The sequence below is a fragment of the Ictidomys tridecemlineatus genome, chromosome 8 (assembly GCF_052094955.1).
Source record: "Ictidomys tridecemlineatus isolate mIctTri1 chromosome 8, mIctTri1.hap1, whole genome shotgun sequence".
Lineage (NCBI taxonomy): Eukaryota > Metazoa > Chordata > Mammalia > Rodentia > Sciuridae > Ictidomys > Ictidomys tridecemlineatus.
Window position 1 is genome coordinate 102595763 of NC_135484.1, and position 51305 is coordinate 102647067.

A 51305-nucleotide genomic window follows, 5' to 3' on the forward strand; every position below is an offset into this window, starting at 1 on the left:
CATTGGCATTCACAAATGAGAACTAATAATACCCAGATCTTTACCTCATGGGTCTCCTTCAACAGCTTCCAGCCACCAAACTCTCCTCCACACAAAGGAGAAAAGTTCTCTATCAACATAGTTTTTTGTTTCCCCAGAATCCATACAAATGGCCAACAGAATCTAAACTTTTACATCTTCCAGGCATGGTTGCTGCTTATCTCAGGAGAGATCCTATAGTTCAATTAGAATTATGGAATGAGATCAAAAGAGACACATTCAAGCTCCCATCTCCCCCACTTAAATAAAATATAAAGATTTCATGTATTTTACAATTTAAAAATGTTTCTTATGGCATTTAAGTGTGAAAAAATAAATTTCTTAAGAACTGACACACTCATTTTTTTCCATAACCTTTACATTTGGAATAAAGCACATAAATTAGATGCTTGTTTAGTAGGTGAGTGAATAAATAATCAAATAAAAAAAGAAGCAAAGGGACATATTTTAAATTTTTGTTCTTCTCTGTTCCAGATTCTGTAAATACAAAAATGATCAGGTTCTCAACCTTTCTCTAGGTTCTGTAACTTTTTATAACATTGACCCTTTTGAAGACGATAGGCCAGTTATTTTGCAAAATGTCTCCAGTCTGGATTTGTCTGATGTTTCCTCATTAGATTCAGTTTATATGAATTTACCAGCCGTGTTGCAAAAAGAAATGTAATTGCTGGACCATATCCTATCTGTTGGAGCAGTTTTTGAACTTGTTGTGTTATTGATGATTGCTCACTTAGCTCACTGATTAAGGTAGCATGTTTCTTCTCTTTAAAAAGTCTTCTTTCTACCTTTGTAATTAATATTACTTTGTGAGAAGCAATGTGAAGTGTTCTATATCAATGTCTTATTCCTCCTCAATTTTGAAATGTATTCATTTACTAATTTATATCACTATAGTCTCATGATTTTTATTTTAGTAAATTATATAAAATGCAATACAAAATTGTTGTGATGAGAAAATTGTCCCAGACTTGGCCCATACAAGTCTATTCCAGCTGGTTTCTATGTCTTTTTGACATGTACTTCACCTTGTGCTTTGCCTGCTCCAGCTCTGGCATCAGCCATTTCTTTGAGTCCTGCTTTCTTTCTAAAGGTAGATGTGCTCATTGCCTCTTCTTGGGCCTCTCTGTTGTTGTCAGAAATAGGGAATACAAATGTGTGTTTGAATAGATAGATTTACATCTATTATAATTTCTTCATTGACATAAATATTCTATATACAATGAGGGCTGTTATAACACTTGTTTTGAAAATGTGAATTTGTTCCAGTACAATTGATATCTTAAGGAACATATTAATCATGGCATAAATTTCATGATTACATATGAATGATTTCATTTGCAAGAAACACAAAGTGAACAAAGAAAACTGCACCTTGCTGAACAAGACAGTCCACAAATGTGCCTATGCATCTATATGCACACAAACCTCTAACCAGCTCCATCCGTTTATCTCTTGTATTAAGAACCACATCCATTTCATCTGGTTACAAGTAACCCTCCTTTTACTTGTAACCAGATGTTACAAGTAAATATAACATACTATATTATACTATAGTATCCACTTCACAATAACTCACAAGTTGCAAACTTTCTGAAGTACACTTTCACAAGCAAACTTCAGGTCCTTTTCAAGGTAAAGTGCTATGTTTAGTAAGTAAACACACAACTCCAGAAAGAATCTTCACTCATACTATCAAGTTGCTTTATCTTCCTTTTAAGAACTTGGAATGGGACCTTATAGCCAATGCCAATTTTATGTAGTTCATGCCAGAAGAAAGATAGTAAATTTTAATCAGTAGACTCAAAGGAACACACTTCGTTTTTATAACACGAGGTTGGTAAATAAATGCATACATGTGTACCTTTATTCCCTAAGTCCTTTTCATTGATTTTAAATAGTTTTTCAATTAAAATGCCAGACTTTAGATGGCAGAGATTTAACAATGTTGAATTTTACCTGACCCCTTGTAAAAATAGTGAGGGGTGAAAAGAATCCACCCAACCCTGCTGTGTTCCAGAAAATGGCTTTCAGCAACATACACCCTTCCTACATGACCTAAATTGTATTCACAGATGTCCCCTGGCTTACCTATTACAAGGCCAACCACAGGTGTTTCAAATTCTTTCATAAATAATTAGCTGAGCTCCTTATCCCCACTGGTTAATCTTAACCAAATTAGTTAATGTTCTCTCTACCCTCAGCCCAAGCCAGCATGAAACCTCTCCAGACAATAGACCGGTCCAGCTAAAATATTCCCTGATTTATTATCCAATTATGCCCATCTTTTATCCTACAGACCCAACTCTTCCTAATCTGTTTACTTTTCTCTATATTTCTAAGACTCAATAAATATAATTGGGATTCCAATTTATTGACCAAGTTGCCTTCTTTGTGAATAATGGTACATATTTCTCTATTTACAGATTAATGGATAATCCAAATTCTAATTATATTTTAGTTTTGAGGAACAATTTTGGGAGAGAGACACACAGATTAATAATAATAGCACATTTTATTAAAAAATTAATTATTTATATAATAAATTCTACCACAACCCACCAAAGTAGATCAAATTTGGGGAGTAAAATTGTCCTTTCGTAAAATTAGAAGTTTGGTAATCTGATTCTCTATAATGGTAGAAAACACCCTCCATCATTAACAAAGAGACAACTGATCAATGAATCTTATTATTTCCATATATTTATTTCAACCTTAATAAACATGCTAGATGGATAATACTATATACTGAGACACAGAGAATTTAAGTAGCATTCCACAAGCAAACTAATAAAAGTCATAACTTAAATTTAAACTCAGATCTGTTTGGTGCCAAAGGTCAAACTCTTTTAATCATTGTGCTATATCAGACCCTCCTTAAGTCCAGAAATTAATTACTATAGTATCATAATTGAAGATTGAGGGAGAAGAATTTTTGGTGATATTCAAGAATTTAAGTTTGCAAAAGGGAGTTGAATTTTTCAGCAAAAGTCTAACTTTCATTAAGTTATATTAAGGCAAGCAATTTATATTTCTGATTTTTTGTTTAATCTAGTTTTTAAATTTGTTTTGACTTCATAGCTATATAAAATATGTAAGAAGAAAATAGATATTATTTAAATTTTACAAATATTTAACTATTACACTAACATAATTTAAATTTTAAAAAGTACTAGTGCTTGAGATATAGCTGATATATGAATTTTATATGTATATTATACAATCAGAATGACATAATTAGTGTTCTTGCATTGTTTGAAAATAAGGAAATTCAAACAGAACTTTGAGATCATTTTTACATACCTAAATATGAAGAAAAGGAAAAGAACTAATTAGAGCCATTTCATATAATGCATCAACTTTGTTTTTTTTTTTTTTTTAGTTTTAGTTTTAGTTTTAGTTTTCACTGGACACCACATGTTTATTTGTATTTGATGCTGAGGATCGAACCCAGGCCACACACATGCCAGGTGAGCGCACTACCACTTGAGCCACATCCCCAGCCCTAATTCATCAGCTTTGCCCTGAAATTTTTAGCTTGGTGGTTTGTGTCCAGGCTGGTCTATGACTCCCCTCTCCTCACCCATTACTTTCTACCTGTTTGTGCCTAAATTTTCTATAACCATCTGTTATAGTCTGAATTGTGTCTTCCAAATTTCATAAGCTGAAGTCTTAACTTCCACTATCTCAGGGTGTGATGATGTTTATATTCAGAGATAAGACTTTAAACAGGTAATTAAAATTAACTGAAATCTTGGGATAGGCCCTATTACAATAGGACTAGTGTTCTTATAAGAAGAGATTAGGACATGGATACATACAAAGGAAACCCTGTGTGGAGACATATAGAAAAGAGAGCCATCTATAAGTCAAGGAGAGAAACCAACTTTGTGGACACCTTGATCTTGACCTTCTTGCCTGCAGAATTGTGAAAAAATAAATGTCTGTTGTTTCGTTTCCTTATTTTGTCATACTTTTTTACAGCATCCTCTCTGACTTGGGAATTGCTCCAGGTTCTCCTCACTGCCTCTTTCTTTTCTCCATCTTACTGCTACCAGGTTTACTGTATTTTCATCCTGTTGTCTCTCACTGTATGTTTCCCTCTCAGAACTTTGTGTAACAGTGTCTTGGTTATAAGGCCCTTGAATAGGCTGGGAACTCATTTTGTCTTGCAGAATCAGCTACTTGGGTTGGCTCTTCAGCCTCTAAAGCACATGGTCAAATGACAGTTTTTGCTCATAATATATAACTAACTCTGCACCTAAGACTAGTCTTAGCACCCAAGAGCTAAGATGAAATGGAAGCTGGTAAGGTTGTATGATTATGGTACAATTATGACAATAGTACTTCAGTATAAGAAAGTGTGAATTCTGGAGCCAGACTGACTAAATTTGGACACACATCCACACACGCCCAGTTCTTATGTAATATATTTTTTGTTTTTCTACCAAGAATGGTGAAAATATTACCTGTTCTCATGAGCTTACTCTATTTATTCTGTATATACACATCAATAGTTACAATACAGTAAATACATGGTAAACTCTGTAAATATCATTATGGTAACCATAAGCAATAATATCACATATTACCCCAATCATCTGCCTTGAGTAATGACCACCTATACACATCAATTTTCAGGCATGGTAGCATACATATTACTTGTCCAGAATTAATACCTCATCTCTGACCTGCAACATAATCCACCCACTCAGATATATAAGGAAAGTCCTAATTTACTATGAATAATGGTACATATTTATATATTTACAGATATTTACAGAGGAAACTAATGAGTTTTCTCTCTGGCTTTCTTAACTCTATCACAAGATTTTTAAATTTCTAACTTTTTCTAAAATTATAAAAATAATTCACATAAGTGACAATTATTTGGCAAAAAAAAATCTAAGAGTACTAATTTTTTTCTAAATAACAAATGATAGTTTCCCTTTCCTTAAACACCATCCAGATACCCTGTCCTTCCTAACAGATGTTGCTATTATTAATGGTATAATTAGATTCTTTAAAAAAAAAGGATTTATAAACAAGTTATGGTAACATAAGGCCAGGAAGGGAGGCTATTTTAAAGTTCTTCTGCTATATAAAACCCATAAAATGTCACTAAAAGATAGATGATGAATTAATATTGTGTGCTAAACCTCCAAGGCAACTGCTAAAATAACAAAACAGAGTTATAGCTAAGAAGCCAAAAAGAGATACTCAAGAAGGTAGAAATGAGAAAGAAAGAGAGAGAAAGGAAAGAACAGATGAGCTAAATAAGAAACAAATGACTTAACCATGTCACATTAAATATAAATGGTCTAAGCATTTGAATTAAAAGACAGAGATTGTTGGATGGGATAAAAAACAATTGGAAGACCAAACTATGTGCTGCCTTCAAAGAAGCATTTTATATAAAGACAAAAATAGGTTAAAAGTAAATTAGCAGGGAAAATATGTGCCCTGTTTATATTAGTCACTAAAAGTTGGGAAAGCTATATTAATGAAGGTGAATTAGATTAAAAATAGAAAACAGGAATATTAAATGTAATCTCAAAATAATAAAATGGTTAATTATTCAGAAGGACAGAATAATAGATACTCCTCTAACGTCAAAACCTCAAAATCACGAAGTAAAAATATGTAGAAATGCAAAGACAGGTAGAGAACTCAAAGATTTCATTATTCTTCTCTCAATAATTAATGACAGATAAAAAGACCTAATTTTCTTAACTCATATGTCAGAAAATAATGGTGACTATAACCAACAATTATCTTTAAATATTCAAAAGTACATCAATAAGAAACATTTATGACTATATTTTTGGGCTGTTAGTCAGCTATAATCAAATTTTAGGTGCTATGTTAATGAAAGCCAGACATGTGAATCACCAACATCTGGAATTAGCAACACATGACAGATTAAAAGCTTTGGAGTCAGGCACACTTGAGTTCTTTACTTATCAATTATGTGATCTGGGCCAGATTACTTAACTTCTTAAAGTCTGAGCTTCCACATTTGTAGTGTTGGAATAATAATGGCATGACTAGGACCTGTTATTACAGTATTACCTCTTATTATATAACAATTTGAAGGAATTGATTGCAAGTAATTTAACTCCTATCACGTTCCCATTTGTCTGATTGAACTCTTTGCTTCTTCCTCTGTTCTTTGTCTTGAAAAATGATCCTATTTCCCTGCAACACTATTAAATATAAATGTCACTAGGAAGATGGCTTTGAGACAGTCATTTTCTATGCAAAGAAACACTGCCCTTTGTTTTGTCCCTGTAGCTGCCCCTCTCTTACACTATTCAAATGTTCAAGACTTGGCTCAAGAAAATTATCATCAGTGTCTGTTAGAGAAGTTTATCAAGATCATCTCAAGCGGAGTCCTCAAACTATAAAACTTTTAGTATTATGTAAATACAAGTGGTCTGAGGAGCACTGTAGGAGGAGTGAACTTAATTGCACCTCTGTTAAAAAGTAGCTATCAGAGGGGCTGGGGTTATAGCTTAGCTGTACAACTCTTGCCTTGCACATGTGAGGTACTGGTTTCAATTCTCAGCACCACATAAAAATAAATAAATAAAATAAATATATTGCATTCACCTTTAAAAAAATCTTTTAAAAAATGGAGTTATCAGATCCTCACCAAATCCCTGACCTCTTTGAATAACAATTTTCTTACTCATAAAATGGCAGATTTGACATCTATGGTCACTTGGTTCTTACCAGTCCTATGTCACCAGGAATGATCATCTGAAAACATAAAGTTTCAAAGATGTCAGTTATTCATTCACTCTTTTATTTATCTACTAATTGAATAAGTATTTTAAATGCCAGGCACTGTTCTAAGTTTTTGGGAATTCCACAGTAAAGCAAAAAAAAAAAAGAAGAAGAAGTCCTCACTTTCAAGAATTTCTGATTTCTTGCAGAAAACAGATGATAAACTAAACATTAAATATATAAAATGATGATGACTAGAAAAAAATTGAGGAAAAATTGCTATCAAAAAGGCAATATATCAGTTGGTCCAATCTGTTGACCTAGTTCCTGGTCAGTCATTCTGACACAAAAAGGGAAGACTGCATTTCTTTCTTGAGCAAGTCGAGAAGAATGAGCAACTGTCTTTCAGACACATGGTTAAAAGTACACAAAAAAGTGGCAAATTTGATGAAAAAAAAAAGAAAACTTCCCTTTACAGAAAATAATTCAGACATAATAGATGAGAGTTTGTCAGTGGACCAAAGATAAATGAGGAACGCCAGGCACTGAGCTTTTAATACACACTAGGGGCAATGTACATAGAAACTCTGTATTCATCACAGTCCAACCTTTGTCTACAGTATCATTATCATTTTTCTCATTGTGAACTGAAGAAATTAAAGCTCAGTAAGTCAAGTAATCTGGTGAGACTGTGCCAGGATCTATGCACAGTACTAAGTTTAAAATCACTTCTCTTCCACTCCTTTAAGAGGGTGGAAGAGGCTGATCATTATAAGGAACTTGAGTAGCAAAGTGAAATTAAGCCACTCTCTCTAACCATGCACAAAACTCAACCCAAAGTGGATAAAGGATTTAGGAATTAGACCAGAGACCCTATACCTAACAGAAGAAAAATCAGGCCAAATTTTTATCATGTCAGATTAGGTCCTAATTTCTTTAACCAGATTCCTAAAGTGCAAGAAATAAAATCAAGAATTAATAAATGAAATGTATTCAAACTAAAAAGCTTCTTCTCAGCAAAGGAAACAATCAATAATGTAAAGAGAGTGCCCACAGAATGGGAGAACATCTTTACTATCTATTTGAGCACATCAAATAGAGCACTAATCTCCAGGATATATAAAGTACTCAAAAAACTTAACACCAAAAAAAATAAAAAACCCAATCAATAAATGGGCCAAGGAACCAAACAGACACTTCTCAGACAATTGATCAACAAATACATTTAAAAAATGTTCAACCTCTCTAGTAATTAGAGAAATACAAATCAAAACTACTCTAAGATTTCATCTCACTCCAGTCAGAATGGCAATTATCAAGAATACAAGCAATAATAAGTGTTGTTGAGGATGTGCAGAGAAAGGTATACTCATACATTTCTGGTGGTACTGCAAATTGGTGCAACCACTATGGAAAGCAGTATGGAGATTCCTTAGAAAACTTGGAATGGAACCACCATTTGACCTAGTTATCCCACTCCTCAGTTTATACTCAAAGACTTAAAATCAGCATACTATAGTGACACAGCCACATCAATGTTCATAGCAGCACAATTCACAAAATCTAAACTGTGGAACCAACCTAGATGCCTTTCAACAGATGAATGGATAAAGAAAGTGTGGTATATATTCACAATAGAATATTACTCAGCATTAAAAGAGAATAAAATTATGACATTTGCAGGTAAATGGATGGAGTTGGAGAATATCATGCTAAGTGAAGTTAGCTAATCCCAAAAAAAACACAGGCCAAATGTTCTCTCTTATAAGTGGATTTTGATCCATAACTAGGGGGAATCGGGGATGGCATTGTAGGGAGAATGGAGGAACTTTGATTGGGCAAAGGGGAAGAAGGGAAAAGAATGGGGGTTGGGAGCGCGAAAGATTGTGAAATAAGATGATTATCATTACCCTAGGTAAATGTATGACTACACATATGGTACAACTCTACATTGTGTACAACCAGAGAAATGAAAAGTTGTGCTCCTTTTTGTACAATGAAGTGAAATACATTCTTCTGTCATGTATTGCCGCAGTCTGTCTGGGCACAATTCAGGAGCCACTTGTCAAAAGAAACTAACTTTATTTTTAGAACTACAAATGCCAAACAGAACAGCTCCTCAGGAAAAAACCCTCAGAGCCCAACTGCCACCACTGGCTTCCACAAGCCTCTCACCCACACAAGCCTCACCACCTCCCACAATCCTCCTGCTCTTGAGGCCAATTGGCTGGGTCGCGTGGGCGGGGCCAAAGAAGTCCCCCAATGAGCAGCTCCGTGGTCTGAAAGGGCAGGGAAACAGCCCAATGAGCAGCTCTGTGGAGGAGCCAATCAGCTAGATGTTGCTGGGGCGCTGTGAGCCAATCATCAGCCGGCAGCTGGAAGTTTGCTGGCAGCTGGAAGTTTGCTGGGGCCCCTTTAGCTGTGGCTCTCAACAATGTATAACCAATTAGAATTTTTTTAAAAAATGCATGTACAGTTGAGCTCCCCCAACCTGAAAGTCCAAAATCCAAATGCCCTAGAATCTGTATTTTTTTGAGCACTGACATGATGCCACAAGTGGAAAATTCCACACCTGATCTTATGTGATGGGTCACAGTCAAAATGCAGATGCATTAAAAATATGGAACACAATTACCTTCAGCCTATGTGCATAAGGAACATATGAAACCTAAATGAATTTTATGTTTAGACTTGGGTCCCATTCCCCAAGATATTTCATAAGTATATGCAAATATTCCAAAATCCAAGGAATCTAAAATCTGAAAACACTCTGCACCCAAACATTTCAGAAAGAGACTCTCAAGCTGAATATACATACATGAGGATATTATAAATTTACCAATATAAATATATGTGATACAATTGGCAGATAATAAGCTACTCAGTGGTCCTTCGTGAAGACCCATACTGTTCATTGATTCTCAGAATAGCTTTTGTTGATTTTTGTTAAACAATGGTTGCAATTTAATGATGGTTTGAGTTGTATCTCAATCTTTTTCCCAGTATATTTATTGTCACTATCTATGAGAGCTATTTATAAACTAACTCTTATGTAGAAAAAAAAAAAAAGGAACTTGAAATTCTTGATATTGAACTGTTGTTATTTAACCAACCACACACAGAATGTGGTGCGCCTTAGCAAACTGCACAATCAATTGTATTATAAAACCGTAGTTTCATATTGAGGATTAAACATGTACTATCTATCAGAAAATTTAAGACTAATCTCGGTTTTACAGGAAAAGAAAATCCTTCCAGATTTTATTTAATAAAGCAGATTGAACTGAAAAGTGAAAAAGGAGAAAGGCGGAAGGAGTTCAAAAAAGGCAACAAAACAGTGTAGGGCTTAATTCAGTTCTATTATAAAATAGATGAAAAACCATAATGTGGAGCAAACATTACCAACATCTTCAAGATTTTGGTTCGTTTGGAAGCTGTTGATTTTTTTCTGGTTGTAATTGTGACAAAAATCTCTACTGTTTAAATACTTATTTCAATTTACTGAAAATGAGTGGCTTTGATTCTTTTGCCATACTTTCAATTCTGGGCCTTATTCTTATTTTTATTTTAAATATTAAAATATTTATGGCTAAAACATCCAAGCAACATTCTCCTCCAGGACCGAAACCTTGGCCGGTTATTGGAAATCTGCACATCCTCAATCTGAAGAGGCCATATCAAACCATGCAAGAGGTAAAAAAAAAAAAGAAAAGAAAAGAAAAAAGAAAAAATATATATTGTTAATTTTATTCTTATTTATAATTTCTAAATCAGTCTTGCCCTAGTATGTTTATTAGTATGCATATTAACATCGGTTCCTATATGTATTGGGAGGGAATTTAGGTAGTATTCGAAATTAACAGAGCTGCTTTAAATTGAACATATGTTAAAAATTAGCACAGATACTTCTATTTTGAAAGCAGTATTTTAACACTAAAATATTTTAAACTTGTACTTGCATTTTCACATATAATCTGCTAAAAAAGGAATTGAATTTGTAGTAATAGTCTTACTCTAGAGTCTTCAATTTAACTACTCAAAACATTGTACAAAAATTACAAACAAGGGGCTGGGGATGTGGCTCAAGCGGTAGTGCGCTCGCCTGGCATGCGTGCGCCCCGGGTTCGATCCTCAGCACCACGTACAAACAAAGATGTTGTGTCTGCCAATAACTAAAAAGAAATAAATATTTAAAAAATTCTCTCTCTCTCCTCTCTCTTTAAAAAAAAATTACAATTAAGATTGTGTCCCCCAAAATTTAGTTCTGGATATGCCATTAATTTGCTGTGTGAATTAGCCAGTGTCTTTGTTTCCTCATCTGTAAATTTATAGGGCTGGACAAAGTACTAGACCAATTTCTCTAATTTTCCACTATGATTCTATAGCTATTGATTATGGAGCTACATAGGTAATACAAAGACTCAAAGTTGGCATTTAGTTATAAATTTTAAGTTCCAAAGAGCATGTAACTGAAGTCAAGTACTGCTGTATTGTATAACTTTTCAGTATAAAATCTTAAGGGAAATTTACTGAAGGAAAAATCATTATTTTATCTCAGTGGGTATAATAAAAATACCTATATTTGTGTTTCATTTTGTTTATTAAAGCACAGTAAGAATTACACTTAATCCTCACAATCATCCCAGAAGAAAAGAGGGGTGAAGTTTTCATCTTCATTTTACAGATATGTGTGGTTATTTCTCTAACATCCTAAGGTAACAAAACAGGTTCATTCTTCAGAAAAAAAAAAATGGCCTTCCTTCAATAAATCCTTCATCTAAGTCCCTGTGCTCCAAACTCATTTATTGATTCCCACACCATTCCTGTCCTTCACTTACATTTTCACCAGCCTAATTTATGATTTAGTCTTTCATTTTTACCTTTCTACATTGTTCTGAATTAATTCCATCTGTAAAATATCCTTTCTTCCCTTTTTCCCCAAATTCTATAATTTTTTTTCGTAAAATTTCCCTCTCAGAATTGTTTTCTTTGCCCCACTCCTGCTACATCACCTTACATACCAAGGTTCCTAACAGACACTCCTCACCACATCAAATTCCCATTTCAATTTTCACTCCCTAGAATACTAATATTAATTATATTAATTTCCTACATCACTGAGCCCTTCTGCAATTTCTTTTGCAATTCTAATGGATTTCTTCTTTTTTTTAAGTTTTCTTTTAAATTTTGTGATACTGGGGATTCAATTTAGGGGCACTTAACCATGAAGCTACATTCCCAGTCCTTTTTACTTTTTATGCTTTTTTTTATTTTTTGATTTTACTTTAATGTTTTACTTTGGTTTTATTTTTTACTTTACCTAAGTTGCTGAGACTAGCCTGGAACTTGCAATCTTCCTGCCTCAGCCTCCTGAATCACTGAGATTAGAGGTATGCACTCTGGTGCCTTTTCATTGCTTGACCATTTTTCTGTATTTTATTGAAAAAATTTTCTTTAAAAAATTCTTCTCAGTTACCACAGTGAACTGGGGACCATAATTACAGTTCATGAAAAACAGCACACACTCCATCAAGAATCACATCAAACCCTTTCATTCGAAAGAAGAATCCAATGCACAAGTGTCAAATATAAACACTGTCTTTTTGTTATTTAAAGAAGGGGAGAAAATATTCATTTATTTTGGCAGTACTTTTACAGTTTCAGGAAGTGGCTTTGATGTCACAAGTTACAGGACTAGGAACCATAACAAACTTGGAGGGCGTTTCTTTCTTTCTTTCTACCTCCCCCCAACCCCTGGTTACTGGGGATAGAATTCAGCAGTGCTTTAACACTGAGCCATATCCCCACAGTCATTTTTATATTTTTATTTTGAGATAGGGTCTCAGTAAGTTGCTTAGGGCCTCTCTAAGTTGCTGAAGCTGGTTTTGAACTTGAATCCTCCTGCCTCAGCCTCCCCTCCTCAGCCTCCCCTCCTCAGCCTCCCCTCCTCAGCCTCCTTCAGGCATGTGCCACTTGCCCACCTGGAGGGCATTTCTTTGAGAGGCACAAATGCCCTCAGCTAGAGGGCATTTCTTTGAGAGGCACAGGACTCTGTGGTTGAAAAAATTCTTCTTGTGCTTAGTGAATACATGGTCAGCCTAGGCTGGCCACTGAGTCTTCCTGGGTGTTTAAAGATAAAATGGAATTTCCTACACAGACATTATTAAGCACTCATGTAGAGCAGAGTGTTTCCTGTATCTCCAACCCTCCACTCATGCTGAAGCAGAATCTCTCACTTTTCTGGAACTTCTTGTGTTATATGACCTTCCATCAGACCACCCTTTGACCAAAATGCACTTGCACTTGGCGCCAAGTTCCCTCTTACACTGCTTCTCTAGAGTTCAGATGACAGCACAAAACATGACTTGTCCAGAAATAACAGATATTAAGAACATGAGCATTGTTTTATGTTCGTGAAAATAGCAAACACTTTGCAGGATATCTCACCCAATAGGGCATTATTTTGGCTTAATGTGGCCCTCTGGGGAGTTAGCGCAGGTTCATACACTTGACTTTTTCAAAGGATTGGTTAAGGAAAGTTGATTTGACAAGTAGGAATTGTCTCACACCAATTAAAAAACTAACCATCCAACAATTCAATGGTTCATAAAGCAATTAAATATTACCATTCTGTTCACACATGCACACACAAGAACCTCGGCAAAATGATTGACCAGATTAGTTTTGTGACTATGTTCTAAAAGGACAATGAAATTTCAAACTTGAAGTGTCATATTCAAGTATTTAAAAATGTAAAAAATAGTTTGATTACCCTTGATTTTAAGATCATAAGAATCACAGTCATGTAGCCCGGGCTTCTGGAGTCAGTGAAGTTAACTCCTAGGGCACAAAAAATTCTACAAAAATTAATTTGTCATCTCTCAAAGTACAGCTATTGGTTTATTATTTAAAAAAAAATACATGGAGACCTTGTGTACTGTGGCATCCTCAAATATAAGTGAGAGTGATATCTGCCAACCCTCTGTCTGACACTGGTGGAAAATGGTTTTACACATTTTTCTGACAATTCAAAGAGGAGGCAGAAGGAATCTAATGTTTTTTCTAAGGACAATTTTTATGAGGAAAGGAGCATTTGAAGTTGTTATCTCATTCTCTGCCAATGTTAGTTGGGTTAATACCACAGGTTCCATAGCCAAGAAACTACAACAATGTGTGCCCCCAGCTCCACAGCTGAACAGCACTATTTACTCTGTGATTTCTTAAAGTTACAATTCCTTGCCTATACAATGGAGGTGATAATATCTACTTTGCTGTTTTATAAAGTCCTGGGGTCCAGCCCCGCTGGGTGACTGGGTGACGGGGGGAGTGGGGATTCCAGGGGTCCTTAAGGAGGAGTGGCATCAACAAAAGAAGAAGAGTTGAGATCACAGATTGCAAGTAACAAGCAGCCTCCAGAAGAAATCTTGCTTCCCCTAGAGAGACCTTTATTTTTATACCTTTTTTACAGGTGTTTTTTCAGATAGTTAATGGATGCCTTCAAAGCCCTAAACTTCTTTGATTTATATAAATTTCAAGAGTTACAATATTTTCTGGGATACATTGATTACCTAAGATATTGAGTACATTGTTCAAAATAATTTTCTGTAACTTTAATCAGTCATGATTAAGCTTTTATGTTTTCATGTCAAACACTAGGTGCTAGGCGACACAATTATACTACATGTCTCCTGACCTATTATTCACTTCTAACTTTAAAGCATACCTATAATTATTTCATTAACCTTTAACTTTAAAGCATACTTATGATTAATGGTAAGCTTTCTTACTTCTAAACTAAAATCCCATTAAAACACACTTAAAGTAGTGAAAGTCTATTATTTAAAACCCTGCTACTCTGAAGTGCCTCTAAACTACATCTATGTTAATTCTACATTATTTTATTTTTAATTTCCAAGGTAATTTCCTTTTTTCATGGGACCAATTTAACTGCTTTCTTACAGCGTTTCCTTGATCCTTGGACAAAGCACAAAAATTCTTATGTCTTTGTAATCTTTAAAGGGCAGGCTTTACACCTCAACCCATTTGTCATTTATATTAACCAAATTTATTAACCATAAATTTCTGTGTAAGGCAAAGGAGGATCTGTTGGTGGGAGGAATGTATTTTTATTAGCCTCTTGTCCTTGATGGGGATACCATAAGCTACTTACCGGTGGTCCTTGCACTGTTGGCACAGCAATTGTTTTTCTATAGGTAGGCTGTTGTATAGGTTGTGGCTTCAGGACGGGGTTGAGGGGGTAGTATAAATTGTTAACCAGGGGATAAATATTTCTTGTTTTTAGGCTTGAGGAATAAGATTATTGTTTGTATCCTGAGAGAGATTGAAACACACCTCATGGCATATCTCAATTATATCCTTAGTCTCATTCTGGGAATTTTCCTGCAATCTCAGGCAATATGTACTTTTATTACTGATTGACGTATGCCCCGTTATTCATATCATGAGTATCATAAACAAAACACTTAACATTCCCAGTGGTTCTGGTTTCCAGATGGATTGGCCCTGGCACAGCATGCCTACTCTGTGACCCTGTCAGACAGTGGGTACAGGAAGGCCTTCACCAATGAAGCACACTGAAGAAAATAATGGTGCTTGGAATACAGTCAGGAGGCAATAAATGTTGGCTCTTAGGACTTCCAATTATCAAAGAAAATGGATTTTTTTTCTGTAGTAAGCAATGTCACAGAGTAACAACATGGTCTATTAAGATCATAGCACCCCATAGGAATAGGATGTAAATACAGTTTTCGGGTGTCAAATGTGGTAGTAAGCAAATTTTTGTCTCCTGAGAGTCCTGGCTGGGTATATTCTGATATCAAACAAAACTATAATGTCAGAGCCTCATTAGTACAAAATTTGAAACAAAGCAGAGTGAGTATACAATCAAACAATGATTATAAAAATGACCCTGAATGGTGTAATAACTGCAAGAATATCCATAGTAAAACAATCCAAAATTCTGACTTTATCTGATCATAAAACTGGTTAGTTTTTTGAACTTAACCAATTTCCCAAAGGTCAAGATCCAGTTCACTTTTTACCACAGTACAATGTTTTAATCATTTTTCTTTTTCTCACACCAAAGCTTTCCCAGAAATATGGCTCCATTTACAGCATCCAAATGGGGCCCAAGAAGGTGGTGGTCCTCTCTGGCTATGAGACAGTGAAAGAGGCTCTCGTTGGTTATGGCAATCAATTTGGGGAACGATCTCAAGTGCCTATATTTGAAAGAATTTTTAATGGAAAAGGTAATGAACTCTAAATTTAAGATATATTCCTGTGGTTAAAATTATTAAATCAGTAGTCCTCTATTTTCTTACATAATTCCTTCCTTTGTTTGATTTTGCTTCATCAATATATATTACACAAATAGGATTCTAATTAAAAAAATAGTAATTTGTGGGCTTCATTCTTATTTTACATGATAACTACTTCTGTTAAATAATTACCTACTAAATGGAAAGTCTGATGTTAGATGTCAGGAAAATAAAACAAAAGGAGGCAGAGGCCATCAATATAAAGAGATCAAAAATGGTCTAATGCAGAAATAGATCCTGAAACAACATACTTAGTGTTATAAATATACAGAACCCTATTTTTACCTGGACAAAATTGTTGCATCTTTCTTGTGTCTTTGCTAAATGCCCTGATGCAACATAGATACTCTGCTTTTGTGACTTTCCACTAATTAATAGCTATTAGTACTATTATTACTATTTTGGTACTAGAGATTGAACCCAGGGGTACTTTACCACTGGGCTACATCCCCAGTCCTTTTTATATTTTTTGAGATAGGGCCTTGTTTAGTTGACAGAGCTGGCCTCGAACTTGCAATGTTCCTGCCTCAGCCTCCTGAGTTGCTGAGACTACAGGTATGGTCCACCGTGCCCGGCTACTAATTAATAACTCTTTAAAAATGGAAATAATTTCACTTTGACATTATTTATAGTAAACTCATATTGTCTCCTAGTTAATACCATTAGGTTATTCTATTGCTTCAAAAACATTTCTAAAAAGTGTTTTCTGTAATGTTGTCTACAAAACAGTAGTTTTGCAAGGTGTAAGTGGATGTTCCCTGAGGTAAATCAGTCTCTTGCGTGTCCATTAGCATATTAAAACCTCAGGAAACATCAAAATCCTATCTAACTTTATTCAATTTTCCACACATAGTAGTCTTGGAACATTTCTTTCCCTTCTAATCCCCACTAACACTTCATGAAATCAGCATTGAGGAGGTATTTTCCATTGAAGATCCCATGTCTGGAATTTCTAGGAGTCAGATGAGTCATCATCATAATTTTTTTTTTTAGAAAATTGATACAATTTCTTACTTCTTGCCGCTAATCTTTTTCCACAAGAGCTCAAATTTGCTGATGAATGTAATGATCACACATGAAATTGTTTTTGTTTTTGTTTTTTTGTACCAGGGATTGAACCCAGGGGTGATTAACCAGTGAGCCACATTCTCAGCCCATTTTAATGATTTATTAGAGATAGAGTCACCCTGAATTGCTTAGGGACTCCCAAAATTTCTGAGGCTGGCTTTGAACTTGCTATTCTCCTGCCTCAGCCTCCCAAACTGGTGGGATTATAGGCATGTGCCACCATGCTCGACTTAACTTTTATCTCTCGCAATCTAACAAGTGAGCCAAGAATTCATTTTAAGAATTTTTTTTTGAGGGACACACTGCCACAGAGCTACATCCCCAGCCCCATTCTTATTTTTTAATTTTGAGGCAGGGTCTTGCTAAACAGCCTAGCCTAGGCTCAAACTTGCAATTCTCCTGCCTCAGGTTCCTGAGTTGCTGGAAGTACAAGCATGTGACACCATGCCCAGCCAAAAATCAGTTTGTTTTTTTAAGTGTCTTAACTGGTCATAGAAAATCAAAAGATAATGACTATATTTCCTCTTCCTGTGTCTCACAATCTAAAATCATTCAAATGAGTATAAGCATGTTATAGACCAATTTTGCATAACCAAAAGATAATTTTATGTTTGATACCCATTAGACCATTTGGGGATATTTATTACATTAACTTGTTGTATAATTTAAATATATTTATGGCTAGAGTGTCCTATACTTAAAATTTATATTTATATATTTAATAGCACTTCAATCTTTCAAGGTCCTAAACTAATGTGCTAAGGAGCTGAGAAACATAACTTTGTGGTAGAGTGCTTGCATAGCATGTGATAGGCCCTGGTTTTGATCCCCAGAACAACAACATAACAACAATAATAATGATAATGATATTCTTTACGATTACACGAATATTTTATTCTCTGAAATATAGTGACTTCTGTGAGTCCTTAAGGGTCAAATACTGTATTCTGAAATGTGAAATGTGAAATTTCAAATATAAAATGGGATAGTCTGAAGAGTCACATATTTTATGAATGAGTCTTATGTAATATAGGAACCACAGGCAGAATATCATTGTATTAATCTGAGGATTTAGTGAGAAGAGAATCTAATCCTTCACTAGTATCCTTCCAAAGGAAGACCTAACCTGAAAGGAGGTGGCAATAGTAACTCTGAAAATACCTATTCTTTATTTTAGATTTCATGTTAAGACTAGCAAGGCTGATACTGCCCCATCTTCAATGCCTAGGCTGGCTTAGTATATTCTAGGTTTGTATTTATGATTATCAATTAAACATAGAAATTCCCCCCGTCTCTTTTGCCTTTGTATAATATGGAAAATGCAAATGGAGGAAGGTTTTGGTGTAAAGAATTGAAACAGAAAGAAAATACCATTATCACCAAAAAGCACCACTGGAAAGATGTGGGCAACCTTAGAAATCATCTTTTTCCTGATTTTTCTATGAAGTATGAGCATATGCTCTAAATCCTTTAGAAAACTTATCTTGACTGATGATTATTATTTTGTGTAGTTATATAGAAATTTGTTTACCCAATCAATAAATTTATTGAGAACTTATGTGTTAAAATATGTGTCTCCAGAATAACTAGGTATAACACTTAATTACTTGATTACAGTCATTGGTGATTATTTATTTCTAAATTTTTACTTGGGTGGTGTTGTATGTACTAGACTCTATTACTCCCTGGCAAAGAAAAAAAGGGAAAAAAACTTTATTTACTATTATTCATCAACTCCTTAACCACATCCAGCATGATATAAGTATAAACTAGTTACTCAATTTATATGAGTAATTGCCTATTTAATTTGTTGAGGAGATATAATTTAAAATAAAACAAAATGTTTTCCCAATCTAGAAATCTATTTCATGAAGCTGAGGCAAAGAAAACACTTTATTATTGAATAAGCATCAAACCAGAATAATGTGTATTACAATCTGGTAAAAAAAAAAAAAAAAACACTACAAAAATAGAAAGGAACTTCAGCCTTTTGCATAGTCCAGCAGAAGGAACTTCATTACATACCCATTCTCAGGATAAACAATAACTAGTCCTCAAGCAAGCGGATTTAACAGCACTATTTGTTGCACATAGTTTATCCTTGATTCACCTGGTAATTCAAGTGGCCATCTGTTAATTAAGTTTCAAAGGAAAAAAAATAATTCCCCAAATATTTATGACAGTTCTGCAATGTGGAGCAAGTGCCCCCTGAAATTAGACTCCTATCTTCACACAGAAACTGAGTGATAGGACATAATTTCCCCTGAGGTCTACATTTCAAAGAGATGACTCCTGGGTTCTTAAGAAAGACATTCCTGGGTCTCAAGGCTGACAAAAGACCTATCTAGTTTTCAAAAAGACTTTATGGACAGAGAAAGTAGTTAAGAAGTTTTATACAGTAAATGCTCTAAGAAAAAAGAGGGAATTAGACATTTTTTCTCCCCCCACCCTGCCCTCTCCTCTACCCTGCCCTCTCCTCTTTTCTATTCTCCTCTCTTTACGTGCTGGGGACTTAACTCAAGACCTGGCTTATCTTAGGCAAGCATTCTACTACTGAGCTATATCCTACATCCATTTTTCCATTATTTTTGACAGGGAGAATCAAGACTTTTATTTTGAATTTTTATTTGTCTTCAAGATTTCAATTTTAAGCCAGATATGGTAGCATATGCCTGTAATCCCAGCAGCTCTGGAGGCTGAGGCAGGAGGATCATAAGCTCAAAGCCAGCCTCAGCAACTTAGAGAGGTCCCAACCAACTCAGTGAGACACTGTCTGTAAATAAAATATAAAACAAAAAGGGCTGAGAATGTGGATCAGTGGTTAAAACGCCTCTGAGTTCAACCCTGATGCCCCACCCACCAAAAAAAATTAAATTAAAAAAAAATTAATCTGAAGATTTTTTTTTTCCTCATTATAAGGAATTGCCTTCTCTCATGGTGAAACCTGGAAAATCATGAGAAGATTCAGCTTGACCACATTACGGAATTTTGGAATGGGCAAGCAGATCATAGAAGACATAATTATAGAGGAATGCCAGCATCTCATAAAGAACTTTGAGGCTCACAGAGGTGTGTAGAACAAATGAAATCTCTTTATTTTTCATGAGAAAGAAGTCAACAAAAGTTATCTTTTAATTTCTTATTTTTGACACAATTTCAGACTCTTAGAAAAGTTTAAAGAATATACAAATCATTCCCAGTACCTTCTACTCTTCTTGAAGATTGTCAACACTGTACATTTGCTTGTGCCCTCTTGCTCTGTATGCATGTGTGTGCACATTATATATTTAAATTTATTTATACATAAAGTATAAAATTATATTTTTTCTTGACTGAGAGTTTTTGCAGACATGCTGTCCCTTCATTTTTAAATTTTCAATCGTAACACTGTCTTAACCACAGTAAACATCAAAAATCGTGAAATTTACATGATGTGATAGTATCATCTAATCTTCAGACTTCAGGACAATTTTGTCATTATCCCAGCAATGTCCTTTATAGCCAAGGAAAATCCTCACTCAGGAATTTCATTGAGATGTCATGTTTCTTCTGCTTCCTTTAATCCAGAACAGTTTCTCAGTAATGAAGTTGTTTCCGATCGATTCACATAATGAATTAGAATTGATTTCACATAATTTTTGTAAATATGTGGGAAGAATAATCAAAAAAATCTCATTTTTGTGTCAAGAGTTTTCCTCATTTCCTTATTAAAATGAACTCATTCCTTACTAAAAGGAGAAAGTTGGTATTATTCGATTGATGTAAGAACTCATGAAGACAATGATCAAAGGTAGATAACAGAGGGCTCAAGGACCCATGTGCTAAATTAGCAGTACTTGTCAGTCAGAGATACTATCTTAGCAATTTGGGGAAATTATGCATACAAAAGTGACTATTGATTCCCCAGTGTTAAGCTCCCAAAACACAACTACCTGAGTTTTGTGTACACATCCTCCAAGTGTGTTTATTTTGTGTGGAAGAAGAAAAGGTATTCTCTTTTAGGGCCCAGAAAACAATCTCAGAAACAAGGTTTTTCTCTGAACTGTTTTCCTGTCTCCTGCTCCCTTTTCTGCTTCTGTCTGAAGGCAAGTCATAGAAACTAGAATTTCTCTTCCTTTAATAATTTGTTTTGCTCAAGCAAACCATAAAACCTAGTAATGATATTCTAACCTTTCCCCACCTCTCTGTCATAGAACCGGTCAGCTATAAATAAATTCTCTGACCTACTCTGTCCCATATTAGTTCCTATGGCCCTCACTTCTGAAGGGGTTCTACTCACTATCCAAAAGAAGGAAGGAGCCACAGAGAGATCAAGATGAATCTGAGGGCTGGGGATGTGGCTCAAGCGGTAGCTCGCCTGGCATGCGTGGGGCCCGGGTTTGATCCTCAGCACCACATACAAACAAAAGATGTTGTGCCTGCTGAAAACTAAAAAATAAATATTAAAAAATTCTCTCTCTCTCTCTCTCTCTCTCTCTCTCTCTCTCTCTTTCTCTCTGTCTTTCACTATCTCTTAAAAAAAAAAAAAGATGAATCTGAACTAATGTTTTCCCAAAATCTATTAGCATTAGATCATACAGTTTTTTACCCAATCATATTCTTATATAATGGTCCACACTTAATTAGACTGAAGCATAAAAATGGATTGTGCACACCATGTCTCTGGGTCTTCAATCTGAAGGCTATGGTGTCATATGAAGCTACGATCAAACACAGTTATGAAGTTCTTGTTACCTTGTCTCCTGGTGTAGATGTGTCAGCCATGCTGTTTAAAGTAAATGAAAAAGGGCCCATTCACTCCCCTTTCCACTTTCCCATTTCTCAAGTAAAAGAAAAGACATTTTCATTTGGATTCCCTAGGCTTTCAGTCTCTGCATTAAAGATAGTAGCTGACTTAAGAGTAAAACTTTAGAACTAGAATACTCAAAATAAATGCCCATCTATTGGTGAATGTTTAATAACTAAGCTACTTTCAACGAATGATGCAGAGAAAACCAGGATGCAGCAGCAGAAGGGAGGAAAACAAGGAACCGCCCCCATGAAGTCCTTTTTTTTTGGTATCAGGGATTGAACCTAGGAATGCTTAACCACTGAGGCACATCCCCAATTCCTTTTGTGCTTTATTTAAAGACAAAGTCTCACTGACTTGCTTGGCACCTCACTTTTTTGCTGAGACTGGCTTTGAACTTGCAATCAATCTCATGTCTCAGCCTCCCAAGACTCACCTGATGTTCTCTCTCTCATTTTTTTTTTTTTTTTTTTTTTTTGCACTGCAGATTGAACCCAGGGCACATTGCCACTGAGCTACATTCCTAGCCCTTTTTAATTTATATTTTGAGACAAGGTCTCCCCACGTTGCTTCAGGGCCTTGCTAAATTGCTAAGTTTGACCTCAAATGTGTAGTCCTCCTGCCTCAGCCTAACTGAAATTAGAGGTGTGTACCACCCCAACATGGCTAGATGTTCTATTTTTAACTTGAATGCAGCTTTAGGTTGAATGATTTTTTTTCCCCCTAGATAGAATGCATTAACACACACCCCACAGCACACACCCACAGAGACAAATATTTAAACATACCTGGCTTATTTTTCTTTCTTCAATTGAGCCAAATGCAAATTTTCTTTTACATATAGTTTTCTAGGTAGCTACTGTTTAGACAAATTCTGGGAATTTGTAAAAGCTCATTCAAGTTTTATTGGAAGACTTGGAAGTTATGGTCACCAATAATCTCTATGATGTTTTTTCTTTCATAGACTGTCCCAGTCAGTGAGGAACTTGCCTAACACTGATTTTGTGAATATTCCTTATCTGATTAATGAATTGTCTTGTAGGAAATCCATTTGAGATCACAACAGTAATGAACGCTTCTGTTGCTAACATCATTGTGTCAGTGCTGTTTGGAAAACGGTTTGAATACCAAGACCCCCAGTTCCTGAGACTCTTAACCTTGATTGGTGAAAATGTGAAACTTGTTGGAAGTCCTAGAATTGTGGTAACTGTATCTTTCCCATTCACTTTTAGCTCCTCTGAGAAATACTTGATTGACCACAAAAAGGATTCATTAGAGAACTGTCATTTCCAAAGTAGATACCTTCTGAAATGTTCTGAGTACAGTGATATGACATATTTGTTTGTTTATACATATGATAATTCTCCTATCATCAAATGCTGCATGAAATACCTTGGTGCAGGAATTGTGATTTCGGCCAGTATTACATGCTTTCTTCTAATTTTAGCCACTTTTATTTTACCTATAGCAGTACATATATATGGAAAATGAAATAAGCATTGAGTAAATAAACAGTCAGTAATGCTCAATTAGAAGAATAAATTTTAACAAAGAGAACTACCAATTACCCTCCCCCCCAAAAAAAGACCCACAAATGGCAGAATACAATCTTTTCTTTTAAACAATACCTTTTATTTTATTTATTTATTTTTATGTGGTGCTAAGGATAGAACCCAGCACCTCAAAAAATGTACTGGACAAGCACTCTACCACTGAGCCACAATCCCAGTCCCCAGAATATAATCTTAATACTTATTCTAATCCATACAAATTCACAAATTCACAATAGTGCCACAATCTAATTTCTTATCATTATGAGTGACAAAGCCTCTGCATTCTAGGATCCAGGGGGAAAGAGGCTTGTCCAAAAGTTCTCATTTTTAATAGCACCATTGACAACACTATTATTTCACTCTGAAATTTAGGCTGTGTTAATATATACCCAGATTTACTTCAAATACAGATTTTTAGAAGAAGCAACTATTCTAATTTTAGATGGGACCTTTTGTCTCTTATATAAGGAAAGTTTTGGGGGGAGGACTCATAAACCCCTTTGAGAATATGACAAAGTATATAGACCTTATATCCACAAAATTAACATACTAACAAACATAAAACTTAGCAAACAGTTCAGTCCTTTCTGAATTTTTTAAGAGTTAGTGGGTAACAGACTAAAGGGTGCTACTCTGTAAGACCTACAGACATTAAATCTGCTATAAACTTAAAAATTATTGTGATCCCACAGAAAAGCTTTACTGCCTTATGTAGAGCTAAAAGAGTTTGATTGTTTTCCTGGAATTACATGGGATTTTTTGAGAAAAACACTTGGGTTTATAGCTCTGACCAAAAAGCCAATAGTGTTTTTATGTCCCACTCAACCTCTAACTAGACCTACTCCCATAGAAATGATATACAAAATACTCTGGGCACATAGACTTGTAAGCTGTATTGATATTCATTATAGATTCCTTAGTTCTGATGAATGTGGAAATCTCATTTTCTAGTTCAGTCTGTCACTGTTGGTTGAGACAAAATTCAAGGTGTTATTTCTGTAATGCTTTCAAAAATAATGTTGCCATTTGCATTATCACAATCAATTCATAGGTATATTTTAATTTACTTTTTAAAAAAATTCTTCTAGATTTTTAATATGTTTCCTGTTTTGGGATTTCTCCTAAGAAGTCATAAGACAGTACTCAAGAATAGAGATGAATTATTTTCTTTTATAAGAAAGACCTTCCTCGATCATCGTCATAAATTCGACAAAAATGATCCAAGAAGTTTCATTGATGCTTTTTTGGTCAGACAGCAAGAGGTAATGATGTTTTCTTCAGTGGCTTCCTTACCTTTTTATTTATTATTTAGCTCTGGAGGAGAAACACTCTATTCAAAGAAGAAAGATAGAAGTTTAAATAAATAATGGTAAACTTATATTCTCAGAATAATGCTATTTATTCCATTTTACATTCTTGAATACTTTCTGACACTTTTATATCATAAAAGACATAGATTTCTCACATGTTAGTTTTTGGAATTGTTATCCCCCCACACACACCACTCCACGATTTGAGAAATGTGTTTTAATGGCCAAACCCAAGAATTTTTTGTATGCATGGGGTGAGGGGTAATTACTGGAGATTTAACCCAGTGATGTTCTATCATTGAGTTACATCCCCAGTCCTTTAGTTTTGAAACAGGGTCACCCTAAGTTGCTGAGAGTTTTACTAATTTGCTGAAGCTGGCCTCAAACTTGCAATCCTTCTGCTTTAGCCTCCTGAGTTGCTGAGATTACAGGTGTGAGCCACCACACTGACTAAGAAAGATAATTTTATTTAAAAATTTCTTAAAAGAAACAGCTCTGGAAATAGTCCAATCACTCAGTAAAGAACTAGTCTGCAACTTTCCTACAATGGCAAACACTCTTTCTCGTTTTTAGAATTATTTACCATTATCAACATCTGTGATATATATACTTTGTCTCCTAAAATTCTCTACATTTCTATAAAGAAAATTCCTCTAAATTGAGGGAAGAAAGCAATGCATTGATTTTATGAAGTCATAGTAGGTAATTTGTTATGATCACCCATTACAAAATTATTTCATTGCTAATGATTCCTTTTACACTTTTAGGAGAAAGATGCATCTGCTGATTATTTCAGTGATGAAAATTTGGTGGCACTTGTTAGTAATCTGTTTGCAGCAGGTACAGAGACCACAGTCTCCACACTGCGCTGGGGAATCCTGCTCATGATGCGATACCCTGAGGTTCAGAGTAAGTTTTCAAGACTAAGCATCACCTGAAAAAGAGAAAGCAAAATTGTCTTGGACAGGACAATGCGGAGTTCTATAGCCATGCTGGATGCATGTAATTTGTCCCCTTGAGGTTAATTTGTATTTTCAGATTCCTTTCAGTATGACGAAGTTGGTTTTGCTTATTAAGCATCCTAAGATGATCTAAAGATTCTATGACATACACTTTTCAGAGGATCACCAGGAATAGAGGCTGAGGAGGTGGGGAGAAATGCAGGAAAAAAGAGCCAAGACTGGGAAAACACTTAGGTTTGACTTTCACAAGTAAAGAAAATGAGGAAGAGTGTTTCAACACCCATGCCCAGCCCAGACATTAATCACTGTAATTTCATTTTATCCAGAAAAGGTCTGTGATGAGATCACCAAAGTTGTGGGACTGGCCCAGCCCCGCATTGCACGCCGTACTCAAATGCCGTACACAGATGCTGTCATTCATGAAGTACAGCGATTTGCTAACATTCTGCCCACAAGCTTACCCCACGCGACAACCACAAACGTTACATTTAAAAATTACTATATCCCGAAGGTAAGGGCTCAAGAAAGGAAGGTGAAGGGAAAGAGGCGTCAGATGGTTGCAACCACAGATGCGCTGAGATAAACTGGCAAAGACAATCCTAGCTTGCCTTTCCTGCCTTCCTCGCCCCTTGGTATCTTTCCTTCCACTTTCCTTCTGGCTCTGCCTCCCTCCTTCCTCACCATTCAACAAAAATGGATCTATGCATATATGTGTAATAATATAGATGACAATCATTCTCTGAAACTTTGTAAGATATTTCAGGTTATAGTTGAGAAAAATAGGGCTCAGAGACGTTAAGCCGTTTCAGGAATGACAGGTTTGTCTGCAAGGCAGCCAAAATTCCAAGTAAGCCGTGACTTTCAGAGCCCTGTGCTTCTGCCATGCAGGCCTCTCTCCAGCAGCACCTCCATGCTTCACTTCTGTCCTCACACAGAACCATGCATATTTATGCCCTCTGCTTCCCAATGTGAAAACATCTAGATGTAACCCTCTAAATTCCATGGTAAGCTGGGGAAATATGTATATGCACGTAGCACTAGCTCTTTTCCTTGATATCTAGTCTGTTCACTGCTTTTGGGCCCATTTCTACATGAATCCACAGAGTCACTGGGAATGTGAACCCTGACCACATTATTATCACTTCCTATCCTTCAATCAGCTGTGAACCAGGAGACATGTTCATCTGTGGAGCTTCACTTCTTGGTACACATTAAACACAAGGTAGGGCTGAATTAACCAGATGAGCAATGAAATAGAAAACCAAATACAATGTTGTGTCAGTCATCTCAATTTATCTCACTAAAATCACTGAGACAACAAATTAACTTATAAGATAAATGGTTTATCTTTTGGCAGTTCAAGTCCAAGATCAGTCAGTCCCATTGGTTTGGACCTCTGGTGCTAAAAGGAGTGCTTATTGGAGCAAGCAGTTACACCTCAAGCCAGAAATAGAGAAAGACCAGGGTCTCCCAAATCCCCTTTGAGGGAATGTCCCCAGAGACCTAACAACCTCTCTCTAGGCTCCATTTCCTAGATGTTCCACCACTTCACCATAGCACCACCTTGGGGACTGAGCACTGAAGGTGGACATTTGGGAGATACTACCCACATTCAAACCACAGCAAATGTTAAAAAAATAAAAAAGTTAACATGACCCAAAATATGAACAAAAAAACCAGTGAATGACCCTGTTGATTCATGTAGAGATGGACCCAGAAGCAGTGAACAGATTCAGTATCAAGGAAAAGAACTAGGGCTATGTGTGTGTGTGTGTGTGTGTGTGTGTGTGTGTGTGTGTGTGTGTGTGTATTTTTTTTCCTCAGCTTACTAGTAGAAGTCAGGGATACATCTAGATGTCTGCACATCGGGAAATAAAGGCCATGTTTATGTTTCAGTTAATAGAGATGGGAACTTATTAACTTATTTCTAATTTATTTGCTGCAAGCCCAAGGTAGATGGCTAGAAATAAAATATTGTATTAAATAATGTATTTAAGCCAGGTGCCTTGGCACATGCCTGTAATCCCAGTGACTTTGGAGGCTGAGACAAGAGAATCGTGAGTTCAAAGCCAACCTCAGAAACTTCGAGGCACTAAGCAACTCAGTGAGACCCTGTCTCTAAATAAAATACAAAATACGGCTGAGGATGTGGCTCAGTGGTTGAGTACCCCTGAGTTCAATTCCCAGTACAAAAAAATAAATATATATGTATATGTATGTGTGTGTGTGTGTGTGTGTATATATATTAATTTTAAAAGGTTTTGAAGTTATATAGAGATCTCACTGATAAAATATTGTATTTAAAAGGGTTTTGCAGTTATACAGTGACCTATCATGCCACCAGGTGTTAGGTCACTTAGTCTCAACAAGTCCCAATCATCTCTTTGGTGAAATGGAAATAACATAGTCATTGTAGGAAAAGAAAGTCAGTGTACAATGCCCAGGTATATCTAATCATACATGAATTCATGGATGGATGAATGGATGGATGGATGAATAAGATGAGGAGGAAAAATTATAAAGCAAAAATATTTTAAAGAAATTGTTAGCTGTTTGTGATTCAAATACACAGATATCACATGATAAAACAGCTAATTAGAAGAAGATAAGAAGGTATTACCCAGCAGAAGATGGTAAATAGGTATTACAGAGCCTTTGATATAGCTGGCAAGATGAAGTAGTGATTAGTGTCCATAACTTGGGGAAGGCTTGGGGGCAGGGTTGGGAGAGGAGCTGAACCCAAGGTCTCATGTAATAGGCAAACATTGTACCACTGAGCTATATCCCCAGTCCAGGGTTTTGTTTTTAACATTATTTCACTTTATTTATTTTAGTTCTCAGATTATCCTTTCCTGTGTCACAATTAAAATTGCTTCCTTTTTTTCTGTAGAAAGTTATTTTACAGCATGTGGCAAGCTATGGAAGCCAGGAAGCTCAATTTTGAGAAGATGTTTTGATGGGCTTGTTTGATTTAGCATTCACTCTCATAGTCCCTGAGGATAAGAGAGCAAACCTTCACTGAGACCCCAAACCTGCCAGGAACTCAGTCAGGTTCCTTGAAAGGTTCATCTAAGTTTCACAATCCCAAATGAGGACTGTTTAATTCCCATCGCACAGCATGTTATATAACATGCTGTGATCAAATAGCAACTACATGCTAAATAAGAGTTTGTTTCCAGTTCTCTTCCAAAGCTTTAATTTTTAGGGAGGTAGTGAATAAAATTTTGGTGAGTAAATAAACATTTCATATGGGCCCTGCCTGATGCTTCTCCACTTCTCCCTCTTCCATTTCCTTCCAGAACACACTGCATCTGAGAAATTGCCAACTGAGATCCTGATACACCTTTTGAGAGTCACTTTTCAGGAAGGAATTTAATCTCTTTCAATTAAAGCATTTTTATTTCTAGGGCACAGAGGTCATCACTTTGCTGACTTCAGTTCTTCAGGATCCAACACAATGGGAAAAGCCACACACATTTAATCCTGAGCATTTCCTCAACTCCAAGGGAAAGTTTGTCAAGAGAGAAGCATTCATGCCCTTTTCAGTGGGTAAGGCATCTTATTTAAGAATGGTAGTCTGAAAAGTTGGGAGAGAATTTGCCCTCCTTGTTTTCGGACTATGCTAAGGTTTCATGCTTTTCTATGTGATAGTACATTCCAGAAACATGGAAGAGTGGAAACAACAGAGATTCTATCCTTCCTTGACTTTAAATTAGCTGCAGGGTATTTAAGCATCAGAATGGCATATTTTTAGGGAACCTTTGCAGACTCCTTGTGACTGGGACCAGGTATCACTTCCAGCGTTTGAGGAAAGAATTAAACAGGGAAACAAGGGGCAACCCACTTCATCCCACCAGAAAAGCCTTGCATTAACAGGTAAATACCAGCATTTCTCTTTAGATTTCTTTGGGGTATGGGAGGGAGGAGATTTCCATCAGTGTAAATGTGTAATTTCCACTAGTGTAAATTCAAGGAATTCAGTGGAGTTACCCCCATAACTGTCTGGATTCCCAAAAGCCTAAAATTAATTCTTCTTTGTTCCTAGCAGTGGCAACACTGCATCATGAGTCCTTAGTGAATCCTGGTCTTTCTACTCATATAAATCATGTCTTAGGTTCACCCAGACACCATTCAGTAAGCCACAGGCAGCAGCCACTTCAGTACTAGGCTTTCTTCACCCACTGGAAAGTAAGTGGTGTGGAGATATGAAGCACAATCCATTCTCCTGATTTTTACACACACACACACACACACACACACACACACACACAATGATAAAGGAGAAAAATGTTGCATATAATGACGACAAATCAAAGGCAATAGCACATCTGGAACAAGAGTTAAAGGAAAGAAAAACAATTTACATATAGTTTGCAGTGTTATAAGCTCAATTTCTCTGAACACTTCCTTGTTTCTCTTTGTGGGGGAGGGGAGAGCTATGGAAAGATGAATGATGGTCTTTGGAGGGCACTTTAACTACATCTATTTCTAAATCTGATGTTACAAAGAAAAGAGAAAAGGAATGATTATATCACATATAAAAGTTATTTCCAGACTCTCTTATCAGCTCTTGGACTTACTGCTGTTGAAATTTAGAAAGAAGGAATTATGTTCTCCTTCACACCCCTTTTACACTATGAAGAATTACTTACACTCCTTCTCTTGAGCTACCATCAACATTGAATCCGGGCCTTCTCTAGCTTCTCATGTACATGAGGCTGGAGGCTGCTTTAGACTGAAAGACAAGAAGTTAGCAGTGAAGTTTTTTGTAGTATGGCCTATTCTCAAAGTATTTTTCCCAATTTACTTAAAGAATTAGAATTTATTTACTGCTTTAACCAAAAAAAAAAAATCCAAAAGTAGCAATACTATTTATTTTATTACTACTGTGATTAAGCCCAGAGGCACTTTAATACTGAGTTGCATCCCCAGTCCTTTTTATTTTTGAAGACATCTCACAAAATTTCTGAGGCTGACCTGATCCTCCTGCAGCAGCCTTTCAAGTCCATGAGGTATTATAAGCACTTTTGAGCCTCAACTTAGATGGTAAGATCTCTCCAAATCCCAAATTCCTCTATTTATGTTGAAGTCACTCTCTTCTCCCATTCACTTCTTAGCAATTATTATGTACCTTAATAAGTTGTAAATCTTTTTCTCTGGAAGGTTTATTTGATCTGAATGTGTTTAATTGCCCTCCAAGATGGCTCCCAGTTTTGTATATAGCACTTTTCTTGAAATATATAAAACCATACCATCTTTTCACCTATTTGTCTATATAAACTATCATAATACATGCTTTATTATGTTGGATAGCTAAGCTCTTATCAGGAAACTCAATAATGCTTAAACATGTGGTAAATCATTGACACCCTAGGTTGTTTTTAATCTATCTTTCAGTTAGCACCACTCATTCATGCATTCATTAGGAGCAGGTGGGAAGACCTAACCCAAGAATCTAGATTAGGTGTTCTTTCCACAGGTTCCCCATGTTTTATGATGCTGTTTTATCATTGCCTATTCACTTTCTGTATTTACCCACTACACAGAAAATCCTTTGAGAACAATAGTAGTGTCAGAGCCAAGCTCAATAACTATATCTTATGATATGTTTGTGATTTGGATGGTTAACTTTTACTTAATGGATGCTTCTAGGCAGAGAGATAATATTCATGATCTTTCACCTCTGAAAAATCTTGGCTTGTTACCAAAGTTTGTCTGTAAAGCCTAAATCCCAGAGATCCCATATAAACCAAAGCACTAATATGGGAAACTTTCCTTTTGTGGTAAAATATCTACATTTTAATATTTTCCTGAGCTTTGAAATCCTCTGTGATTCAGAGCATTTGTGATTTATATTCAATTAAAAAAAGGAAAAAAATATAACTGAACAACCCTACAAAATTTTACAAGCCATAAAGTAAGCAGCAGATGTAGGCTTTAGAGACCTTGGGAAGATCTACTTGGACCTTTTGAAGGATTGTAAACAGAAACTTTTAATAATGCTACATTTCAGTCAAATATACTGCTTTTGCTGAATAGGACAACCATAAAACTCATTAAACTTACACTGAACAAGATATATCATCCTCAGCACATGTTATGAAATGTATATTATCATTAAAATCCCAGTTATTCTCATAAAAACCTAACAAGAAAAATTCATGTCCCAATTTTATTTCAGTTTTTAGACATTTTTTTCTAAATAATTCAGGTTTCAGAATAATAGCAACCAAGTCTCTCTTCTTGAAATCGTCAGCAGATTTCAACATCATCACAATCAAGTTCCTACTCATACCTTTGGCATCAGAATCAAAATAAACTACCTCATACTCTGTTCTCTAGCCCAAGTCAAATTTCTTCCAGTCTTCAAAAGCATCAGATTCCCTTTCTTATCTTCCTCCGTCTTTGTCTGGCTAACTTTGCTAAAGTTCTCCTTCCAAGCATGAGCCCTCCTTGGTCCTCCAAGCCTCATTAGGTACCTATGTGTTCCATGACACATTTGGCTTTATCTTTTATGACATTTGTGTTTGTCAGGTTTTCATGGCTGTGACCAAAATACCCAACAAGAACAACTTGGTGGAGGAAAGGTTTTTTTCTGGCTCAGAGTTTAAGAGGTTCAGTTGATGGTCAGCCTACTCCTTGGCTCTGGGCCCAAGATAAGGCAGAACATTATCGCAGAAGGGCAGGGCTGAGAAGTGCTTTTGGGCTCATGGTGGCCAGGAAGCAGAGAGACAGAAGGGAGTAAGGGGCCACAGGGAAGATAATCCCTTCCAAGGCATGCACCCAGTGACCTACCTTCTTGAGCTACATGCCATCTTCCTACAGCCCAGTTAGTCCATTACCACCCAGTCAGTCCTTTCAAACTAGCATGAACTGATTATGATTAGGTTATGGCTCTCTCAAGCCAATCATTTCAACTCCAAACATTCTTGCATTAACACAGGAGTTTGTGTGTGGGGGGGGGGACACCTCATATCCAAACCCTTAAAAAATTTGCAGATCAAAATGTTAATGTTTAATAGCATTTTTTTCTCTAAAGGAGCTTAAAAGGTAAATCTGGCATTTGTACTTAACCTTGTATCTCCAGGGTTTAAACGAGGAGACAGGGCTGATGAGGCTCAGAAGAGGTTAAATGACAGTTTCACACAGTTCTGTTCTTGTCTCTGTCCAGATTGTTTTTAAGATTTTTTTCTGTCTTGTAACCCTCCAACATGTCCATCTCTCCAGGTAACCGGAAGTGTGTTGGTGAGTCGCTGGCCAGGATGGAGCTATTCCTTTTTTTCACCAGCCTCATGCAGAAGTTCACTTTCCAGCCGCCCCAAGGAGTTTCCCATCTGGACCTGGACCTCACTCCAGATATTGGCTTCACCACAAGACCAATGCCTCATAAGATATGTGCTCTGCTCAGGGTCTAAGCTCTTTCAGCTTCAGTTAGTGTTATCTTGTTATATTCAGTTAGTGTTATCTTGTGGTCATTAGCATAGACATCCCTTCCCTGCATTTTACCAGCCATGTTATTCTGCCAAACACTTAGGAATTACTTAAGCCATTTGCCACACCCTCATATAGGTTTCTCTTGTCAGATCAGATTAAGTTTCCTGTGCTAATTGCTGTAGAGGAAACCTTCCTAATGCCATTGTTCAAGACAATAAATGAACAGAACACTTGACAAAAAACAACCTCCACTTAGTGCTCTTGGGTTTTTTCCTTTAAAGGAAACACTGATCTGATGCTCCAAGGCATAAGTGACTCTAGTTATTGCCTATCAAAAGTCAGAATTGGTGTTTGTGTGAAGGGGAATGTATAAAAATTTGACCTGGAAGACCCATAACTTTATCAAAACTGCTATGAAGAAAATTCAGTTCCACTGAGGATCACACTAAACATAAGGCTTGGTTTCATTCTGTGAATAAACAACAACAATAACAAAAAATAACAAAAGTTAGTAATGGATAATTGTATGAGTACAGATAGCTTGCTGCTCCTGGCATTATTGGAATGTGAAGAGGCCCCATTCATATTCACTGTTCAAGTCCCCGAGAATCATGGGCAGGAGGCCATGACTGCAGGAGAAGGAAAAGATTGTGGGTTCCCCTGAAACACAAGATATTTTTAACTTTTATAAAGTCTAGTATACTTACCCATCATCAACACAAGTACGCATTCCCTGCTTCTATCTGATTTCTGTCAAATTAAAAATCATACTGGGAAGCAGGGCACAGTGCATACCTGCTAGATAACTTAGGAAGCTGAGGCTGGAGAATTGAAAGTCTGAGGCCAGTCTGGGCAATACAGTGAAACCCACTCTCAAAATACAAAGGGCTGAGGATGTAGCTCAGTGTCAAAGCTCCCCTGGGTTCAATTTCCAATACCAATAATTTTTTTTTAATAAAAAAAATCATACTGGGAAAGATTAAAAATCAAAGATGACATTTTTAAAGGATATCATAATAGGCTAAAACTTAGTTGGAGCTAAGCTCTACTGAAGAGTTGAAAGACGATTTAGCAGTAGGGTTAGCAATGGAAAAATACTAGAAGAAGTTAAGAGGGAGTTTGATCAATGGGATGTGTTCAGCACACAGAGCTATTCCTGATTTTACAAATATTTCTATGATCAGACCATCTCACATCTCAAAGGGAAAGAATTAATGAAAATTTTCTCAAAGACTCCAAGAACAGGGCGTCAGCAGGAAAACTGCCTATAGTTGAGTAAGGCTGAGAGGAATGTTAGGGCGTATAAGTCATCCCCAATTCATCATTTTCCACAAAACATTTTTGAGTAAGTCAAATGGATAATACTTAGGTGCCCTGACTTTCCAATGAACTAAATGAAATGTTTTTATAATAAAGAAATTATATCTACTAACCTTAATTTTTTGCCTGAATACACTTGCATTTTTTCAGTTGTACTTATAATTTGTGTTCAAAATTATTTCAGTTAGCCAGGTGTAGTGGTGCACACCTGTAATCGTGCACACCTGAAATCCCAGAGACAGGAAGCCGAGGCTGGAGGATGGAAAGTACAAAACCAACCTACACAATTTAGCAAGATCCTGTCTCAAGATAAATAAATAAATAAATAAATAACAGTTGGGGATAAAACTTCATGGTAGAGGGCCCTGAGTTTAGTCCCTAGTAGCAAAAAAAAAAAAAAAAAAAAAATTAAATTAATTTAAAAATTATATAAATTCTGAATCCAAAGTTAAAATTAATTAATGAACTTCTTTCTCTTCCATAGGGAATAATAGAAACAGCTTTGATTAGAGATCAGAAAATCTAAGTTTTAGTTACAGCCCTGTCAGCCTTCCATTTTTATGACTTCGTGATTAAATATTCTCTGAGGCACACATGGTGTGTCTGTTACCAGAAGCAAATGAGAAAACAATGTTTAGTCACAATCATAAAGAAAAACAAATAACTTTGAACCTTTGGTGAGAATCTGATATAACATCATTTAATGTACATAATTGTGAAGTAGTGACTAAGTAAATATTTGGCACTTATAAAACAAAATATTATATTTAATTGTTTCTGTATTGTAAATTTTGCATTCCATAGTTACATAGACTGTCATACAATAGCTGTGTTGTTGTTTATTTTGAATCTACTCTTGAAATGCAGAAATAGAGAAAGGTTGGAGACATATAGTGAATTCAAAGCCCACTTGAAAGATTGTAAACTCTTAGGAATTTACTCTTAAACACAGATAGCTGAGTCTGTGTGTGTATAATTATGTTGCAGAGAGATGGACAGTAAGACAGAGGTACTGGGGGATAACAATGAGACTTCTTTAAGCATTCACACAGAAAAAAAAAGTAAAGGAAAATTAAAATATACTGATTTGAAGCTTATACCCTTGTGGTTAAAATTCAAACAACAATCGTAGGTTTTTTAGAATTTAGATCAACAATAGATTTTTTTTTGACCAGGAGAAAAGTATGTTATCATAAAACACATAGTAATAATAAAAAGCAGATATTTAGTCTGGCTTTATCACTGTTTGAAAATGTCTAAAGATAATGCACTAGTTACTGTTTATTCTTTGAGAATCTCCATCCCCTTCAATTGCCTAAACCTTGGCATCCAACTGAATATAAGTCAGAATATCCTTTCTTCCTCTCCAACATAACACCCAAAGAGGAGAATTATGACCGATTTTATTACAAGATTATCTCATTATAAATTTGTATATTTTTTCAGTCTGTTGGGATGGTAAGACTATATCCTGAATCCTTATAAGGTCCAGGATCTGAGTCAACACTGAGGCTGGCTGGAAAGTCCATGGATATGCTCTGGGCTTCTGAGACAAGGATACAGGTTGTAGGAGAATCCTTAAAGAAGTTGACAGCATTCAGAAGCCCTCCCTGGGAAGTTCTCTGATATCCCCTATATTGCTTACACCTTTCCCAAGTAAGTTGAATTCAGGGTTTTAAATCATAACTACTTTTATAGTAATCTCAAAACAAGTTCAAAGTCATAAAGCAGAACATATATCTGAGGTTTGTCCAATGGGCATACAAAGCAGCTTTAACATTCAGAGTTTTGAACCAGAGGGAAGTTATGCTGTTTTAAGATTAGGTTTACTGCCCTATAACTTCAGTGGCCACTGGATAATGCCCCATGCCTAGGTAGACTCTATGCAGGCCTTACATCAGGTCCAGTAAGGTGGCACTAATCCTTTGGACAGTATTTTGGGTGCTAACAGACAGGATATCAAGGCATACTTCACTTCCATAAAGAAATGACTTGCAATGTGATGATCTGAATGTTTCTAAGCAATTATGTGTAATGTGGTCATGTCAAAGAAGAATTCTGTGACTAAATCTCCCAGAATTCTGTAACTGAGTCTTCTGGTTTCTAATGAAGTTTCTAACTTCAAGATTGTTCTAAAATTAATGCAAACGAAAGTGTTGCTGTTTAGTAGACAGTGTGCTATGCGTTTGCAAGGCCCTGGGTTCCAAACCTAGTACATGTGAATGTACACACAGACATGCAGAAACACACACATACATACACACAAAGTTAGAGAAAGGCTGAATCTATAAATGGACAATGGCCAGAGCAGATATGTTAACATTTGAAAAAAGAAAGAAAAGAGACTTAATAAAAAATTCTGGCTTAAGTTTGATATTCTTGTGTTATAAATCTTCTGCTCTTTGTCATTAAAGACTAAAGTTTGGTTTAGAGGAAAGTGAAGTAAACAATAACAACATTAATATTATAAATAATAATAATTGTTAATTTTGAGTATTTATTTTATGCTAGGCACTGTTCAAAGTATTTTTCATTTAACTTAATCCTAGAAAACAAACCCTATGAGGTTGACACTATTTACTGCAAAATGCCAATGTACAACTTTTTTGGCAACTAGCCTAAGAAGCCAAATGACAGCCTTTGCAGGAATCAGTCCAAAAGAGCAAAACCTGGTCAATGACTGTCAGCATTCCTGTGGTTTTGCACCCTTCCAACTCAAGACTTGCCTGATAAAAAAAACTCTAAATCAATCATAAAAGGAGCTGAGATTGAACCCAATATCATTACCATCTGCCCTTCTAGATATTTGGCCTCCAGCTTCCTCATGCCAATAAGATTCCATCAGTCCACACTCAAAATGTTTCTTTTTCTTCACTATTGTAGAAGAAAAAATTTCACAGGACAGAGGTAAAGGGAGACTTTACTCAAGACCATGCCGTTAGGGAAGAGAAACCGAACTCAATTCCTTTGAAATAAATGATGGGAGAGTTTTTAAGAAGTGGGTTAAATTAATGAGAAAGTAGGAGGTTGGCTAATGTGGTTAGGCCATCTGTATTTGCTAATTGACACTTCACAGATAAATGTTGGACTCTTTCTCTTCCACAAACACTGGGGATTTGGGGCTCTAACTTCCTTAATGATTACATTTCAAAGAATGGCTCCTAAGCTCCAGAGAAAGACAGTCCTGAGTTGTAAAACTGGCAGGCAGCTGGGGACCCAGAGAACATTAACATTGGCTAGTTTGGGCTGGAGATATGCTTCAAGTAGTAGCGCGCTCGTCTGGCATGTGTAAAGCACAGGGTTTGATCCTCAGCACCACATAAAAATAAAATAAAGATTTTGTGTCCACCTAAAGCTAAAAAAAAATTTTTTTTTTTAAATTAGCAAGTTTTCTAAAGCTCTAAGAAAAGAAAGATTAGGGTCCTCTAACCCCCGCCTTTGCTTTCTTGCTGACTATAGGCATAGGCAGCAAGCCAGCCATACCACACCAAATTCAGGACACACAGCTTCTGTTCTATTTTTATGAAGTCTATACTCTCCTCAAATAATTGTTACTCTATTTTAAATTTATAAATCAGAGTTTGATTTTAAATTCAACTCCTTGCTTTGAATACAACCAAGTCTCATGATTTATTGGCAATTGTTGACTGCATAATACCTAATAACTGATCATAACTCTCTCAAAGTAACCTGGACTGTGTTTGCTTATCTTCATCTAGAAAAGTAAATTAACAAAGATTTGCCCTCCCTAATTAAAGAGCGAAGTCCTGTCTGTGGTTTTGGAGATGTCAGGGTGTTCAAGAGTCACAGCCCTTTGTTTTCTTACCTGTTAGTTGATTCAAATTCAGTCTCCACTTTTACCCCACCCCCTCACAATGCATCAAGAGTAGCTCACAGGTTCTGACTCAGCCTGCAGAACTGTTGCAATTGAGCTGTCTTTAAGACTTCCTGCCCTACCTTCCCTAGGGGGTTTTGGAGAACATATTATTTTACATTCTTAGATAATGAAGGAACTATGTTTCTGAAATAGTTTAAAACCCTGTAATCAATCAACAGTTCATTAGGAACACTTTAGAATAAGAAGGCTCTTTAAAAAGACATAACATGCTTTTTAGAAAGCCTTTTGCCAATTTAAAAAGTCTCTATATACTATATTTGACTTTTACTACGAACTTTAAATGTTTCCACAATTCTACAAACTATTATTGTCATGGCACTGCTAATTATTAGTAGGAAATAGAGAAATAATAAACTTTTCTAAGTTTTGATAAGTAACAAAGTTAAGACTCAGAACTAAGGCTGAAGGATATGTCAAATCTTGTCAAATTTTAACTTGAATCATCAGAGATCTTTTCAAAATACTAAATCTGACTCAGTGGATCTGGGGTGGGCCTGAGATTTTGCATATATAAAATCTCTTTGAGATGCTCATTGTTGTTGGTTCACAAACCAAACCTTGTGTATGTTAGTTCATGTGAAGACCATACCCAGAAAAGTAAAACTATTTAGTTTATGCTAGAATAGCATACATATATATACAAATAAAAAGACTGAAATAAAACCATAATGAAAACATACCAAATATTACAAAAGTTTTAGAATCATGGGAAAATTTTGGTTTTCTTTTCTTTTTCTTTTTTTTCAGTCCTAAAATTAAATCCAGAGGTACTCTATCACAGAGCTACATCCCCAGTCCTTTTTATTTATTTTTAGATAGGGCCTTGCTAAATGGGGGAGTCTAGCTTCGAATTTACGGTCAATTCTGCTATAGCCTCCAAGTGGTGGGATTACAGACCTTCTCCACTGCTCCCAGTTTTTGTTTTGTTTTCTTTCTTTCTTTCCTTATTTATTTACTGATTGGCAACAGGGATTGATTGAACCCAGGGGTGCTTAACCACTGAACCACATCCCCAGCCCTTTTTGTTTTTTATATTTTATTTAGAGACAGGATCTTATTGAGTTGCTTAGGATCTCTAAGTTGCTGAGGTTGGCTTTGAACTCTCAATCATCCTGCCCCAGACTCCTAAACCAATGGATTTACAGGCCATTGTGCCAGGCCTTTTTTATTCTGTTTTTCTTTTTCCTCATTAAATAGTATTCATCAAATTTTTGGCATGAGTAAACTTTTAATAGAAAGCTCTTTCTTCCTTCTTGTTTTTTAAGTTTAAAAAACTTAAGCTTACACATCAAGTTTAAGCACCAAGCACTGGTGATGTTCTCCAACAAGAATAAAAGCTGCAGTCCAGTGCAATGACTATCCAAAGTGACAAAGATTGTAGAAAAGGGTTTTGAGAGAGGTGGACATTTGCCTGATCCATGGTGATCATGTGACTGTGACATTTGTCTTATAGTCCCTCAAGTGGCCAAGTGGCTTCTGGAAGTTTTTGATGCAATTCATCCATTTAATACAATTTTAAGTGAAGAGATTTTTCTTTGAGATGGAGGTAAGATCAAAGAGCCAAGACCTAGCCATTCTGAGAGATTTCTTAGCATTGAGGATAAGTTTCACTTTGGATGCACTCTCAGGACACTTGTGAATGGGAAAAGTTTCCTCAGGTTCCCTGCACACATGACAATAGCCTTCTGCCAGGATCAGGAAATCTGTAAAACAAATTCAACAGAACTTCAATTTACTACTATTTTGTTGGCAATGAGACATCTGTCTTAAATGAATTCTATGAACAGTTTGCAGGCAGTCAACAGGGAGGTTGGATAATTGTTTTAAAAATATTGTTTCACTTAATGGAGATAAAATTAATTCAAAAATACTTGGATTAAAGTATTAATTAAACTTAAAAAAATACATTTTTGACAGAATTTTTTTTAAGAACCATTTGTGTCTATTCTGCCTTTTATAGATGACAGGACATCAGATTTTAAATTCCAGAGAGAAAACAAGGTAACCCAACAGGCCCTGAAGAAAATATTCAAAGCTCCTATCTGCCAAGAATTGTTTTTCAACCTTTTCAAAGACTTTGCCAAGCAGTCTGCACCCTAGTCCTTTAAGCCTTTGCATGAGTCCTTACACAAGCTGCAGACATGCTTCTAAGGAATTTAAGGAATGTACTTATTGATCTGTTAAGTTTTGGGAGAACATAGAAATAAATTCAGGAATGAGAAGAAAATCTTAGTAAAAACCACAGGTTTGGCTTTCACTACATTTTTTTGTGTGTTTTATGCGTTCTGCTCTTTGTTATTAAATAAAAAACTAAAGCCTGGTTAGAGTGAAAAGTGAGCTAAATAACAACCACACTAGCAATAATCACTAGCTTTTAAGCATCTGTTGTATGCTAGGCAGTATTAAGTATTTTCATCTAACAATCCTAGAAAAAAAGTTTATGATACTACTTATTATCCCCATTTAACAAACAAGCCGGAGAGGCACATGAAAATTAGGCATCTTGCCCAAGGTTACACAGTTAGTAACAGGAAGCCAGTTCTAAGCCCAACCCAACTCTTGAACTCCAGAGTTTACCTTTTGAGAGAAGTCAACCAAATGAAGCTAATGTTTTGGGTAATTTTAAAAGTTTTTATTTTTATTTCTGGCTTAAATCCAATGCTCAATCACCTGGCACATGGGATAACTTTAGAAATTCAGGTATAATATTTACCTGCCAAAGTTAGTCTTACATAGGAGGCAGGTATCAATGCTAGAGGAAAAAAAAATTCATTTTAAGAGGCCAATATTCCCTTTTCTGCCTACCAGACAGTTTTGAACATAAGCTCAGGTGCTGAATTCCTTTCTTAACCCTGGTTTCAAAGGCCTGAAAAGGGTAGAGGTGATTAGGCTTCAAAGACATCAGGTGATTCTAGTTCTTTTCATAACCATAAGTTAGAAAACTCATAATGTCCACAGTCATCTTTTGACCTCTAGAAATAAGTCTCTCTAAAGGTCATCCCAACCTTTTGGGAGGGAGATGATCACATTCTTTGTTTGTTTGGTAAGCACATGCAATTACTTGTTGATTGACCTACCCAGGCAACAGTGTGACTTCTAAGCCAAAGTTGGCTCATCTGTAAAACAGTGACCTTATTTATCTTGCCTGCATGGAGGAAAGAGGTGCATCAGATGATCTTCTGAGGGCATTTCAAACTCTAAATGAAAATTGAGGGCAAATGGGAAGGCCTGGAGTCTGAGGTTCCTGCACTATCCTTCAAAAGCCAGAGATCCACATTTTTGTTAATTGTCCCTTGCAACCAACACTCCTTCAATAGCGACAAGGTCAACAAGCAGAGTTCCAAACAGGGCCACATTCTAAAGAGTTAGCAAAGATGGATTTTAATAACAAAAGGGAATACATAAAATAAGGAAAACAATTTGTTTCAATAGCACCAGAAAAGAAGTATTATGGATCTACAAATCTTACTAATAATGAGCTATGGACAAGAATAAGTTATACAATCATCTTATGGCACATTATACATAGTATTTCTATCTACTTTTAGATTGGATGATTTATATGCTGTATTTTTAACATTAAAATAATTTTTAAAAATCCAAATTAAAGGTATTCGACTGGACTAACTTATATATTGTTTGGGGGAAAGCCCTATTTAAATGGCATTTACCTTTAAAGCTCAATTTTCGATTCCCCCCTTCTTTTCCTAGCTCCTCTCTTTTTCTTCTTAACACTGAAATATGGAGGGGTGGGGGATGAAGACTTGTACATCAGAAGAGGGTAACAAGAAAAATTTTGCTATATTTGATGCTTCATTTTATGTTTACTTTTAAAAATTTAATGTTCTTTTTCAGCTTTTAAAAAAAGTCTTCCCCCCCCCCCCCCGCCGCCCGCCCCTCCACCCACCCACCCAACCACCTATGAACTTCTTCCCGGGAGCAGACCTCAAACTTCACTTGAGCTTTTATGTCTTAAAGGGGAGGCGAAGGTGGCACAAAAAAAAGAGCTATTGCAAAACGCGAACTAAAACGATTTTCTTATTTCGAAGCTCCCGCATTCTGCCAATTTGAAAATACCTTCTATGGATCTCAAAGACTTAGGTCCCTACAACTTCTCGGTACTTCAGCCACAGAGGTCCTGCGGTTTACAGATCTTCAAGCTAGTTTGGGCGCCCACTGCCTCCATGCAGCGCAGCTCCCGCCAGCCTCTTAAAAGTTTCTTTCCATCGGTTAATTGCAAGTTGAGCCCCCGGAACAGCATTTTCGTTCAAGGATTATCCCTCATCCACCAGACCAGAACATTCCTCAGGCTCCTCTGCGCAGTGTAATCTCCTCTGGAATCAGGTCCTCGCTGGCTGGCGGTGAAAACATCCTCTATCCCCTGCGTGGACGCCGGGTGCCTCTGGGGTTCAGGAGAGCCTGGGGTTCGACAGGGGTCCCGAAGTCTCACTCTCTGTTGGTGCGAAAAGTGACCGCGGTCATGCAGTGCTCCTCGGTCCTCGTGGTCATGCGACCCTTCGTCCATGCAGTCCGCAGCACTTCTTGCGTCGCCTGATAATCCACGACCCGCACAAGCACAGATTTGGGTGGCGCTGCAGGGTCTCGCGGCTGGGCTCCAGAAGGAGCGATAATTCGCCTGCCAGAAATTCTCTTTTGTCCTTGAAAGAGAGAAGAGCAGTCGGGTTCCTGGTCGTGGTCCTCTCCCCTCGCCTGGGGAAGATCCTCCTCACCGGCCACCTCCTCTCCGCCTGCAGGATTCGCTTGAGACCCCAACCACCTTTCTGGGTGCAGAAGAAAGAGCACTTTCTCTCGCACCCAGGACTCACAATCCAGATTCTCTCTGGCTGGCGGTCGGAGGGCTGGACCTGCAGACTTGTAGTCCTGGGAGCCGCCCAGGCTTCCGCTGGCCACCGCCGGTGCGGGATCCCGGGCGCCAGGAGCCAGGGGAGTCTCGCGCCCCACCTCGCACCGAGAGGACCCGGGGTCCCGCTGGGTGCGGGGGCAGTCCGTAAAAGGCACAAACCCCTGGGATTCCGGGGTCCCCATCCTGGCAGGAGGATCATTCATACGTTGGTTCTTTCACCAGTTCGTGCCGGAAACTCCTACTGCTCTCGGAAAAGCGCGGGACTGGCAGGCCCTGGGTGTGGCCTCCGAGGCCAGTCTGCGACTCCCGCCCCAGGAGAGCTGGATCGGCTAAGGCCAGTTTGTCTCTGAACCCCGCCTCTTCTCCTTGAGGATTTCTAGCCAGATAGACTGACTTCAGGTCCCGGTGACTTTTCCTTTCTACCCTGTCCTTTGCCTTGCTACTTTTGTCACATCTTTGTTTCTAACCCCTTTGACTTCTCAGCTCTACCCTATTTCCCCACCCACCCTTCCTTTTCCTACAGAGCTGAAGTGCAAATGATGCCTCCCACAAATGCTCAAAACAAAGTGCTTTCTTTCCAGGGATCCTCTTCCACAGAAACAGAACCAGGAAGTTTGTTTAGTTATCAGAGTTAATTAAAGTCTCCCCCCACCCCCGCAAAAAAAAAAAAAAATCATGCCCACTTCAGGTCAAACCCTACTGTGTTTCCAATGTAGACCAAAGGGTGAGACTGAAATGTTGAAGCTTTTAGTTTGTTCTTCCTTTAAAATGCCAGCATCTGTGGGACAGTGGTCACTCCAGGCTTCATTATGATTATAATCAATGCTTATCTCAGGAAGGGGCCTAGTGCATTGCCATTTAAAACAAACTAAACAACAAAAGTAAAACAGAAACTGCTAAATGAACTTCTTTAGGGTTTAAAATTGTATGATTTTATTTGTATTGCTTGCCTTTTTGTTGTTGTACTAGAGATTGAACCTAGCGGCACTTAACCACTGAGCAGTATGGCATCCCCATCCTTTTTTATTTTGAGACAGGGCCTCACTTAGTTGCTGAGGCTGGTCTTGAACTTGCCCCAGGCTCCCATGTTGCTGGGAGTACAGACATGTGCCACCATTTATGATTTCCTGTTCATTATGGGTAACAGGTATTTGTTTTATTAACAAACGTTCACCATTTCACTGATTTAGAAAAATGACTACAATAATGGAAATTTCTGCATGTATATGAAAGACTAGTACTATGGTGAGATATTAGAAAGGAAGAACCTTCTGATGTCTTTCTGCCAAATTATATAAAAATTATTGGAGGAAGAGTGAGAAAAACTGAATTGGATCGGACTGATTAGATGCCTGCCCTTGGGCTGGCTTGTGCTATGTCACAATTTACTAAATTCTTCAGGTGTTTTAGATAAGAATTGCTCTAAGCATTCTCTATATTTAAATTCATTTATACTTTACTGAATAGTAAAGTAGTACAATTTTTTTGGTATTCTTGAGAATTTTGGAAGAGAGGGATTAAGTATTTATCCAAGGTTAAACACTCATGAGTGAAGCCAGGATTCTAATGTGTTCCAAAGTTTGCTTCCTAATGACCTCTAAATTGTCTTCCTATTTTGAGACTATGACTTCAGATTCTTTTCTATTGTCTCACTTCACCAATTATTGAGTATGAACTAAATGCCATCCACTTTTCTAGGTGATAGGGACATAAGGAGGAACAGGCCAAATTGCTTAACTTCTTTAAAGTTTTTAATTCTAAAATGTATATGCATCAAACACAGAAGTCAGAGATAATAAATCAACTTGAATGTACATGAAAATCACTAGCAGATGAATGCCCTACTCTACTCTCAGAGATGCTGTTCTCGTAGGATAAGGGTAAGGTTTAGAATATTGATTTTAGCAACACCACCAATAATTTCAATGCTAGTGGTCCATGGATACTACACAAAAACATAAAGAAGAGTAAATATACCCTCTCTTATAGTTAACAGAAGTTGAATATTGCCCCTTTACTCCTGATCTTTCTGGTTTACACCTACTTTAATTCTCTTATTCCCTAAATAAAAAATAATGATGTCTCTGTTACTGAGTTGATCCCACTTCTTTTGTCTAAAATAGCTTGAGGTGTCTTTGGCATTAGAAAATGCAGCGATAAATCAAGTGAATGAACATATTATCAAATTAAACAATACATTCATAGGGCTACACTTTTAAAACTTAGGCAATCCACCAAGCAGGGTGGTACATACCTGTAACCCAACAAAAACTCTTAGGCACACTAAGACTGTTATTAAGTCAATTGGTAAATAAATTTGTTCAAATAGTATTTTTCATCTTTAGACATTAAAAGGCCTGACATGTTATGACAGGGTGTGTTCACTCACATATCATTTTATCTGGAAATAGGTAAGTGATTCTCAGCTCTGGTTTGTACATGAAGCTCAGGCCTCACCTGATAGCAATAGATCAGTATCTATTACATACTGATAGATCACATCAGAGAGGGTGCCAACTAGAATGTTTGAATATCTGATGGTTCTTGAGAAACTAGTAATAAAGACCACTGCAAAATGGAGCTTACTTATTGGTTGCTATATGCATGTCTACCATGTATGACTATGTTATCCTTGCTAAGTAAATGCAAAAATTTCTCTAACTAGGGTTGAGAAGGCAAAGCTAATGAACATGAAACAGTCAAACTTTCCAATTTGCCAATAAGATTAGGCTTTGTCAGTATTTTTCAGACTTCACTGTGCACTGAATCATCTAGGGGAATGTTTAATGAAATAACTGTATCTGGCCTGCTCTGAAAGATTTTGGCTTAATTGGTCTGGACTGTGACTTGGAGCACTAGCATTTTAAAATATTTCCCAGATTAGTTCTAATAGGCCACAAAGTTTGAGAACACTGAAGTGGGTTATCTTTAAGCTATGAAACTAAGTTAAGGACAAATAAGAAGAAAATATATTGAAATGTGGCACTCTATCCAGTAAATATATAATTCCATGTTCATTGAAAACAAAAATGTATATAAAACAACAAATATTGATAAATCTATGTATGCAGTAGAATACCACTCAGAAATAAAATAGATTGGAGCGGGGGATGTGGCTCAAGCGGTAGCGCGCTGGCCTGGCATGCGTGCGGCCGGGGTTCGATCCTCAGCACCACATACCAACAAGGATGTTGTGTCCGCCGAGAACTAAGAAATAAATATTAAAAATTCTCTCTCTCTCTCTTTCTCTCTCCTCTCTCACTCTCTCTTTAAAAAAAAAAAGAAAGAAAATAGATTGATTGTTCTGAACAAAGAAAATAGCTTGTGTTGTATGAATTTATTTCCATAAAAGTATAGAAAAATGCTAGCTAATCCAGAGGCACAGAAAGCAGATCAATTGTTGGCTGAGTATACAATGGAACAAGGAAATCGGTAGGAGGGGGCAGACTTCAAAGGTTCCTGAGAAAGCATTAATGGATGCTGAACATGTTCATTATCTTTGTGAGGGTGATGGGCAAAACCTACCAGACTGCACAAATTAAGGATGTGGAGGTAAAAGTAACTGAATTTTTTATTATTGTTCATTTCTTGGTATTCTTTTGATGGACAGTCATTGTTTGGATGCCTGGAAAAATACAGTCATATATAATTAATTTTTTTAAAGGAATTAAATGTACATTGCAGACTACAATTTAAGGAAAAAGCAATCATCTGACAATAAAACTATATTATCTATTACAAACAGAATTTGGTTCTGGGAGGGATAGATGGGATATTCTAGATGACATGATTTTTTTTCTCTTTTTCAGTGCTGGGGTTCAAACCGAGGGCCTTGTGCATGCTTGGCAATTGTTCTACCACTGAGTTATTCATAGATAAGGCAATATTTTGAGCCATGGTACAATGGTAAGTATAAAAGTATATGAAAAGAACAGTTGTGTACTTTTCTCATAAATCAAGAGATGTCCATAATTTCATCCATTACCATAGTTTCAACTGCAACCTGTTCACTGATTCTCAAATTTATATTTACATTTGTATTCTAGATGCTGCTGCTTACTCTTTATTTCTAGTATTACAGAAGATAATATTATTGTTTTATATATATTTACTTCCTTATCTTGAAGAAGGATCATACTTCTTGCTTTTTCACCTTAGAATTTGCAAGGCACTTTCCTGCCCATGTTAACTTTAGCCATACTTGTTGCAGTTTATAAGATGTAAAAAAATGTGACATTGGATGGCTCTGAGAAGATGTTTGAGGTGTTCCTGCAGGGTTGGCTCTGGGGTTGCCCCAGATCAGCTGCTATCTGGGTCATGATTCGAGATGGAGGCTCACACATGGAAGAGGACTGAGTAGAATCCAGTAGAGCTGAATTAGCTGATACATATTCTCAACAAGAAATAAGTTTATTCAGTTATTGCTATCATAAACCAGTGAGATTTGGGGGGTTGTGTCTTACCATAATCTAATCTAATGAAAAATGTTTCTATTAAATTGTCAACTGGACCTCTCTTCTGAATGTTTTGCGGTCACTCTGAACCTGAAATATCTAAAACTGAATTAATCATGTATTCTCTTAAATCTGATTTTTATGCCACAGAACTGCCCATTCAGTCTTGGGAAGATCTGGATGATTCTGCATAAGCAAAAATGACTTGAAATTTATGTATAGACACACCTCTACTAGTCCATCTTCAGATGACTGAATGTTTTATGATAGCCTTCTCCAAAGCAGGGGGGAATGTTCCAGTTTCACCAGATTCTATACACTCATTTCATTTTTGGAATTGGCTTATAGATTTCAGATCATTTCTTATATATAATCTTTATTATTTTTCTTTTTTAAAACATAATTTTGTTGTGGATCAGTGGTAGAACACCTGCTTAGTATGTGTGAGGCACTAGGTTTGATTCTCCACATTGCGTAAAAATAAATGAATAAAGTAAAGGTCCATAAAAAAAATTTATATTTAAAGCCCTTATATTAGTCAATGATTAATGTTCAGCATGATTTGAACCATTTGCCATTACACAAAGAGAAATACTTACTTGTGTTTAAAAAAAAAAAACTAGTGAAGGAAAGTCTATAAAAAATACCTGCTTTTTCTTTCTGTGTTTCTTATTTCAAAGACTAGCATGACTGGCAATTCTAATGTCTTCTCCTCAGTGGCTACCTCTTTCCCATATATCTAACATTTAATAGAGTGTTGTAAATCAACTTTAATTTTTTCCCCTTTTGACCCTTCCTCTCTAATTTCCACAGCTATAAAAACAAAGGTTGACTCTTAGGCATGGCATAAAAGATCTTCATAATTCTACCTGAAGTAATCACCGCATATGGCTGAATGAATCCATAAAAGGAGGACCAGACAGCCTAAATGAATACACAATGTAGGTTGGAGAGCAATGTGAGGTTATTCTCCATCAATAAAATCCAATCTGATTATGAATAAACCTCAAAAACTGCAAGCCTTTGAAAAGAAAGTTTAACTATATTTCCTTTATAACTAAGATTCACATGACCTGAAAAGACCAGACTATGTAAAGACTCAGTACTGGACTGAGTCAGGAGCCTTAGTTGGCCTATATCACTCTGGGAAAGTTTCCAGTGTCTCCCAGTCCGTGTTCTTGACTGTCAGGTATAAATAATACCTTCCCTGCTTCCTTCCCACGGTCATTATGAAATTCAAATGAAACAATTCTTCTGGTAACCCTTTCTAAACTATAAAGACTGTAAAATATTTGTAATTTAACTTTTTAAAGCTCATTTGTTGTAGAACTCAGGACCCAATACACTTATTATTATTATTATTATTTTAGCACTTGCAGGAAATATGTGGAAGTCAATGACTTAAGCTCAAAAATGAGAACCACACTTATAATTTTAGGATAGAAGAGCAAATATTGGTTAATAAATTGGGGGAAAGAGAGAAAGAATGGGAGAATGGCTAATCTGTGAGTATCAAGTAGTTTATTCACCTAGGGGTCTGGTGAGATATTTTTTTTTTTTTAGAGAGAGTGAGAGAGGGAAGGGAGAGACAGAGAGAATTTTTAATATTTATTTTTTAGTTATCAGCAGACACAACATCTTTGTTTTGTATGTGGTGCTGAGGATCGAACCCCGGGCCACACGCATGCCAGGCCAGCGCGCTACAGCTTGAGCCACATCTCCAGCCCGAGATAATTTTTTAAAAGAGGTATCTTTGGTTTAAATTTTGAGAAACCAATGTGCATGTTCTTGGGAGAAGTCAGAAGAGGTTTAAATTTACTGGGAATAACTTGCTAAACAAAATTTAAATGGTATGTTGAAGCACTTTCTCTCCATAGAGAAGGTGGTAACTTTTCTTTAAGATGATATTGGCAAGATGTTTTAAAATTCCAGGTCAGATAAAGTATAGTAGCTGTCCCAGCTGACTGACAGAGTTGACTCATATAGCCCTCTGAGCAATAAATAGCTGCTTGAAAGAAACTTTAAAAGTATTAAAGCATATTCATCATAACCTCTCCAGTGAGAGATCAAGGTTTAAGATCAGGTGCTCTGACAGAGTATGAATAAGCAACTTACTAAACAGGATATTACATCACCAGTAGTCAAATCAACATTTAATGATAATAAGAGCTTATGTATTTTAGCCCATATTCATCTGGAACACGAATAAGTTTATCACTTTGACAGCAGTACATGGTGTTATTAGAAAATTTAACATTTGACTCAATAAAAGTTAATATGTATTAAATTTTTAAATAAAACAATTAGTAAATTAGATGTCACAATCTTTATCTCCAATTAAGGTAGTTTTTTTCTTATTACATCCCATTAAATGATCCGTATACCTGCAATCAGGTTTGAAATAAGTAAATTTTTGTAAGTCTGCTGTCTGTAACTTTATTTAAATGGTTCTTTATTTAAGTGGTTCCACCATTGTGTGTGTGTGTGTGTGTGTGTGTGTGTGTGTGTGTAGAGCAAGAGAAAGACAGAAAAAGAAGATATTAAAAGTGACATAAATAATAACTAATGGAGCTAGGTAAAGGGTATACAATGCAATTACTCCAATTGTGGGAGTCTTTAATAATATTTTATATCCATAGAGATTCCAATCCTTAAATATTTAGCTCCATATGAAGATTTATGAACATGCTATCAACAAAGGAAAGGATGGGTGGAAAAGACTGTGTGCTGTTTAGCAAGTTTGCAAACAAGTTAATCTGGAATGTCCATCAATTCAAAGAAACTGTTAGTAGTAATCCCTCATCTCTTATACATACTTTTATAATTCACCCCTCAAGGGCAAGCCTTGAGTGGTTATTAGAAAACCCTGCTCACCAGGTCTACTTCCTCATTTTTTCTCAACCCTTGTGATAAGGACAATCTTATGCTATTTTCTTATTCTCCCAATTTTATATTTCTGACAACTACCCTTTCCTCTGATCATGATTTCCATCTCTTTTATTCTTTCTCTGCACTTCCTTGATCTTATTCCTTTATTTACTATTTTATTTACTACTTGTATTTATCTTACTACTTTTTCCCTTCAAAGTCTTGCTTCCTCTCTCTTTCCACTTCACTTCTGCATTCTTTCTCTGTTAGATTTCCATCATCTATGGCTAACACTCTTATTTCTTATGTTGGGTTGAAAGCTTTTGAACAGGGTAAGGCATTTTAAATTCCATTTTAAAAAAATAATTATTATCATGGGGTTACTAGTGAAAAAGACAAGAAATGCATAGTCTAGAAAAATAACATTTTTCATATAATATTTTATATTTTGCATTAAATTCATAATGACTTATGTTTCAGTCACTTATACACAGTTTAAATTTGCCTGCTTATTTGCAGTATCAATAGTTTCATTTGGACTGAAACAATGAAAATAATTAAAGTAATAGTGCAATAAGCAGCTGTATACCCTTTACCCTGATCCATTAGTTATTAATTATGTCACTTTTAATCTTTTTTTAATTTCTCTTGCTCCACACACACACACACACACACACACACG

At 36.3% G+C, this 51305-nt stretch overlaps 2 protein-coding genes across 2 annotated transcripts; one reads left to right on the forward strand and one right to left on the reverse strand.

Annotated features, from left to right (window-relative positions):
- The first annotated feature begins 10272 nt into the window (after nucleotides 1-10272).
- On the forward strand, nucleotides 10273-33495 carry LOC101970793 (cytochrome P450 2K1). Its single transcript, XM_005318856.3, has 9 exons — nucleotides 10273-10458; nucleotides 15872-16034; nucleotides 20091-20240; nucleotides 23003-23163; nucleotides 24602-24775; nucleotides 25591-25732; nucleotides 26112-26296; nucleotides 29193-29334; nucleotides 33013-33495. Exons 1-9 carry the CDS (start codon nucleotides 10273-10275, stop codon nucleotides 33198-33200), a joined length of 1491 nt encoding a protein of 496 aa, XP_005318913.2. The 3' UTR covers nucleotides 33201-33495.
- Nucleotides 33496-39233: 5738 nt separating this feature from the next.
- Nucleotides 39234-43644, reverse strand: C8H6orf141 (chromosome 8 C6orf141 homolog). Its single transcript, XM_078019913.1, has 2 exons — nucleotides 42515-43644; nucleotides 39234-40140 (listed from the first exon to the last, which is right to left on the reverse strand). Exon 1 carries the CDS (start codon nucleotides 43502-43504, stop codon nucleotides 42884-42886), a length of 621 nt encoding a protein of 206 aa, XP_077876039.1. The 5' UTR covers nucleotides 43505-43644; the 3' UTR covers nucleotides 39234-40140; nucleotides 42515-42883.
- Between the last annotated feature and the right edge of the window lie 7661 nt (nucleotides 43645-51305).

What these genes read in the sequence shown, in the direction of transcription:
- LOC101970793 (XM_005318856.3), top strand. Translation starts at nt 10,273, where the DNA reads ATGAGTGGCTTTGATTCTTTTGCCATACTTTCAATTCTGGGCCTTATT. An exon ending in CATATCAAACCATGCAAGAG is followed by an intron (nt 10,459 to 15,871) that starts GTAAAAAAAAAA and finishes CTCACACCAAAG; the next exon opens with CTTTCCCAGAAATATGGCTC. An exon ending in GCGATACCCTGAGGTTCAGA is followed by an intron (nt 25,733 to 26,111) that starts GTAAGTTTTCAA and finishes CATTTTATCCAG; the next exon opens with AAAAGGTCTGTGATGAGATC.
- C8H6orf141 (XM_078019913.1), bottom strand. Translation starts at nt 43,504, where the DNA reads ATGAATGATCCTCCTGCCAGGATGGGGACCCCGGAATCCCAGGGGTTT.